This window comes from Chenopodium quinoa, unplaced genomic scaffold, assembly GCF_001683475.1.
Source record: "Chenopodium quinoa cultivar QQ74 unplaced genomic scaffold, ASM168347v1, whole genome shotgun sequence".
Classification (NCBI taxonomy): Eukaryota; Viridiplantae; Streptophyta; class Magnoliopsida; order Caryophyllales; family Amaranthaceae; genus Chenopodium; species Chenopodium quinoa.
The window spans coordinates 1,669,760-1,741,848 of NW_018744284.1; the positions used below are offsets into that span (position 1 = coordinate 1,669,760).

At 41.6% G+C, this 72,089-nt stretch overlaps 2 protein-coding genes across 3 annotated transcripts; one reads left to right on the forward strand and one right to left on the reverse strand.

Moving 5' to 3' along the window:
- Nucleotides 1-17,044: 17,044 nt before the first annotated feature.
- Nucleotides 17,045-29,151, forward strand: LOC110694970 (TVP38/TMEM64 family membrane protein slr0305-like; the record flags this gene model as incomplete). The annotated part of the gene is made up of 9 exons (XM_021872155.1): nucleotides 17,045-17,293; nucleotides 20,169-20,230; nucleotides 21,122-21,176; nucleotides 22,617-22,715; nucleotides 22,865-22,951; nucleotides 26,897-27,013; nucleotides 27,186-27,278; nucleotides 27,878-27,908; nucleotides 28,295-29,151. Coding segments are annotated over 9 exons (969 nt in total), but the record flags the coding sequence as incomplete, so codon positions are not given.
- Nucleotides 29,152-31,891: 2,740 nt separating this feature from the next.
- On the reverse strand, nucleotides 31,892-37,491 carry LOC110694971. 2 transcript variants are annotated; one of them, XM_021872156.1, is made up of 8 exons: nucleotides 37,130-37,491; nucleotides 34,962-35,350; nucleotides 34,799-34,864; nucleotides 34,521-34,673; nucleotides 33,535-33,600; nucleotides 32,699-32,773; nucleotides 32,500-32,559; nucleotides 31,892-32,406 (listed from the first exon to the last, which is right to left on the reverse strand). In XM_021872156.1, exons 2-8 carry the CDS (start codon nucleotides 35,307-35,309, stop codon nucleotides 32,236-32,238), a joined length of 939 nt encoding a protein of 312 aa, XP_021727848.1. In that variant the 5' UTR covers nucleotides 35,310-35,350; nucleotides 37,130-37,491; the 3' UTR covers nucleotides 31,892-32,235. The 2 variants fall into 2 exon arrangements, with proteins under 2 accessions (XP_021727848.1, XP_021727849.1); XM_021872157.1 differs by lacking the exon at nucleotides 37,130-37,491 and adding an exon at nucleotides 35,731-37,123.
- Between the last annotated feature and the right edge of the window lie 34,598 nt (nucleotides 37,492-72,089).

The following is a 72,089-nucleotide window of genomic DNA, read 5'->3' on the forward strand; positions in this document are numbered from 1 at the left end:
CTTTGGATTTCAATCGCCCATTTGATCATACGACCGGATGATTCCATGGTTGTCATTGGCCGCTTGATTAGCTGGTCAGTGTAGACCAAGACCAATGCACCAAGAATTAAGGCTTTAACTTCTTGACTGCCATGAAGAGGGCAAGTCCAAATATTTTAACCATGGGGTACCTCAGCTCTGCATTCCATAGAACATGACTGATGAAGTAGACCGGGAGCTGGGTGTCGCCTCTTTCAGCAAGGAGAACATCACTAAGCGCATGGTCAGAGACAGCTAGGTACATGTACAACACTTCTTTTGGCAAAGGACTGACCAGCCTTGGTAGAGAATGCAAGTGTTCCTTAATTTTTAGAAGGCCACCTCTGCATCCACCCCCCACTCAAACATAGTCTTCTTCTTAATTGCTTGGAAAAAATAGAGGCACTTGTCGCCTGACTGACTGAGGAATCTCCCCAATGCCGCCAGACAGCCTGTTAATTTTTTAACTTCTTTTACAATACAGGGCGACTGCATGTCTATGACCGCCTGTATTTTTTCCGGGTTAGCCTCTATCCCCCTTTGATTAGTCAGAAATCCGAGTAACTTCCCAGACTCAACACCAAAAACACATTTCTTGGGATTGAGCATGACCTGGTGCCGCCTAAGTGTGGCGAATGTTTCTCGGAGGTCTGTAAGATGGTCCGTTTGTAGTTTGGATTTGACTATCATATCATCAATGTACGCTGCCACATTTCATCCAATTTGATTAACGAAGACTGCATTAATCATTCTCTGGAAGGTAGCAGGCGCATTCTTCAAACCAAATGGCATCACAATGTAACAGAATAACCCCTGATCAGTAACGAATGTTGTCTTTTCTTAATCTTTCTTCCACAGAGGTATCTAGTGAAAGCCTGAATAGGCGTCCATAAAGCTTAACAAGGCATGACTGGCTGTAGAGTCGACCAGACTGTCGATCTTTGGGAGAGGATAACTATCCTTCTGACATGCCTTGTGATTAGGGGATTTTGCTCCCACCAATCGGAATGCGCCACGTGGGCCAATCAGGTCCTGCCAAGTGTCCCCCAGTTGGAACTGTCAGGGCTTGCCACGTGGCACGCGCTTATTCGTCCACCTTGGACCTGTTATGTCACGACATGTGGCATACTCCATGCCTAATGGAGAAACCGGCCACCCAGGCCCAACTTCCGAGGGAAGCCCAATCGGCCCTAGGTTAACCTAAACCTAGGATTGGCACGTTTTCCAAAGTTATAAATACCTCCCTTAATCCTCATTAAGGGGGATTACGAAACACATTACGGAAAAAACACATTAATTACATACAGTAATAACCGGCTTATCTCGCTAACAAAGCAGATTACCTACATTAAACACTCTCACCTAGAGAGACCCAATCACTTTAATTTCCGCATTAATTACTCCTTAATCAAGTACTAACTTGACCGTTGGAGGCGGAGCTCCCAGAAGTCTCCGTTATTTTGCAGGTACAGGCGTCCGGTTCCAGTCTCGGAATTGTAACTCTCCCGCAGGACATCAGAAAACCCCGAAACATTTGGCGCCGTCTGTGGGGAGAGTACTTCTGAGATGGCATCCAAGTCTGTACCGACTCCTGAAGAGAGGCGTCCCCTAGACGACCCTCAAGTTCAGTCGGACCATGATACCGAGAGTGAATTTGAAGTTGAAGCTCACACAGCTTCAGACGGGACCCTAAGGGCCCGACGTACCCGTCATACCGAAAGGAGGGAACGGGAACATCTTCAAACTGGAAGTGAGCCAGCAGGCGCACCGCCTGTTCGGCAACAGCCGACTGATGGGTCTGCTCCCATCACAAGGAACGAACTCATGACCTTCATGAGGGACTTCAAGGGAGAGATTCAAGAGTTGATCAACAAGAAGCCGCCTGTTCCAGTCAAGGAGCAGTCGGCTAAGAAACCCTCCACTTCACTGAAGAGGAAGCCAGTTCAAGGGCGAGAGGCGACTCCTCATCCTAAATCTAGGAAGCGGGAGCCACCTTCCCTTGATTTCACAAAATTCCGTGTTCCTACAGGAAATAGGAAACCTGTTTGTCATATTCAGGCGGACGGGTCGAAGCAGACATTCACAGACGCTCGGCTACTGCTAGAGCAGAAGAAGAGTGACCGATTGTCAGAGTCGGCCTCTACTTCAAACTTTCAAGAAAGTCTGCGAAATGCCTCGATGAGGCATACTCAGTCGTATCATGAGAGTCAGTCAGGCGGCACCTCCCGTCAGTCCGGCTTTCATAGCGACCAGGCGGTACCAAACTTACCATTTGTGCCGCAACAACAGTATTTTTTGCAGCCACCTCCATTTGGAGGACCTGCAGCAAAAAACGTCCAACCTATGGACTGGCAGCTACGGTTGCTTAGACTTGGTGAACAGCCGTCGGCCTTCTCCAAGGAAATTACTGAAGCCGCTCAGCCGGCCAAAGTGAAAAATGTACTAGTAGGCGCCTATGACGGCACTACTAACCCAGAAGACCATCTGATGGCATTCACCAACCTGATGTACCTTCAAGGGTTGGACGATCCCACTTGGTGCAAGTGTTTCCCAGCGACTCTCAAAGGAATCGCACAACAATGGTTTGGCAACCTGCCGACTGGTTGTGTAAATAGCTTCAGGACGCTTGCTTACTTATTCACCTCCAACTTCGCCATGAACATCCCTGCGAAGAAAACGACCCTTGATTTGGGAACAATTCAGCAGGGCGAGAAGGAGGGGCTTCGTTCTTACATCAGGCGGTTTAACCTGATGAGAATACAGATTCAAGGGTTACCGGATGAGGTAGCCTATACTGACTTTTTCAGAGGTCTTAAAGACGGGTCTACCTTCAAATTTGATTTGGTTCGAAAGAGGGTGGCGACTCTTCAAGAGGCCTTGATTAAAGCAGAAGCCTATATACAGGCGGCTGATCTTTGTACGGTAAAACAGTCGGACGGGAAAAGGTTCAACAAAAGAGAGGGACGACAGAAACAGTCGTCAAACAAAGATGAGAAAAGAAAAGAGGTCTGGGCGGCTGATTCCTCTAAACAGCCGGCCCAGAAAAGGAAAAAAGAATTCAAACCATACTCCCCAAAGTATGCGTTTAACAAGGATAACCAGTTTATCCTAAAAGAAATCAAGGGACGGATCTCAATTGAGAAGCCGGTCCCCATAAAGGGTTCTGCAAACAACCGGAACCAAGATAAATTCTGTGCTTATCATGATGATGTTGGTCATCACACCAATGACTGCATCAGTCTCATGCGGTATCTGGACCGCCTGGCTGAGCAAGGTGATCTTTCCACTTATGTCAAGAAATCTACGGGGAACACTTCCTCAAAAAAGCAGTCGGCCAAAAAGAATCAACAGGCCGACAGCTCTAATACAGATGATGCAGTCGTCTACACCATTGCGGTTAGATGTAAATTTCGTTCACCAAGAACGGCCGTCCAAATATTCATTTCCTGAGATTGTCATCACTGAAGAAGATCTAGGAGGGGTAAGGGGGCCGCATGACGACCCTCTCGTTATTGAATGTAAAATGGCCAACCAGAGAGTTGGCCGAATCCTCATAGATACCGGAAGCTCCTCAGATCTCATCAGTAGCAAATGTCTGTCGAAACTGAAATATCAGACTGATTGCATACATCCGGCCTCCCACCCTTTAGTAGGGTTTGGAGGAGGAGTCGTCCATCCACTGGGACGAGTGGATTTACCCATCCGCCTGGGTGAAAAAGGGGAAGGTCGACACATGGTAGTCCGGTTCCTGGTAGTGGAAGAACTCTCGGCCTACAACATGATTCTGGGTCGACCAACCCTGAATAATTCCAAGGCTGTTATAATCCCATCTCTTATGTTGCTCAAGTTTGAGAGGGATAATGGAACAGTCGGCTCCCTAAGGGGAGATCAGAGGATGGCCCGAGAGTGCTATCTCTCGGATATCAAGCCCACTGTTATGGCCACTGGGTCAAGCGGTGAAAAAACAGACCTTGACAATGTCAAGGACAGTGCGCCTGTTCAAGAAGCAGGCGGCAAGAAAAGAAAGGCATCCCAGACAGGGGTCGCAAGAAAAGAAAGAAAATAGCAATCATTGGCAGAGGAGCGGTCGGATGAGTTCCGCCCTCAGCCGGTTGGTGAGCATACGGACCTGATCTTAGACGACTCACGTCCTGATCGAACAGTCAAAGTTGGGACGACTGCTCTGAGAGACCTTGGTGACGACTTTCACAAACTATTGAAAGAATACAAGGACATCTTTGCATTCGAAGTCCATGAAATGCCAGACATTAGTCCTTATCTGGCGGTACATAAGCTGGCCGTGGATCCAAAAAAGAAGCCGGTACGGCAAAAGAAGCGGAACCATGGCGAAGAAAGAAGTCAGGCGGCAGCCGCCGAAGTTAAAAAATTACTTGATGCAGGGTTCATTCGGCAATGTTACTTCCCAGACTGGGTTGCAAATGTGGTGCTTGTTAAAAAGCCGAATGGCACCTGGCGAATGTGTGTAGACTACACAGACTTAAACAAGGCGTGCCCCAAAGACAGTTACCCTCTGCCTAAAATTGATAATTTGGTCGACTCAACAGCCGGCCATGCTTTGATGAGCTTTATGGACGCCTACTCTGGTTTCCATCAAATTCCTTTATGGAAGAAAGATCAGGAGAAGACGGCCTTCGTCACTGATCAGGGGTTATACTGTTACACGGTCATGCCGTTTGGTCTTAAGAATGCCCCGGCTACCTTCCAGCGAATGATAAACACTGTGTTCTTTGATCAGATTGGGAGAAACGTCGAGGCATACATTGATGATATGATTGTCAAGACTAAACTTCAGAAAGATCATCTGTCGGACCTCCGAGAAACTTTCGCCACACTCAGGCGGCACCATGTCATGCTCAATCCCAAGAAATGTGTACTTGGAGTTGAGTCTGGGAAATTTCTCGGATTCCTTATCAATCAGAGAGGAATAGAGGCGAACCCTGAGAAGGTGCAGGCGGTCATTGACATGCAGTCGCCTCGTACCATCCGAGAGGTTCAGAAGTTAACAGGTTGTCTGGCGGCCTTGGGAAGATTTCTAAGCCGATCAGGCGACAAATGCCTATACTTTTTCCAGGCAATTAAGAAAAAGGCAAGGTTTGAATGGGGGCCGGATGCTGAGGCCGCCTTCCAGAAATTGAAAGTTCACTTGCATTCCTTGCCGAGGCTGGTTAGCCCTTTGCCCAAAGAAGTACTCTACATGTACCTGGCCGTCTCTAATCATGCGTTAAGCGCTGTTCTCCTTGCTGAAAGAGACGGCTGTCAGCTCCCGGTCTACTTTGTCAGTCACGTACTGAAAAATGCCGAGTTGAGGTATCCCCTAGTGGAGAAATTTGGTCTTGCACTCTTCATGGCTGTTAAAAAATTGAAGCCCTACTTTTTGGCACATGCAGTCGTCGTGTATACAGACCAACCTATCAAGCGGCCACTTACCGTCATGGAGTCGTTAGGCCGAATGATCAAATGGGCCATAGAAATACAGAGCCTCGAAGTTACTTTCGAGCCTAGAAAAGCAGTGAAGGGGAAAGCCTTTGCTGACTTTATTGTAGAGATGACTCGTCCTCCTGACTCTCAAGTTCCAGACCAAGTCTGGAAGGTATATGTGGACGGAAGCTCTACTTCAAATGGTTGTGGAGTAGGCGTCATATGTCAGTCGCCAGAGGGCGACAGGTACGAGTATGCTCTACGCTTCAGTTTTCAGGCTTCAAACAATGAGGCAGAATATGAAGCTTTACTAGCCGGGATCCGCATGTGCAAGGCGGCAGGGGCAAGAAAAATAGACGCCTGTTCCGATTCACAATTGATAGTGAGTCAGTACAATGGCGAATACGAAGCAACCCATCCGGCCATGATCAAGTACTTACAGGCGGTCCGAAAAGCAGTCGGCTCCCTTGAGGATTTCCATCTGATCCAAGTGCCGAGATCAGAAAACAACCAGGCGGATGCACTGTCAAAATTAGCATCATCCGCCCCCTCTGATACTCCTCGAACTGTTTTTTGGGATGTAATGGAGAAGAGAAGCATCGAGGAAAACCCTATTGGAATCCTAGACAGAAGCTCAACCTGGATGGATTCAATCAGGGCATATCTGACAAACGGTACACTGCCGGATGATCCTCAACAGGCGGCAGCACTGAAAAACGAGCCACCTGTTTTGAAATGATAAAGGGAGAACTTCATAGTCGGCTACTCTCCATTGAGTATTTTACTCCATTGAGTACTTAATTTTTATTCTTACTTAAAGAGGGGCATGCCGTCTGTACCTTTACAGTCGGCTACTCTCCATTGAGTATTTTACTCCATTGAGTACTTAATTTTTATTCTTACTTAAAGAGGGGTATGTCGTCTGTACCTTTACAGTCGGCTACTCTCCATTGAGTATTTTACTCTATTTTCAGAGGGGCATGTCGTCGGTACCTTTACAGTCGGCTACTCTCCATTGAGTATTTTTACTTCAGAGGGGCATGCCGTCTGTACCTTTACAGTCGGCTACTCTCCGTTGAGTTTTTCACTCTATTTTCAGAGGGGCATGTCGTCTGTACCTTTACAGTCGGCTACTCTCCATTTGAGTATTTTACTCACAATAGGGGCATGTCGTCTGGACATATAGTCGGCTACTCTCCATAAGAATATGGCCGACTGGTTCCAAACACATAGCCAACCCCCTAATACTTAGCTAAAAAGATTAGGGCCTGGTCGACCCTGTGCCTAACAGGCGGCTACCCTCCTTTTACTTAGCACCTACGTTCACCAAGAACTTACCAAGGCCACAGGCCGAATGATCAGACCAGGCGCCAAGCCAACTGATCAAATCTACAAAACTAATACGACCTGTCCCAACATCATAGCAGGCGTCCGGCGGCATCCCTCCGGATGAAATTCGTCGAAGAGAGCAGCTCCCTTTTGGGTGGAACATTGTTCTATAAATTAATTACACGACACCTATACGACTGTCCCCAAGGGTAACCACGTAGCCGTTTTTGAGACAAGGATAACTCTATCACTAATCAAACCAGTGGTAGCAGTTGACATCTGAGTCAGATAACCGCCTGTATTACTTGGGATAAATGCAGGGGGTACCTCTTGAGTTAATAGCCAACAAACATTGGCGAATCAAGGGGTCTAGCCGGCCTCCGCCGCCTGGTACCTCTACTTCTCAAGCAAGAGTGACGACGACTGAGTAACTCTAACGTTAACTCATAGTCACTCCCTCAAATTTGGTATGGAACCTAAAAGGTTTGAGTAGACCGCCTGTTTTTTTGGCAAACAGGGGCACTCAAACCCCTATTCCTACTAGGTAACTTATTGAGTTAATAGCCAACAAACATTGGCGAATCAAGGGGATCAGCCGGCCTCCGCCGCCTGGTACCTCTACTTCTCAATCTAGAGTGTGACGGAGACTAAGTAGCTCCTATGTTAACTTACAGTCACTCCCTCAAACTTAGTATGGAGCCTAAAAGGTATGAGTCGTCCGCCTGTTTTTAGCAAACAGGGGCTCTTAACCACTACTCCTGCTAGGTTAACAAATTATGAGTTAAAAGCCAACGTTGGCGAATAAAGGGAATCAACTGGTACCCGCCGCTTGTTATCTCTACTACTTAGTTCCTTGGCGACTAGGTAACACTCATGTTTACTTGGTCAGACCACTTTCCTACTTTGTTAAATTTACAAAAGACAGGACCGCCTGCCTAAAAAGGATCCAATCTTTAAAATAGTTCGAATACCGATTGGATAAATGGCCGACTGATCGTCTATCCTGGAAACAGACAACCAGTCGTCCAGGGGCATAGGCGGCGTGACTAACTATCCGTACCTGTCTGCAACTATCGGCCATGCAAAACAGTCGGTCTAGTGAACAAGTGGATATTAGAATATGGAATACTTAGACAAATTTGAGGCAAAACAAAAATTCATTAAAAATAAGCCGGTCATTGACCAGCAAAATATTCAAAGCCCCGGCCCCCTGGCCGGGTAAATACAAAACAAACGGCACGCAGGCCGTGGTAAGAATACATAAAGCTTAAGAAGGGGGCAGATCTTCAATATTAGCAGCTGCCGCCTGGTCAGCACTCTTCTTGCTTGACTCGGCTTCAGCTGCATCCTTTTTTGATGCCTTACCCCCAAGCGGCACAAGCGCCACTACCGGCTCCTCCTCCTCCAACGCTTCCTCCAACGCCTCTTCCTCAGCAGCCGCCAGGATCTCTTGATTATATGTATCCGAACACTGGCGGTACGTTCTTTCCCAAGAGGCAAAGTCGGCATTGGAGAAGAGGCGGCCCCAGGTCATGCGCTGGATTTGAGCGGAGTCTTCCATCATCTCCCGGACCAGCTCTTTCTTCTCTTGCTCGGCCTTTTCCGAGAGCTCTTGGGTAAGACTCTTCTCCTGGGTCACCAGGCGTTCCTTTACGCTGACCAAGGATTTCTCCATGGCTTCGTAAGAGTACATTTTTAGGCGAAGAGGTTTCAGCTCGGCCTTGAGATTTGTGATGGTCGCCTCCAGCTCGTCATTCTTCTTCTGGGCCGCCTCTAACTGAGCCCGAACAGCGGCGGTAGCCTGCGCCTAATAATAAAGAATATCAATGGTCAGAACTTCATTTTGGGCAATTTGAAACATTGCCTTATCACAGTCAGAGGCGGCCATAGCTTTTGCAGCCTTTACCTCTTTGTTCTTCCGGTCAAGCGGCTTGCGAAGGCCGTTCACTCGGAGCAGGGCCTAAGTACAAAGGAACAGGCGTCAGTTTCCAAACAAAAAGAAAACAGGCGTCCAGAAATTCGAATACTCAAAAATATGATAAGTATACCTCAGCAAGGACCCTTGCAATCCCGTCAAGGTCAAGGGTGCCGACACCCCTAACCGCCTCCCTTTCAGCTGGAGGAACTGCCCTGATCATAGACTTGGCCATCTCTACCAAGTCAGGCTCCTGAGGGCCGGCTGCATCATGCATAAACAAACGGATTAGACCTAGTAAAAAAGGGAGCAAGTCTAAAATTTACAAGGACAACTTCATACCTCTAGGCGGCCCAGTTGGAGTTTTAGAAGAAGTAACCGGTTGTTTCTCAGCCGCCACCTGTTTCCTGGCAGAACCAGGAGAGCTCCCAACAGTCGTCTTCCGGGCCTTGGGGTCCGGCTGTTGGGAAGATGAAGCTCTTGGAGCACCCGTCTAAAAAAAAGAAAAAAGTAAGTATATGCATAAACACTCCAAAAAGAGGGTGAAAGGTTCGGAGCTCACCAAGGGTGCCCCCTTCTTGGGGGAGTCGGTTGAAGCTTGTTTCATGATAGAGGCCCGCAACATGGCCGCCGCAGTCTTGGAGGCAGTGATCTTGCTCATGGCGTCAGCTGCAAAAACAAACAGCAAAGTTAATAAATCATAACAAGAAATGTATGGAACAACAGAGTATTCGACAGGCCGACTACCACTTGAGCACCGACTGCTGAGGCCACAGGCGGCCAAAAAGTACTCGTCATAGAGCCACTTGAAGCTCGGGACGCAGTGCAGGGGTACTTGCTCTCGTACCCCTGAAGTAGAGTCGACCCTCGACTCTATTTTAAAGAGTCCTTTATCAAGGATCTCTTTCTTAGTCTTGGGGGGAACAGGCGGCATGCTACGGCCGCCTGCAAGAAGAGGCGGATTCCTGTTCCACCTATTAAGCGCTTGTTCAGCTCAATGTCTGAACTCTCAATGATGAGGAAGGTGCTCCGCCAGTCCTTCCACTTGTTTGCTTTACCTCTTGTCATGAGGTAGCCCCTGTGGCTTGTCAATTGATACCAGCCGGTACCGTCTGTCTTAGGGGTCCGGCTGAGATAGTTCATATGGGCGAAAGCCTCGAAGCTCGGCTCCACCCCGTGCAGTTCGCACCCGGCCACATAGCCGAGTACGTTGACCCAGGAGTTTGGGGCTAACTGCCATAACCCCAACTCATACCCATCCAAAATCCGCTGAACAGCCGGATGTAATGGGAAGCGCAGCCCTGCCTTGATGGCCGCCTCGTAGCAGCCAAAGCAGGCGCTATCATAACTGGAACCAGCCGGCCAGACGACTGTGTCTTCTGGATCCGGCACAAACACTAGATAGTCAGGGCCCATGGTGTGGTTTGCAATAAAGCTCTCCACTTTCTCTTGCATGGCTGTGATCCGGCCCCGAGGTACCGTGCAGTAGTAGGGGGTATTTAGCTCTCGGTAAGAGGCGGATGGCTCCGCCCAATTGTCCCCCTTCTCAACTGCGTGAGAAAGTCTCGCCTCTTGCAGGCGGCTGTTTTCTCTTCTGTACCCAAAGAAGCATGGCCAGAAGAGCTTGACTCAGAATCGCCCTCTGATGAGTCCGAAGAGGACGACTCCTCCCCTCTCCCGGAGGGGCCCGCCTCCTCTCTTTGAAAAGGAGCAGAATTGTTAACTGTTAAATGGGGAGGGGTCACTATGACTCCCCCCACAGAATTGCCGGCATTCAGGCCGCCTTGTTTCACTTCCACATCTGGCGCCTGGTCAGATGTTTCACTAAGCGGCACCCTGTGGGAGGAGCCGTCTGAATTTGAGATCCTAGCTGTCTTTTTCGTTCTGGCCATCCTGCTCTACATAGACACTGATACAGTCGGACTTTGTATAAAGGGCAAAGATGGGTCCGGAAAAGGGCAGGCGGCACTCCTAGTCCTAGATTCAGCCGTCCCCGGTGACCGGCTGATCACTAACCTAGGTCGTGTCGTGTGCTTCCGTGGTACCATTTCAAAAAATAAAAAGAAAATTAAGAGTAAGAGAACTGACAGTTACCTGAACGAGTGACGGTTGATGAAGTTCTGAAAATCCTATGCAGTCGGGTTGTCAGAACAGGCGGTAGGCAGAAAAGGTCCAAAATGTCAGAGCAATTTCAGGGGTCCGAATGTTCTCAAAAAGTTCTCAAAGTGTGAAAATGACTCAAGACAACTCTCCCTTATATAGGCGAAGTGAGAAGGCGAAGGGTCACTTTCAGAATTCAAAATTTGGGCGGGAAAATCTCTCGTCCTTTCGCCGACTGACACCTGTAGCAGGCCGTCGCCTGTTACAGTGCGACACCTGTCACAGGTAACACGTGACCAATCACGTGCCACCTGTGAGGGGCAAATGATTAGGGGATTTTGCTCCCACCAATCGGAATGGGCCACGTGGGCCAATCAGGTCCTGCCAAGTGTCCCCCAGTTGGAACTGTCAGGGCTTGCCACGTGGCACGCGCTTATTCGTCCACCTTGGACCTGTTATGTCACGACATGTGGCATACTCCATGCCTAATGGAGAAACCGGCCACCCAGGCCCAACTTCCGAGGGAAGCCCAATCGGCCCTAGGTTAACCTAAACCTAGGATTGGCACGTTTTCCAAAGTTATAAATACCTCCCTTAATCCTCATTAAGGGGGATTACGAAACACATTACGGAAAAAACACATTAATTACATACAGTAATAACCGGCTTATCTCGCTAACAAAGCAGATTACCTACATTAAACACTCTCACCTAGAGAGACCCAATCACTTTAATTTCCGCATTAATTACTCCTTAATCAAGTACTAACTTGACCGTTGGAGGCGGAGCTCCCAGAAGTCTCCGTTATTTTGCAGGTACAGGCGTCCGGTTCCAGTCTCGGAATTGTAACTCTCCCGCAGGACATCAGAAAACCCCGAAACACCTTGTTCAAGTCTGTATAGTCAACACACATGCGCCAGGTTCCATTCGGATTCTTTACAAGCACAATATTGGAAACCCAATCAGGGAAATATCATTGCCGAATGAACCCAGCATCTAACAATTTTTTCACCTCGGCGGCTGCCGCTTGGCTTCTTTCCTCACCGTGGTTCCTCTTCTTTTGCCTTACTGGCTTCTTTTTAGAATCCACAGCAAGCTTGTGGACGGCTAGATCCGGGCTGATGCTTGGCATCTCATCCACCTCAAAGGCAAAGATGTCTTTGAATTCTTTTAACAAGTTATGCAAGTCTACACCACGTTTAGCAAAAGCAGCCGTCCCCACCTTGACAGTTCGTTCAGGACGAGTGTCATCCAGAACGATGTTCATGTGCTCACCAGCCAGCTGGGGACGACCGGTCAATGATTGCTATTGCTTGTCTTTTTTCTCGGCCACCATTTGATTGGCCTTTCTCTTCTTGCCGGCTGCTGTGGCAATAGGCGCGGCTTCCTTGATTTGCTCAAGGTCAGTAGTTTCTCCACTGGGGCCTAATGCAACCATAGTGGGTTTGACATCAGAGAGGTAACACTCCCTGGCCATCTTTTGGTCTCTCCGAAGGGAGCCGACTATTCCATCATCCTTCTCAAACTTGAGGAGAATAAGAGAAGGGATGATAACAGCCTTGGATTCATTCAGGATGGGACGCCCCAAAATCATGTTATAGGCCGTCAGTTCTTCAACAACTAGGAACCGGACCACCATGTGACGTCCCTCCCCTTTTTCACCCAGACGAATGGGTAGGTCTATTCGTCCTACCGGATGTACCACACCACCTCCAAATCCCACTAAGGGATGAGAGACTTGGTGCATGTTCTCGGGCTTGTACCTGAGCTTGGCCAAGCACTTGTGACTGATGAGATCAGATGAGCTCCCAGTATCAATGAGGATTCGACCAACTCTTTGGTTGGCCACTTTGCATTAGATGGCAATAGGGTCATCATGCGGCCTCCTGACTTTGCCCTGTTATCCTCTATAACTACAACTTCGGGGAAGGAGTCCTTGGATGCCTGCCCTTCGTCGATCGAGTTGACGTCGAGCCATCTGATGTAGTCCTTGTTACCCCGGATCGTTGGGCCGCCTCCAGCAAAGCCGCCTACTGCTGTATAGATCGGAGTTTCATCAATGTCCGAACTATTAGCAGAGTGAGGCTTCTTCTTAGACGACTGCCGAGGGTTAGTTTGCAGGGTAACCTTGGACCTCAAAATATAAGACTTGAGAACTCCTTTATCAGCCAGACGGTCCAACAGCCGATTGAGACTAAAGCATTCGTTGATGTCATGGCCAATATCCTCATGGTAGTGGCAATATTTATTTTTGTTCCAATTTTTGGCGGAACCTTTCATAGCAGCCGACTTGTCAATGGAGACCCCGTCCTTAATTTCCATGAGGATGGAGTGACCGTCTTTATTGAATTCGTACTTTGGGGAGTACGTTTTTGTTTCTCTCTTTTTCTTCTGGGACGACTGTTCTGAAGTATCAGCCATCCAGACTTCTTTTCTCTTCTTTTCTTTCTTAGCCGGCTGTAATGGCCGACTCTCTTTTTTGTCAGACCTCTTTGAGTCCGACTGTTAACTGATGTTGAAGAGTTCGGTCGCCTGTATATAGGCGTCCGCCTCCATCAGTGCTTCTTAAAGGGTAGCAACCCTCTTCCTGACAAGATCGATCTTGAAGGCCGACCCGTCCTTCAGACCTTTGAAAAAGTCTGCATAGGCCACCTCATCAGACAGTCATTGACTCTGAATTTTCACCAGATTGAACCGCCTGATATTTGAGCGTACCCCTTCCTTCTCACTTTACTGTATAGCTCCCAAGTCAAGACTTGTTTTCTTTGCAGAGATATTCATTGAGAAGTTTGACGCAAACAAGTATGCAAGCGTCTTGAAATTATTGATGCATCCGGCTGGCAGGTTGCCAAACCATTGCTGGGCGACGCCCTTCAATGTGGCCGGGAAGCATCTACACCATGCAGCATCATCCAACCCTTGAAGATACATAAGGTTGGTGTATGCCATCAGGTGGTCTTTTGGGTTGGTGGTATTGTCATAGGCACTTACCAACACATTTTTCACCTTGGCCGGCTGGCCAGCCTCTGTTATTTCCTTAGAAAAAGCAGAGGGTTGTTCCCCTAGTCTTAGCAGTCGGAGCTGCCAGTCCAAAGGCTGGACATTATTTGTCGCCTGCCCCCCAAAGAGGGTCAGTTGCTTGCAATGTTGTCCATACGGCATGTATGGCTGTTGAGGCACATACGGGGTCGCAAGGAGCATCAGAGGTCTAGAGTGGGCGGACATGCCGCTTGTCTGGTTCTCTTGCTTTGATTGTGAATACCTCATTGAGGTATTCTGAAAGCTGTCTTGCAAGTTCGACGTGGAAGCCGACTCTGACAGTTGCATGTTCCTCTTCTGCTGGATTAACATCCGGGCATCAGAATAAGTTTTCTTTGATCCATCCGGTTGTACATGCCGGATGGCCTTCCTCTTCCGGAACTGGAATTTGGCCAAATTTAACAAGGGCCTCTTCCCCTCCCTAGGTTTAGGGTAAGGAGTGGCCTCTCGGTCTTTGACCAGCTTATTCCTCCCAAAATGAGAGGGCTTCTTGGCCGACTGGTCCCTGGTGGAAACAACCGTCCGTTTGTCAATCAGGTCCTTAATCTGCCCTTTGAAACTTGTCATGAGGGTCATGAGCTCGTTTTTGGTGATGGGGACGGAGCCTTCGGTCGCCTGAGGTTGACCGACCAGCTGGCCGGCTGGTTCGCTAGGGCCCGCCTGTTCGACAGTCCGTTCCTTCCTTTCGAGGGGACGGATGCCCCGAGTTCTTAGGGACCCATCAGGGGCCGTGTGTGTGTCGACCTCACAATCGTCATTTGTATCCTGGTCTGTAAAGACCTGGACTTCGGCCATAGGCCGTTTCTCATTAAGAGGCGGTATAGGTTCTTGTGAAGTCATCTTATAGTACTCTCCCCACAGACGGCGCCAAATGTTTCGGGGTTTTTTGGATGTCCTGCAGGAGAGTTACAACACCAAGACTGACCTCTGGACGCCTGTACATGCAAAACAACGGAGACTCTTGTGGGTGGGAGTTCCGCCTCCAACGATGAAGTTAGAACGTGTACGGAAGTAAAGATGCGGAAAGTAAAGGTGATCAGGCTCCTCTTGGAAGGGGAGTGATCATCCGACTGTCTGAGACAGTCTCGGAATCCGAGCCTTAGCTCTCAAGTAGCGCAATTAAAGCTGGAGTTAATGCTAAGCAAGTAATGTACACGTGTGTTTGATGATTTCTGAATGATGTTCCTCAGAGGGAACATCTCCCTTTTATAGGGTCTTTGAAATGCGGGCCCAGTACTAGGTTTCTATAACCTAGGACTGACTGGGTTTGCCTTGGAATTTGGGCCGTAAAGGTCGCTTTTCCCAGTTGGCAATCTATTTGCCACGTGTCGTGACCTGATTGGTCCACCATGGGCCTCTCACGAGGTGACACGTGACAGACTTTGATTGGTCCACGTGGACAACACGTGGCAGAGCTCCATTGGTCCACGTGGCAGGAGAAAATCCCCTAATCACATATATATACGTATATATATATATATATATATATATATGTATATATGTATTATGTATATATATATTACAAGAAGATTAATTCTAACCGTGCATTGCATAGTGATAATCTAATTTTTACTGAATTGAAATTTTTTTTATTGAATTGAACTTATTTTTACTGAACTGATATTATTCTGATACTATTTTTACCGAACTAAAATTATTCTTAAATTATTTTTACTGAATTGAAATTTATTGAATTAAATTTATTTTTATTAAACTAAACTTCTACTTATTGAATTAAAATTATGGCAAAGTTAATAGGATGTAAAATTAATTCTAGTTTATTAAAAATGATACTTAATTAGTAAATATCAGTAATTTTAAAGAACATATATGATAGAGAATCATTAAAAATTAGTAAAATTTATTATTTAAAATGCTATAAAAGATCATAATTTCGTAAATACGTCCCATTTTTTCAAAATTCCCTGCATACCGTCCCTGTCAACATTTGTAATTATGAAATAATTATTTTTGCTCAATTCAAAACAAAATCGTTATTTCAATTAGCAGTTTACTTGTAAACCGCTAATTGAATTAGTGGTTTTGTTAACATGGAAACAAGAAAAAAAAGGAGGGTTTAGGTGGAAGACTTAAACTGCTAATTGAATTAGCGGTTAGCGGTTTTATACTTTTTAAGTAAAAAAAAGACTATCTTATTTAGCTGACGTGAAAGGTATGTAGGGAATTGTATTTAAATATGGCGTAATTGTGGAAATTTAATCATTTTAAGCATTATTTACAGAAATCGCTCTCATAATGCCTAGCCGTTTTCTCTCTATTTTTTCTCTCTAGGGTCTTAAGAAAAAGTGTTTCATAGGCTGGAAATACCCTTTCCCTTTAGTTTCTTTATGATTTTGTTATTAAATTCAATAAATCTACATTCTTTGAAGGTAGTAAGTGCCCCTATAGTTGGTTTGAGTATAGTAAGAGCCCCTATGGTGGGCTTTGTTCTAATTTTGTTTTTGTTCTTGGAGTTTAAAGATTTGTGCGGGATCGAGGAAAGAGGTTAATTCTTCGATTACAATTAGGCAAAAATTTTCTTCACGATTACAACAGATTGATAGACCCCTCGTCGAAAAAGGCTGTAAATGCTATGCTGAAAGGATAATGTTATTTGATTCAATTGTCATATATTTATTAGATTTAAATCTATTTACAGATATCGTATGAGTTTTTATTTATGAATCAATCTTTATTAAAAAAAAAATATGGAAATTGCTCTCATTTATACGAGTATCAACTATTGACATGTAACGGGCTGATGGAAACACACAAACAAATGAACAATCAGACGCAACATTGACGAACTAGCCAACTTCCACTCTCCAATCCTCCAATCTACCATTAGCCCACTTCATCTTGTTCAAACTCCAATGAACCCAGATCACTGAATTAAGTGTGTAGCCAATTCTGCCGATACCAGAAAACTATATAAACAACCAACCCCAATTCAGACACCAACATACCCAGAAAAAACAGCAATTCAGACTCAGATTTTGGGTGAAGAACAGTAGGATTTCAGACTCAGATTTTGGGTGAAGAAAAGCAGGATTCAGGCAAAATTTCAGACTCAGATATTGGGTGAAAAATAGTAGGATTCAGACTCAAATTTTGGGTGAAGAACAGTAGATTTCAGGCAGAAATTCTGACTCAGATTTTGGGTGAAGATTAGAGTATTCAGGCAGTTTTGTAGGATTTTGACAAAATTTAAGAAACCTGGCAAACGTTGGAGGATTGAGTTTAAGGGCAAGATCCTCATCGAAGCCGGAGTTAACCGTAGACGGTGAGGACCTCCATCGCGCCACCCGCCCATGGTTCCTCCTCCGCCGCTGGTTCTTTTCTTCTGTGGCTTTCTTTTTCCCCAAGTCTGTCCCTTCCGCTCTCCGCCGCCTCGTCGCCGTTCTTATCGTCCTCGGCTTTCTCTGTCTCCTTTATTCTCTCCCCATTGATCAGGTTGTCATTCTAAACTTTCCCATTTTTTCTTTTTGGGATTTAGTGATTTTATCATTGTGATTGTGATCTGGTTTTGATTATTGATTTGATGTTGATTGTCAATTGGGTTTCATTAAATTGTTATTGATTGCTTAGAAACTGCTCAAATTGCATTTGAAGTGTTTTGTGTGTTATTAGTGTTGTGATTAGATTGGAGTTGGCAACTTGGCATTTTGAGAATTCTTTGGCTTTATCTTGTGTCTTATTAAGAAATGTGGTTGTGCAAGTTATATGATGCTTAGTATTTTGTAAAGGATATTGTTGTTGATGTGGTCGAGTTTCATTGGTAATTCGGCATTTTGAAGTAGATTGGAAGTTTGATTAGCGTGTTCATCAACATGAGATTGAAGCTGCACATAGCAAAGAGATGATCTATAGGGTTCTACGGTGTGCTAATACAAAGCGCCAAAAGCGGTTTCTAAGATTTATGAGGTCCTGCATTTGATGGCTTTGTTGATGTTGTACTGCCTAAACAGCCTATGGAATAATTGTAGTTAGCTAGGCTCTAGTTTTTAGCTTCATGGTATTCACCATCAACTGAATTTAGGAACTAAGGCAGGCTGAATATGAACAGAATCCAAGTTAAATACTTAATAGGAGTCAGTGACCAAGACAGTGTATATGGGAAAATGTGCGTGGATAGTGAGGTTTCTAATTAGACATATGGCATGTTGTCTGATAATGAAGGCCTATTGCAACATTATTTTTATGCACCCTATATAATTGTATTTGGGTCTATGTAGTTTACATTAGGTGTGAATCATATGTCTCTTGGACTCTTCTGGTTGGCACAAGATGGGGTATGCTCTCTCTGGATTTATCTTTTAATTATAAGAATGTGCTATTAGAAGTAAGTTATTAAGAACCATTAGGTGTTATAGAAATATACATGTACAAATTTGTGTATCATGGAAACAGTAACGGTAAGGCGGGTGTGTGCCTGTATGATGAATGAAGGTGACTTTTTAAAAGATATGGGGCCGACTTCAATTAGGATCGTTATGCACCAAGGTGAATTTAAAATGGATATGGGTACTGGGGTGACTTTCAGAATAATGAAGTGACTTTGACTATCTTGTACTAATATACACCAATCCAAGAATTTACCGTCATGCGAAATTCAGAAATCAGAAGGGTTTGGATGAGCTGAACTCTTTAGTTAGGATCATCCATGTAGAAAGAATTTTATCCTATTTTTCTGTTTTTGGCTTTAAGAGAATATTTCTATTGCTATCTTTCACTTGTTGTCTTAATGCTTGCATGTTAAGAGAACGTTATCAATTACAAATTAGTAGAATACAAAAGCCTTTGGTCGAAGTATTAGAGACTAGGAGAAAGGATGCTGCTATAAGTTGTTTTGTTGACAACCCTATCGTATTTTGTAAGAAAGCTTCCTCCAACTTGTATTGCTGCTGGCACCACTTAGTGAGGAGCAATGAATGCTGTGAAGTAACCTAAGAATAGAAGTAACCTACTCAAAGAGTAATCTTGTGCTTGGCCATAGGGATCTCCGAAGGTCTTAGGAAAATGAAGGTATAAACATCTTTCTGGAAAAAAAGTGTTAAATATAGAACTCATTTACATATTACCAGGCTACATTGATAAAATTGACGCTTATAAATGTATTTCATATGGTCAAGAGATTAGAGGAGAGACACGTTGATAACTACAAATGTTTTGTCCAACCTGTAGAAAATTAGCAATTAGGTCTTGAAAAAAGAATAGGGAAATGCAATTTGATCCTCAAATTGGAAGTTGATGCCACAACAGTAAACAGTAGCAAATCATGGCTGGAGGACATTGAGCATTCATAGCTATTTGGGTATTTTAATTTGAGGGAGTACCTAATCTACAACTGCTGCCATCAGAGTAGAAAGAGTAGGGAATTCTGTACAGTTATGGGCTTTCATTTCAAATAGTGTAGAGGACTAGAGGTTGTAACTTTAAGTGCCCCATACTATTTTTGGCTGTAGGGATCACAACTTTACTCTTACAGCCACTACATCATACCCCTCCATTTTTCTTGCTCATCAACTCCTTTCAACCAAAAGTTAAGAAGTAACTCCTGCTTTGGAGCAAATAAAAGAGGACGGAGGTAGTGATAATAGCTATTAATCTATTGAAATGAAGATATAATATTTTTTTTTTGATGTGTTACGTTGTGTTCTTTTGTTCCGATTACTTGTATTAAAAATTTAGTTATCGAGAAAAGAAGGTTGAAAATGTGTGTTATTTGATCCCTGCTGCTTTAGTCATGGCTTTATTCCCAAACATCTGAAATGGTTGGTCAGATATTGAAATGCTCTGAAGGTGTCTTTAATCTTTGTAGCTCTCTAGTGTAGTATATAAATGCAATACAACATAACTGATATCACTATGCCTCTTTCTTTTCTTTCTTTTTGTTCAGTGAATCTACTGTACCAAAACAATGATTGAAAGTAAGAGTAAATGAGCCAATGCATATCCAATCTCGTCCCTTTGTACTAGGAGAACAATCAATTAAAAATCTTATCAATATAACTGTTAGATGTCATTTGCTAATACACAATAGTTATCCTTTCTATTATTCTATTTTAGAGATATTTATTAATTTATTTATCTATCAATTCTAGTGTTAAAAGAGAAATGATAGGAGAAAATAAATAATTTATGTCTTTTGGTTACTGGGCAAAGCTTAGCTAATTTTTCTGATGAACAATTGAATCAGTTATTAGTTGGAATTTTAACTCCCATTGCAATGCTATAACATGATTGTTCATTGTTATAGTTATACTTACCATTATTGATTTCTGATATTGACATGTATATATTTTTTTTTCCCGTTATCTTTTGGCAGTATCTGAGGGATTTCTTGCTATGGGTCAAGGAGGATCTTGGTCCTTGGGGCCCTGTTGTATTGTAAGTTACTTTTACGGAATTGTTCTCCTTTTTGTTACAAGTTTCTTTTTATATTCACTTTAAGTGAGCGAGGGTTAAAAGTGTTGAAGCCATACATTTTATAACATGTGAAAATTGTCGTTTGTTTTAATACCACTTTATTGTAGTCAAACCCTTATTACTACTTGGATATGGACCTACTGCATATAAAATCTTGTTATAAATAGCTGCAGGAAATGAGGGTATGGGACTTAAATCAAATATGAAGGCCATACAAAGTGACATTGGATTTGATGGATCTTTGTGCTTCATGATTTTTTTTTTTTTTTTGGTGGGGGGTTGGGAGTTCTTGGATTTGCATGGTTTGATGACCTTCGTTTCACAGATATTGCTCCATGCTGAATTTTTACATTTTTCAAACGTTCTCATTTAACCATCCGCTTGTGTATTATAAATATAGAAAAGAATAGACATGTGGGATATTTTTAGTTTTTCCTTATGTATGCTTTAAAGATATCAACTTTTTTTTTTTTTTCTTAAAACTTAATGAGAATTAAACTTATTAATGGTCAAAGTTGTCTGGGGAAGCATTAAACTTTACATGGTACAATATTTGTGGAACTGAGGACTTATAAACAGTAAATTGTTTACTCTTTTTTCATGTTCTAAAAAAGTATTTATGGCCTTGAGTAAAGGTTGATTGATTTGGAATGGCTGAAGGGATTGTGTGATGAAATCAGGAAATGGTGTTCTTATTTCAGTTATCTCAAAAGAAATACGTACATCTATATTTTTTTATAAACAAATTGTCTTACTGTAAACTCACCTAATAGCAGACATTTCTAATTCAGCAAAGATAGATCATTTTTAATATTGGCTCTGCAACTAATCGTGGCTATTTTATTCTGTTAGGGCTATTGCATACATCCCTCTCACAGTTCTAGCAGTTCCTGCCTCAGTACTTACGGTATGAAACTTTTTTATTGGTTCTTCTTTACGAGATTTTCTCATGGTGATTGATATTTCTTGCCCCTTCTTTTCTTTGTTCTTAGTGTCTTAGGATGAGAATAAGGAAAATTCTAGGATTATCATTTGGTAGCTTACGCTTAAAACTGTTTTTATACTCCATGAAATTGTACATGACCGCCTTAGGCATGTCACAAAATTCTTCTGTTTCATAGTATTTATAATGGTATGATGATATCCTTATTTGGGAACTAACAGCTGAAATTATATATTATTTTAGAATGCTTTTTAACTTCTATTATTTCCAAATTAGATATTTTTGAAGAATTGTTGAAATTCTATTTTCGTGCTGTGCATGGATCACTAGGTGGTTACTGAAACACCGGAGTCTTTAGATTTTGTATACTGAGCTACCAGCAATGTCTCTCATATTGCTCGTTCTTGCCTCCCACCTTCCCGACAAACCATACTAGACCATCCGTTGCGTCTTTTAATGTTCCTGCTTTTGTCGAGGAGGGGAGAGGTCAAATCTTTCTAACCTGGTATGTACAGCTGTAAAGAGACTCTTTTGGCCATATAACACGGTTGCAAAGAGTTAATTTATGTAAGATCTTTTATTTAAGAGACTGGTACTTGACTTTTAGCTTAACCACAAACATGGAAATTTTATTGAAATATCTAATGTCAATGTACAAACTAAGGGAAAATCGCCTGTTTTGGTTTGGGCATGTAAGACGGAGACTCGAGGGTGCACCGGTACAAAGAGTGGAAGAGTGGGACCATGGAAGGGTTAAACGAGAGAGGGAGACTGAAAATAACTTGATTGGAAGGAGTTAAGAAGGATATGAAGTATATGGATTTGCATGAGGATGAGGCATTGGATTGTAAGGGATGGAGGAGGAAGATTTTTGTCGATGACTACACGGAATAATCAAATTTGATTTATGTAGCCTACCCCACTTATGGGATTAAGGCTTTGATTGATTAGTTTATTGATTGATCTAATGTCAATGCAATCAGAAATTGAAATGGACGTTTTCAATTTCTTTGAATTGGAAGATTCACTAACTCCAGCTTCATACTGATTTATTAACTAGTGATGAGATATGACATGAAATCTGATATAGTGTGAAAATAGTTAGTGATTTCTTTATGCCAATTGAGTAAAATATAGTGCTTGATCCTGTATCAAGAATCTTGACTTTTAAAATCTGTAGGGCATAGGGCCAAAATCTATGCTAATTTCAAAAATTAACTTGAATTGGGCATAGTGATTAAACATATCTTTTCACACTTCTTAGATCAGTTAGATGTTTGCACCAATACACCTCACTATCTCTCCTAGTAATCTTTTGCAAATGTTTGCTTTTCAATGATTGATCACATTTATCCCCAATTACTGCTTATGTGATTTCCTGATCCTGGCCTGTTTTTTCTCCAGCTTGGGGGAGGTTATCTCTTTGGGTTGCCTTTAGGATTTGTTGCTGATTCAACTGGAGCCACACTTGGTGCTACAGCGGCTTTTCTTCTTGGAAGAACTGTAAGTCTTGAATGCCTCCATGTGCACGTCTGTCATTGTGTACATGCTTGCTGCTACTTTCTTAATACTTATTTCATATATTTTTATCATGTCCTGATTGTAATGGTACATGAGCTGATAAATTCTTTGTTTTTTTTTACTTTTTTCAGATCGGAAAATCCTATGTCATGTCAAAGCTTAAGAACTACCCCAAGTTCCAAGCAGTTGCCATTGCCATTCAAAAGTCTGGCTTTAAGGTAATACTACATTGAGTATGGGTCTCAGTTGATGTGTGCATGTGAAAGGTGTTGTTTTTGTCTGTCATAGTTTGATGCGTTTGATGAAACAATGAGTTACAATATCAGTGAGCTATGTAATTTGGAAATCTGGGTATGTCATGAAAATTATGAGGGCTCTTGTGGATAAATTGTTGAAGTGTCATAACTCTATACAGGAAATTGTAGAACAGTGTTTAAAAATCAGGATATCACTAATTTGTATGTCATCCATAATTCTTGTGGATGTGGTCAGGTAGGCCATGGAATTTGTATGGAAACTTCATTCAGGCTGAGGTGGACAATTGCTTCATTGCATGTACTTATTGTTATATCTAGAATATTATATTTGGCATTTTTGTAGCTTCCTTATCTAAATTATTTCGTTTGTGTTGGGAGATGTCATGTGTTGAGACTTTGATTTGGATTTGTAGAAATGTGCTTTGAATGAGCTTCTTAACTGTTTTGCATCATTGTGACATAGTAGTGGTGACATTGTCATCTATATGAACTATGGCATGATATAACTTTTTTTTTTTTTTTTTTTTTTTTTTTTTTTGTGTTACGGTATAGGTATCATATTCTGTCAAGTCACTGTCTGCTCGTGTTATGAGCAATAAAAAACCCTAAATTGGAAATTGCATTTAGTTCTTATTTTAACTGCTACCATAGGATCATCCAATCATGTTGTAAAAAAGTTTCCTCATCATTCTCCTCAATTCTATTTTATCTTCCAAATCCATTGGCGACTTTTATCCTTTCTGACTGAAGTATCACTTTTTGGTCTTCTCCCTCTGACTATGGTACCCTGTGACAGCTGTATTTGTAGCTGCTACAGAAGCTCTTGACATCTGTTATATTCCTTTAAGCTCTGTGTATTTTGAGGTATAATAGCTGTGAGTTTCCATAGTTCCTCTCTTTTCATTATCTGATGTGCCTTTCTAGTGCTTCATTTTTTCTCTTTTCAAAACTTTAGTGGATGCTCCGTAAGTGTCAGTGATCTTTAGGCCCACCGTCTTTTGGTTGTGGATGGTCCTTATAATTTTTATATCAGCAAGATTTGTTCATCTACTCTAGTTCTCTTAGTCTAATGCTGTCATAGATGTTCCAATTTATGTGAGCGTAGTTGGAATCAGTAAAATCAAACTCCATTCATGAACAGCTACTTATCTGACTTTCTTCTTTTTTTTTAACTTTTTTTTAAAAACTTTTTTTTCATTTTCTTTTCTTTTTTTTTTTTTCTTTTTGTTTCTTTTTCTTTTTTTTTTTTTTTTTTTTAATTTTTTTTTTAATTTTTTTATAAAATATAATCCATATTATTTTATAACTTTAAAATGACTCAAAGTAAGCAAGTTGCAAACAAGTTTTCCTTAGTTTCATATAGGGTTTGAGCTACCCACAGAGGCTTTAAAAATCTCACTTCCAGGTAGCAGTTGAATCAATTGACTTGATCTATCTTGGTGGCTTCTGTTCTTCTCTGAGATAAAAAATATTGATAGTTTTTGAAGTTTGCTTTACCATCAGGGATGCTTATGTTGAATGATCCTCAAACTGTATCTTCTTTGTAGGCATAGTCAACAATGTTGAAATGTACTTTTGTTTATGTCCAAGAAGATTGCCTTCGCTGTTGCTGGGACATTACCCAGTGCGTTAATGTGATCTGCTGGTACGGAGAGCTCAGATGGCTTGCATTGAAAACTATCCTAAATGACTAAGTAAACCATTGCTACTTTATTATTGTGAAGTAGTGGGGGCTTGTTACATTTTGGGTTAAAGGTCAGTTTGACTTGAAAATATCCTCACTTTATTAGAACAGCTACACTGCTTATATCTGACCCACCTCCTTCCCTCCCTCCCCCAGCCTTGTCATGGGCTGGAGTCTCTTGTAAGTCATATTGTTGAAAGGCTTTACCTAAGTTAGCTGTTATCCATAAGTAACATGTGGCAGTAAATAATAACTTACCCTTGGTGGAAACAGTGATTGTTTCTTATAGAAGCAGATTAGTAATATATGACACTCCCTTTCAACCAACTTCTTGTGAGGTATATTGCATTATTGCCTACCCATTTTATTTGTAACTCATCTATGCTACAAATCAAGTAAGCTTGATATTATTGTAACTCAAAATGAGTGAAGAAAATAATGAAACCTGGCAGTAAGTCATTTAAATTGTATAGGTTTTAGGCTTTTATGTAATAGACTGGTACTTTCAGATTGTAAGCTATATTTTGCAAGAGAATTCTAAAGGCAAAAGCTTGAGTATTTGATTGACAATTAAAGATTTTAGATACAAAAGTGATAACTTTAGGCTATCAGTCTCACCAGCAGCTTGAGGCTACTAACTCTCTACAAAACATCATTTAAAATTCACATAACATGCTATTACTACTCTACTGACTATTTATACTCAAGCAATTACAATAACCTAGGAATAATTGGATTTGTCTTCTACTTCATCAGAGAATCAGCTTGTCCTCTTCTTCATTTTCTCAATGCCATAGTGGATCATTAATTCTTTTTGTCCGTTTCCGCCTTGCTGTCACCCCTTTCTTTTGGTGCCTGCTGTATGCTCCCTTCCCTTTGAACACTCTTCTCTTTACCTTTCTTCCTTTTCACGTACACCCTTAGTGGTGGTTTGAGTGCCCCATGTGAGTCTATCACATTTTATCTCTATACCAACTCTTGCCTTGATATAATCACACATACTTGATATGATTCTGATTACTTAATAATTTTGTAAAGTGCACCTTAGTTGCACCTAAGCTCTGTGAGGTGCGAGAGCTGGCACAGTCAGGTGCGAGAGCTGGCACCGCCTTAGCTCTGTGAGGCTCAAAGACCTACAAAAGGCACATGCCTATGTGCTTTTTTTAGGCTGCTTCTTGCGCCTTATGTTGTATAGTAAGTCATCAATAGCTGATGTGTAAAATAATTTTCTTAAGTAAAACACCATGTGACTTTGCAGCTGTTAAATTTATTATAATACTAGAGGAGTAAGACATCCCAAATGCCCCAATTCCATTTAAAGAACCCTAATTATTGGTCACATGGTCTTTCACCTTTTCTCATAATTCTTTTCTTAGACTTATCAATCAAAAAGTGCGCCTCACCTACAAAAGGCTCGCGCCTAGGATCCAAGAACTTTTGTGCCTTGCTGCATCTTGCGCCTTTTAAAACTAAACTTTACTTGCACTAAATTGATTATGAAAAACCCCATGTCTGCTGCTTGATAGGTCTTAGAAACATATATTATTGAAAAGGAATTGATGGGCTGTTATTTAATGTTTGCCTTTATTTTAATTTTTTATTTGGCTGAAATTAAGGAATAGAAATAATTGAATTAATGGGTTTTATTAATGATGTATTGTAGACTTCTGCTGAGAACTATCGCTATTGTGGATCATATTGAAAATTTACTCTACTGTGGATATTTATTTCAGCTGTCCAGTACATTATCTCAAGCTAATACTCCTGCCAGTCCCTTTTATCCTGAAGTTGTCACTTGGACAATTTTTCCAGAAATATTTACTGATGAGGACACGACCCCCCCCCCCCCCCTTCTCTCTTTATATTTCTTTTTTAATTAACTTCTTGTTCTCCCGATGTTACTTTTTAGAAATCATCAGTAAAGAATGTCTTATAATTTTCCCAAATATTGTTTTATTGACAATAAGAAAGATTACTTTTTTAAGCCATGCCAAGTGGGAAAGGACAAATAACTGTTAAGGGAGGGAGTTAGCATAATGCTACTTTTAGGTCAAGTTATCATGCTTTTTGTTTAAAGATCTTTTTATTTTATTTATTTAATTTTTTAAATTAAGAATTATTTTTAGTTATTTACTATTACTATTTCCTACATAATGACCAAATACTTGAGTTATTTTAGAGTAGGTTTTCTACATTTGCACTAATAACTCTCTCGTTGACAGATTGTTTTGCTACTTCGACTGGTTCCCCTCCTTCCATTCAACATGTTGAATTACCTCCTGTCTGTAACTCCTATTAACTTGGGCGCTTACATCCTGGCAACGTGGTTGGGAATGATGGTACTGCATGCTGCTCTGCGTTAGCTTGTCTATTTTTCTTTTCTTTTAATTTTATTGTTTCCATTCACCACCATTCTCCCTTTTACTCTCTGTTGTGCGATTTTCTTGTAGAGACAGGGAGGGCTACTCCATTGTAAATGCTAATTATCACCATGTTTAATTTTCATTGCAGCCGATCACATTTGCATTTGTATATGTGGGTACAACATTGAAAAACCTTTCTGATGTCACCCATGGATGGAGTGAGGTGTCAACTGCTCGATTGGTAAGTGCTTCCTATTAATTTTTTTAGCTTATCTGATCAACATGTTCTCTTGTAGAACACAAGGTTTAAATTGTTGGTTATTCATTCTTGATTAAGCTTATACTGTTGACTATAGTACACATAGCAAACAAATAAAACTGTCCTTAGGTTTTAGTTGTGAACTTGTTATATATGTAGCAAGTCTTCACAAATATGACTGGACTCACTTAGATTTATCCTCACTTCACTCGTCTCTTATCGCCACCTTGTTCTAGCATTGAAATGTTGTCCCCTTCAATCCTCGCTAATCATAAATGACAAGTGTCACTCCTATTCTATATCCCTGTGTTTCGTTTTTATTCATAAACCACTTTAACGTCTTGTAAGTTGCAAGCATGGAAGACATCTCAGAGCGTAGTTTGAAATAAACTATTTTTCTTGGAGAAAGTTATGTTTCAGTGCACCCAGATGAACAAGTTTTAAAATTAAACCTTAAGACGTAAATTTCTTGGGCTTGTTCTTCCAAATGCTTTCACATGGACAGAACCACTGAACTACTTATGCTGGCATGCATTTGCTTTGAAAAATCTGGAATTCATTTTGTTATCTTGTTGCTGCAGGGTTTTATTGGATTGGGTCTAATTGTATCTGGTGAGTCATTTACCATTTTATTTTCTTGTACTACGTAAATTTTTCATTGTCATTCTTGAAGGAATATGCTTATGTCAGCCTAGAATTTAACTGGCACACCACACACTGATAACTGTAATAATCTTTTCATTTGATGCTATCTAGCTCGAGAATTCCCACTTCTCAGCTAAACATATAATCATCTAGACCTGCCCATTTTTGTCATGACTCATTCTACTGTTTCCAGTAGAGTAACATCTTGATCTTGAACATCGTTTGCAATTTATAGGCTCTAAACAGCGGCCACCCCCTACCAATTTAACTATAGAAGAAGTAAATAGAATTCTAGGCATGATACAACTCTTGTGAACTTGACTAACTCTCGTATTTTGTATCTTACTTTGCAGTGGTCCTTATAATGTCTATAAGCCGAATTGCTAAAGCTTCTCTGGATAAAGCATTAGCTGAAAATGCTGATTTTGAATGCATTTTGGCGTCAGACGAAGCATCAAAGCTTCCTACTGTAAAAGAGTCACCTTCAGATTTTTGGCAGCCACTCGTTATAAAAGTTGACCCTTCTTGAGAATGTTTTGAGCCTCAAGTGCCGTGTATATACTCATTTTAGTCTTACAATAGTTGGTTTTTATTGAGTTGTAAACTATTCAAAAGGTTACACATAATAGAAGCGGGAAAGCCAGAGGGACTAGGCAAAATAGGATAAAATTTTGTATTGTTTCCTTTTTTTTTTTCTATATAATCTAGTTTTGTTGTATAGTCTTGCAATTTCATGCTCTACTTTCAATTTGTAGTATAATTTCACGAATCAAGTAGAGCGTAGAATTGCCATGTCTGTAAGAATGTAACATAGCCTTGCTAGCATGGGCCTTCTTCATGGCACATGCTTGTGTTGCTCCTGATACTGATCGAGAAGCTTCCAGGATTATGTGCACTTCGTGCTCAAATGAATTTTCTCATGGGCCTTCTTCATGGCACATGCTTGTGTTGCTCCTGATACTGATCGAGAAGCTTCCAGGATTATGTGCACTTCGTGCTCAAATGAATTTTCTGTTGGCTTATGCACCCACATCTATTATGTTGCAATGTTTGTGCATTGGCTGTGCTTTTCAATCGCAGCTCGTTTTGTTCCTAGCATCATATGGGCAAATGGACTTGCATGAGTTGCTGATTTACTCAGATGGTTGAACGAAGGTTGCTTTATTTGGCCCTTTTTATTTTTGCCAGTTAGTGATTATTTTCTTTGCTTATTGATGTTTTAATATACAACTTTGTTTAGTTTTTATTTTTATTTTTATTTTATTTTTTAATTTTTTTTTTACATCAGAAAAAGCATAATATTAATCATAAAACAAATTACACATTAGAACATTATGGGTAGGACCATACAATCCTTTTCTATTGGGAGATCAGATGTTTTCGAAGGAACAAGATGCTCTTTTCTTAGAGCCACTGATCCTGCAAAACGAGGAGTTAATAATAACGGAGGGAGTTTTACTTCCTCGAAAATCAGTTTTCCTTCTAGCTCTAGAACGGCGGGAGGAGGCAAAAATCAATGTTGTCTGTGAGGAGTAGGTTATGTGGTTCCTAGTAGACTTCAACGGGGAAAGGATTGGTGCATCGGGAAGGAACATCGTCATACTTTCATAAGATGACGCTTGAGTGACTATGCCTATAGTAAGATCTTCTTGCGTCAAAATTGGAGTTATTTCACACCTATCATGCCCTTTAATAGGGGGGTGACTAATCTCCATTGGTGTAGAAACTTCTTGAGTTTCAATACCATCCATCTTCTTTGGAGGATCAAGTACTCGGATGCTAATAAAATTCTTCCTAGAAGAACAATAGTAGAGTAGTGTTCGACCCTTAGAAACTGCCCCATACATTGTCAGGGTGAGATGCAAACAGGAATCAATTCGTTTTCGGTTTGAAAACCGATAACTTGACCCTGTAAGATTTGGGTTTTTTTTCTTCTGAAGTTGAATTGAAAACAGATTTGGTATCAATAATGTTAGGCCTTTCATCTTGATCGGTATGGTTGACCTTACCCTCCAAATCCAAATATTTGCCACAAACATTCTTTTCCACTTTGGTGTCATCTTTTACACCAATACATCTACGAACACAACCATTTCCATGATCGTCTCCTCCTCTTCTTTTCCCTTTCTTTCCTAACTTTTTTTTTCTTCATTCGTCTCAAACTGAACGAAATCTCTAAACCTCTCATCCTCAGTTGTAACCACAAGTGCATCATCAATAAAATTCTGAGACCAACCCAATTTAGAGGTCACCTCATTGAGTTTTTGTTGAAACTCTTTGTTGTTAGGATCAATCTTAATTGCTTGTGAAAGATCCATGAAAGCTAAGTCGGGTTTGTTTAGCTCTAAAGCTGCCACCGTTCTTCTGAAGTAAGCTTTCACGTTTGAAGTATCATAACACAACACTACCGAACACAATTGACCCACCTTGTCAAAGTTTCTCTCTTTGACATAACAGCCCCCAAGTTCAGATTAAGTGACATAGCAAGGCTCGAGAAAAGTGATTTATCTTCGTCATCACAAAGCAGAGCAAAAGATAAAATTTTGAGTGCAAAAGAGTATTTTGCAATTGTTGAAACCATATTACTTTGTTTGTAAAATTGGTTTCCCTCATCTTTTAAACTACTAACATACTTCATATCACCAAAGGGATTCTCCAACTCCCTGACTATTTGCTCTAACTTATAACAGGTTAAATCATCCTCTTCAATATGAGCAAAACACAAATCCCCCCTAAGTTCCTCAAAAGCATCCATAATACTTAAAACCATAAACAAAATAACAACACTACCGACAAAACTAAAGGACCTACGTAGCAGAAGCTTTTATATAAAAACAAAATCCCATGATCCATCTTTAAACTAAGGAAACTAACAAAATTTCCACCAGTTATAGACCATTTTTGATGGTGAGACTTAAGGGAGTTTCTTTAGGAGGGAGAGAGTATTTTTTGCAGAGGATACCAATAAGTTGGTATCTAAACTTAAGAACTCCAAAAGAAAGTTGCTAAGTTTAGATACTCAACTTTAAGTCTCATTTGACAATAACTGTGGGCCCTTATCAATATTATAATATATTTTATAATTTATTTAAGTGCTTTTTTTTTAAAAAAATACTTACAATATGGATTTGGTAGGCCATAAATTGAAAGTGATATTAGTATGCTTTAGAGAGTCTCACCATTGGGAAATTAGACTTCACATGAGTTGCTAAATTGAGAAGTGGGTTGGGTATCACCATTAGAGGTAAAAAACAACTCATTTTATATTTCAATACTCAAGTTGAGTCTCACCAATGGAGATGGTCTAACAAGCCCACAAACCTTTGTAGGTGACGGAAAAGGACGAGTTTGCCATTGGTGGTAAGGACCTCTTCACCACTAGTGGAATAGCAAGAGGCTTTTAAGAGTAGGAAGCTCGACCGCGAGACAGGATGGAAATTTGATTCATGATCGACAGACAGAACCTCAAGGGATCTCTGCCTACGAATTAAACCTGAAAATAAAATAAAAATTTGGAGAAACTCGCTGGAGAATCGGTCGCGACGCCAGAACTCCGACGAGACCCTAGGTTTTTGGAAATAGGCCCTTGCTTTTAGAGTTTGTTTAGTAAGTGTGTTAACAAACAAAAGTCTTGTAACTACGTTGGTTACTACAATTAGATCCTAAGGAAAATTTCCGCATAACTCAAAATTCTAATAACAATTTTTTTTTTCCTCAATTTTTTTGCACATAAATATGTACCACACATTGGTACATCACAAATGAAATCAGCATCACTCACAGAACTGGTTTAAGTCATAAAATATGACTGAAAAACTTCAAGTCATAAAATGAATTTCTGAATTTTCAAGAAAGTATTCAAGAATACATTCTTTCTCCAACATTCCTACATATTGTAAAGTAACATAATAAAGGATCATCTTGATTCTCATCAGATTCAATAACAATTCTTTGCAAACAAGCAAAATTAGTTCTCAAGTAACAATTCATTCGGATTTAAAAAGAATGTTACTCCAAACCGAGAAACCATGTCCATAGCTACTTACAGCATAACTAACACGGAAGTATACTAAAAACCTATTTTCTTTCATATGTCCAAAATTTGAATTCAACCAAACTCGAGTAAAGTTACTTACATGCCATTTGCCTTTCTAAGAAAGCAATACCATGACCAGAAGTTTCCTACAGTTAAGAGGTTTTGAGTAGTTACTTGTGGAAAAGTGTTATTATATACACAAATATCTTAGCATATGCAACAAGCATTTCTAGATAGCTTGAGCATGACTTACAAAATCTACTTTATGTTGCATGATAATGCATCAGTGGAAGCCATGGGAACCATACACAGACCTTTACTCTCGAAAAGATTATGTGCTGCTACTGGATTCTCCTCTAATAAGCTTCCAAGAATTTTATCAAGAGACTCACCAAACATTTGTTCATGTGGTTGGTAGTGTCCATAACCCTGGGAATTACATTATTTTATATTAAAACAATTAGACAAAATCCTTGCACGTTCACAGGACATAAGAAGAAATTATTGGAAAGCAGAAAGCACCTCATCAAATTTCAACGGACCAGAGCTTGAATCACCTCCCAGTCTGCTTCTGCTCAATTCCTGGTTGTTAAATTTCATGTTCAGTTTCTAGACTTTCTACCAAAAATATCAGCGACATTTGCAAGCATGCCAGGATGATATACATGAATATGAGGGTGCAAATGAATGAAGCCAGACAGTCGGAGAAAGACCAATTTACCTTGAGTTGAAGCTGCAAATACTTGATATGACCAATGACATCATTCACAATAGACTCTTGGTTACCTCGTTTATCCTGCAGCATCCAAACAGAATCAAAAGAAAAATTCAACAAGTAACAACGTTATTAGCACCAAAAATGAACAATGATGTATGAAGCCTTGCAAAAGGAGTGAGCAGCTTTTTTAATTAATGATAATAATCCTCAAAAGAATAAATCTATGATAAACTATTCTAATTTATTAAAAGATCTCAATTAGGAGATTAAGTTATTAGAACTTAGGAAGATGTAGCTGCTGTCCTACTGATGGTAGTCAAATAACTGAAGAAACAAAGCACGTATGGGACTACGAGAGCACTAGCTCTTTCAACGCTTGCTCTCAGAGTAGTTAGGTATCTATATGTACCATATATGTTAAGAAGTTTCTAAATATCACCTTACATCACCATCATTTGCATTCTGAAGGACTTACATCACTATACTATTATTACAATAGAATAGAAACTCAAGCTGGAAACTTTTAGAGAGTGCCGTTCTACTGCTATCCCTTTTCTGTCTCCCTCTCTACAAATCTATTATTGTCAACCCACTGTCTACATGAAACCTCTTCCCCAAGATAAAAGGGTAACAATTAAGTAAATAATGACCAAAACACACACACACACACAACAAAGAAAGGAATTTTTTTCTCAAAACTCCCAAAATCAGGAAATAAAAATAAAAAATAAAAAAAGCAAAGTTGCCAAAGTCTAATATGGAAAAAAAAAAAAAAAAATGCTAATTTACTGCAACAGAACTAACAAATACAGATATATACAATCTAGAGCAGTAAACACCTTGAAGGTTGCAGGAAGGAGATCATGCAAATCTTGCACCCTTTGACTGATAATGAGTCTACGACGCTGCACAAAGGAGAGAAGTTAGTATAAGCCAAACAATCATTTACCTTTTGCACAGATTAGGAAGGTGGATAAAAATATATGAAATGGGGTTTGGTTGATTAAGGGTGAATGTAAAAAACAAGATAGTGAAATTTGATTGATTAAAAGGGACTTGGGTGGTGAATAATAATAATAATAATAAAATAAATAAAAAAAAAATAATAGTGAAGAAATGAGACTTTTTATTTATGAACAAGATATTTTGGGACTTTTATTTGGGAACAAAGGGAGTAAATCAAAACTAGTTAATGGCCTTGGGTGATGCCTTAGGTTACCATACAAATAACAAGAATTATGTCCTTATGCATAAAATTTAAAATGAGCACAAGTAATGACATAGCCTAAGGGTGGACTCTCTAGAGTTGAAACATGAGATCATGGATTCAAGTCCTGTCCAAACTACATTTCTGACTCATAAAATTTATGTAAGAAGGAGAGAACCATGTGGCACATAAATTTGCTTAGGAACACATGCTATAACTACAAACACCAATTAGAAGTTACCCTTTCAAAGTTAAAAAAAGGGAGATAAATTTATGACTAAAATCAAATTTACATGGCAAAAGAGTCCCATGTGAAAGTATATGGACATGTTATTCAAACTCAGGTTTGTTTCATATCATCATTAAACACCATCAAAGAAATTGCAAAAATCCTTAAAGAGCAGATTTCAAGTGGGTGTATTTTATATATTGTCATCAATTATTAGTGGAGGAAGGGGGGGGGGGGTGCGGGGGGAATCATCCTAGCTAGTGGAAAAAATTGCAACAAACCATCTACTTGAATTAACTCAACATGAAATGCTGAAATTTTCTCCAACAATGGCATTGTACATGATTTACATTGCTGACTCATATGGTCAACAAAGCAATCTTACTTACAGTTTCAGCTTCTTTTGATCGTTCTCTGTTTGTTCTGGACACACTCTTCAATGTTACTGGGGCTACATCAGATGTATCTGCCTCAACTTTCACATTTGACAGAAATTCATGGGTGTCATTTACGTTTGCTGCTTGTACTGGAAACGCAGGACTCTGTTGTATTATTTGCAAACAAGATCAGCCACACTTGAAAAATATTTAAGAAAATATCTGGTAGAGAAAAATAAATTAAAGTAAGGATAAAGTAGGCTGTGGAGAGTAAGTTCGGATGTATTCACCTCAACTTGTTGCCATTCCATATCCATAAATGATATAGGTTCTTCCTTGGGCATCCATTGATTTAACTGTTATATTGTAGACAATTAATGCTTGAATTTCAACTTCCAAACAGTTTCATTTTGTATACAAGCACCTTTAGCATAGTTAAACAATTGAACTCACCACAAAATTGTCCAGTCCCCCATGTCTGCTGCTCTCCTGTGTCCCATAGAATGGAAGACTTGATCTCTGAGCTGAAATGTCATAGTTTTGCACTTCCAAACGATCGATAAAAGGATCAGTACTCAGAGGAATGTGGTTGAAACCAGCCAATGCATCAGATTGTGTGACATCAGTAGCATTATGTATTGCATTCATCGGGACCTGAGAGAACCCATTAGCAGCTAGAATTGTGTCTCCATACCAGAATTGGCTGTCCAGCATAGCGCTGGTCTGATCTGCAGGAAAGGGTAAAAGATTCCCATTGTAGTAGTCAGCACCACTGAAAGGTACTTGCTCACTGCAGACCATTGCTTTCCCAATCACAAACGGAACTTATTTCTGGATCTTTGCTGCAGCAAGAAACTGCTTATTTAATATTATTAGAAATAGATAAGAAAGATAAAGAGGGAAACAGATCCATTTCCAGGCTCTCTAGCACTCCCAGTTGTACAAATACATGAATGCTTCTAAACACATTATAGAGTGGGAACATTATTATAACTACTACCAAACCTTCATTCCATCTCAGTAGAGAAACAGAATGAATAACGTTCATGGAAGGGTCTCCAACATCAATGCTTTCTAGAAAATAATGAAAAGAAATTATCTGTTTAGCTACATAGTATCCCGTGTTTGATTCTAAAAAAAGTGCCTAGGGACAAAAATGATAGAAAAATCAAAATATATGTTCCTAAATAATTAAAAATAGTTAAGCAATTCCTCCCCACACCTATTTTTCAAGAGAGCAAGTTTTTCAGAACCAGTGCAGCATTCATATCAATGAACTTCAACCTGATGCCGTGGCAGGAGCAGGATCAGTCAAATCATCCGCTTACCTAACACAGTTACAGTATCTTGCCATTTTGTATCCTTAATGCAAATGCAACATAATAATCAAGAGCATATACATAAGCACCTTTAGGAACAAGTTCAGAGCTCCAAAACAGAAATTGACAGCTTAGGATCAACAATTCCTATAATAGATTTTGGCCAATACTATACAACTATTTTGAAACTATTGAGCAGTAAACTACCATAAATAGGTTCTTTGGTAACAAGCGAGACAAGTTTGAAACTGAATGAGGTGTAACATCCAAACAAGTACAAAGCACAAGCCAACAGGAAGAACAAGTCAACAATACAGTGATAATACGGACCCAAACCAACAAGTAAAGCACACAAAATGACACCCATACAAGTACTAAACATAAACCAACACGAAAACCAAATCAACAATATGGTTTTGTATGGACCCAAACCACCAAGTAAAGCACACAAAATGACACCCAAACAAGCACTAAACACCAACCAACAAGAAGACCAAATTGACAATACGGTTATGGACGGACCCAAACCACCAAGTAAAGCACACATAATGAGACCCAAACAAGAACTAAACACAAACAAACATGAAGACCAAATCAACAACACGGTCATGTACGGACCCAAACCACCAAGTAAAGCACACAAAATGACAGGGCATCGTATCCATTACATGTCATACATATGCAAAAATAATTTCAGACATTACATAAAATAATGTCACATAGCCATGGCAGGACGGGCAGTCGCCCCAAGCCAAGGAAGAAAAGCCTCATTTCCATAATTTTCCATCCTAACATAAAAGGGTTCGTGGTAAAAGTGGTTTATAGTATTGGGGTTCAATGAGGGGTGCTAAACCTTCGAGCCGAGCCCGAATAGGAGCAGGTTCTGAGTTCAGCAGGCTCAGCTTAAGCTCGAAGCTCGACGAGCCTCAAAATCCCAAGCTTGCATCAGGTTCTAATAATCACAAAATGACTCAACTAAAAAAATGCAACACATTAGCAACAAAAATTGACAGAATCATCAAATTTGGCTAAAAAAATCACATAAAATTCTTAAAGCTGTAAAATGCACATAGCATAACTCTAACAACAAAAAAGGTTCGTTATAATCTTCTATAAGTTCAGTAATCATAATCAATAGTTAAATAATCCAACTCAGAAAGTTAGAACTCTTAGAAGAACCCGAGCTTACTGATAAACCCTACCATGGATACCAATGGAGAAAATAAAGCTCGGTGAAACTAAATCCTACATTGTTGAATTGAAACTAAGCCCTAAAAGAAGAAAAAAAAAAATATATCTTACCTCAGTTTGAAGCTGCTTCAATTGAGAAGTGAGAGTAAAAACGAAAAACTCGTGAGAGGTTAAAAACGAAATCAAGTGGCAAAGTCGTACAGAGTATTGTAATATTTTGGGGTAAAATCGGGAGAAGATAAAGGAGTCGTTTGGCCTAGTTTCTAAAACTGTTTCTCAATAACGACTTCGGGGAAGTAGTTCTTGGACGCCTATCCCTCGTCGACTGAGTTAACATTGAGGCGCCTGACATAGTCTTTATTGCCCCGGATGGTAGGGCTGCCTCCAGCGAAGCCGCCTGCTATTGTATAGGTTGGAGTTTCATCCGTATCCGAACTATTAGAAAAGTGGGGCTTCTTTTTGGACGACTGTCCAAGGTTAGTCTGCAAGGTAACCTTGGACCTCAAAATATAAGACGTGAGGACTCCTTTGTCAGCCAGACGGTCCAACAGTCGCTTGAGGCTATAACATTCGTTGGTGTCGTGGCCAATATCCTCATGGTAGTGACAGTATTTGTTTTTATTCCGATTTTTGGCGGAACCTTTCATAGAAGCTGGCTTGTCAATAAAGACCCGGTCCTTAATCTCCATGAGGATGAAGTAACAGTCTTTATTGAATTCGTACTTTGGGGAGTACGTCTCCGCTTCTCTCTTTTTTCTTCTGGGATGGCTGTTCAGAAGTTTCAGTCACCCAGACTCGTTTTCTTATCTTTTCTTCTTTCTTAGCCGGCTGTGATGGCCGACTCTCTTTTTTGTCAGACCTCTTTGAGTCCGACTGCTTACTGATGTTGCAGAGCTCGGTCGCTTGTATATAGGCGTCTGCCTCCATCAGTGCCTCTTGGTGAGTAGTCACCCTCTTTCTGACGAGGTCGAACTTGAAGGCCGACCCATCCTTCAGACCTTTGAAAAAGTCTGTGTAAGCTACCTCATCAGATAGTCCTTGAATCTGAATTTTCATCAGATTGAACCGCCTGATATATGAGCGTAGCCCCTCCTTCTCTCCCTGCTGTATAGATCCCAAGTTAAGACTTGTTTTCTTCGCAGGGATATTCATTGAGAAGTTTGACGCAAACAAGTATGCAAGCGTCTTAAAGTTATTGATGCACCCGGCTGGCAAGTTGCCGAACCATTGCTGGGCGACGCCCTTCAATGTGGCCGGGAAACATCTACACCATGTCGCATCATCCAACCCTTGTAGATACATAAGGTTGGTGTACGCCATCATATGGTCTTAAAGATTGGTGGTACCATCATAAGTACCTACCAACACATTTTTTACCTTGGCCGGCTGTGCGACCTCAGTTATTTCCTTGGAGAAAGTTGAAGGCTGTTCCCCAAGTCTTAGCAGTCGGAGCTGCCGATCCAAAGGCTGGATATTTTGTGCCGCCTGCCCCCCGAAGAGGGTAGGTTGCATACATGGTGGTCCATACGGCATGTATGGTTGTGGAGGCGCATACGGGCCACCTGGAACATCTGAGGACTAGAGTGGGCGGACATGCCGCCTGTCTGGTTCTCTTGGTTTGATTGAGAATACCTCATTGAAGTATTCTGAAAGTTGTCATTGAAGTTCGACGTTGAGGCCGACTATGACAGTTGCATATTCTTCTTTTGCTGGATTATCATCCGAGCAACGGAATATGTTTTCTTGGAACCATCCGGCTGTATATGCTGGATGGCCTTCCTCTTCCCTGGCTCAGGGAACCGAAGTCCGGCCAAATTTAACAAGGGCTTCTGTCCTTCCCTCGGTTTACGGTAAGGAGTGGCCTCTCGGTCCTTGACCGACTTTTTCTTCCCAGAATAAGAGGGCTTCTTGGCCGACTATTCCTTGGTAGGGACAGCCGTTCGTTTATCAATAAGATCCTTTTATCTCCCCTTTGAAACTTGTCATTAGAGTCATGAGTTCGTTTCTAGTGATGGGGGTGGATCCTTCGGCCACCTGGAGCTTACCAGTCGGCTGGCCGACTGTTTGACTGGGCCCTGCTTGGTCAGTGTCCGTTCCCTCCTTTTGGTGGGATAGATGCGCCATGTCCTAAGAGACCCGTCAGGGGCCGTATGGGTGGCGACTTCATAGTCATCATCCGTATCTTGGTCTGAGAAGACCTAGACGTCGGCCGTAGGCCGTTTCTCATTAAGAGGTGGTACATGTTCTTGTGAAGTCATCTTTGAAGTATTCTCCCCACAGACGGCGCCAAATGTTTCGGGGTTTTTTGATGTCCTTCGGGAGAGTTACAATTCCAAGACTGACCTCTGGACGCATGTACCTGCAAAACAACGGAGACTCCGGTGGGTGGGAGTTTCGCCTCCAGACGATCAAGTTAGAACGTGTATGAGGAGTAAAGTGCGGAAAGTAAAAGGTCTCTCTCGGATTCCAACAGAGTATCTGCAATGTGTAATTGCTCAGTTCGAGGTGTCAGGTGTCTGACTTTCTCTGATTGTGAATTAATGTGTATTCAATGTTTCTGAATAGATGTTCCTCAGAGGGTAACATCTCCTTTTTATAGGGTGTTGAAAAACGTGCCCAGTACTAGGTTTCAGTAAACCTAGGGCTGACTGGGCTTTGCCTGGGAATTTAGGCCTTAGGAGGCCACTTTCCTAGTTGGCAATTCTGCCTACCACGTGTTGTGACCTGATTGGTCCTCCTTGGACCTCTCACGAGGTGATACGTGGAGAACTCTGGTTGGTCCACGTGGATAACACGTGGCAGGGCTTCATTGGTCCACGTGGCGGGGAAAAATCCCCTAATCAAATGGTCCTGGTAACATATGAGTAGACTACGTACTAGAACTTGTCCTTACGTATAAACTTGATGATCAAGACAAGAGATCAAAAATTTTTTATAGGTCGAATTTTTGTAATATGTACAAGGCTCCAACAAAGTTTAAGACGGACCGATCTTGTAGTTCTTAAAATTTGAAACTTAATTTAAAATATTCTTTGCTTGTTTTGTAACCATTAGTAACCTTGGCCTTCACGTAATCACTTGTGTAAGTGTGTTAGATTTATGTCACATCCAATTTTACTTGAATTTAAAATAAAATAAAATATTATCACTGAAATAAAAAAGAATTGAAATGACAAGGCAAAAATTAGATTTATGAGATGAACTTGTATAGGTTAGGAAATAAAACATACAGAGAAACTTTTTTTATGCAAGAATACATATTACTAGTAGCTAATTTAAATTCAGCTAAAGTTAGTACCTAACTTAAGATTTAGTTGCAAATTTGGTTCATAAATTACTCCTTATTTGTACTTTATACAAAGACTTGGTCCAATGGGTAATTATTACTTTGTTAGTTGTTGAGCTTTGATTTAATTTTATTTAGTACATCAATTATTGGTTCAAACTAATCTTCAGCTTGCCCTCTCTTATCATTTTCGTCCTTTATTTTTGCTCTTTTAAACATGTGCTATAATCGTTGAACTGTCCACATTTCTATTCTTAGTGTTGTACCTTATAAATTGTCCACATTTTATTTAGAACAAAATGACACGTCTAATTGATACCAAGTCTTTATCATTTCATACGAAAAATTGTCACTATTAAATTTATATCATTTTCCATTCACTTTTTGTTATAAACGGAACTACAGGAACAAAAATAATAAGAACAAAGTTACTGGGAAATAGACTGAGTCACGGACAATGTCGCTCTCTTTAGAACATTCGCAGCATTGCCTTTAGTTTGTGCAAGCAGATCGTACCACAACCAGATGCTCCCCAGGATGAAACAATCTCTCGAAATAAAAATATACCGATGGATTTGCACATAACCACCAGGCAAACTATACACCAAAACTATAAGAAAACTGCTCAAATTCTGTATTTTAGGGGGAAGAAGATTATAAAAATGACTTTTTGTATTTTGAAACACTGAAGAATGCTGTATATATAGGCCAGCTGATTTCAACGTTTCAAGCAAAAAATTAAAAAGCAACAACCCTTTTTTTGGCACAATTAAGTGAGAATAAAATCTGCTTAAAACGGTAAGATAATAAACGGACAAATCTGGATTAAAATGACAGTAATTTAGCTAAAAACGGGAACAGAATAAATTAAAATGGTCGGTTTATTTGCTAAATCAAAACAATCAACAACAATCAAGGCTTTAATTATGGAATTATTAAGGCAATATTCCGAAATTAAGCCTTGTTCAAAAACTGTATAAAAATTAAGTTTGTTTAATAAACCCGACCCAACCCAGCCCAACCCAGCCTGACTCGGCTCGATTCGGCGCGCGCGTGTGTGTTGGTTTGGCTCGGTAGGTAAGTCTTCCCTCTCAACAAAATGTGGGTAGCTCTTGGGCCACACCCAAGTATACTACACACTTCTATATAAAGAGAGTAAGACTCTCATTTCCCACCAATGTGGGACTTTGTGATTTTCACAAAATTCACACCCAAAACACACGTTGTTCCAACAATCCCCCAGTTGAATTTTTTGAAAATATTTTCGAGCAGAATCCTTACATATATAGGTTGTGCATAAACAGAAGTGTTTTTCAACTTGAACTTCTACATAGTGAATACGATTCAAATTTCACAAGGGTAACTCGAAGTTTTGAACCCTATCTTTGACAACGTACCATACACAACCTACTCTTGGTGTGGTTATAGACCCGTGCTATTACAGCCATGCACGTCTATCCCAGTATAGTGAACGCTCTAGAAATGCTGCCACACATGTCATAGGAAACGGCCTAACTTCCACATTCACATAGGTGAATCTATCAAGAGTACTCCTGTAGCTAGGTACTCTACTCCAAATGGAGTATAGATTTTATTAAGAGTTCCTATTAACTTATCCTTGATCGCTTCAGGAATTTATGTCTTTTGAACATAATCAACTCATATCACTCCATAACTTGTTATTACCCTTTGAACCTATTTCTTGGGATCTCCAGTCCATAGGTTGGGTTACCATTATGTGTGACTCATTTCAATGGAAATAGTCCCATTTTCTTATAAAAATTATGGACTTTCTCTCTAGCCAATCCTTTCGTCAAAGGATCAACCAAATTATTCTCAGTGCGTACATGATCCACTCTAACAGCTCCGATTGAGAGATATTCTCTTACAGTGCTGGCTTACGACGTATTTGTCGCCTTTTGCCGTTGTAATAACGGTTCTGAACTTTTGTAATAGCCGCGGTACTATCGCAATGGATCAAGACAACCGGTAATGGTTTTTCCCATAAGGGAATCTCACCTAGCAGGTCTCTTAACCAACCTGCTTCTTCATTAGTTGTAGCTAGTGCTATCATCTCTGACTCCATGGTGGATTGAGCCAAAATAGTCTGTTTCTTAGACTTCCAAGATATATCCACTAGTAGCCTTAGAGTCCTCTGATAAGGTAGGTGTTCCAGTCAGCATCACTATAGCCTTCTAGAATAGCTGGAAACCTTTCATAATGTAATGCTAGGTTCAAGCTCCTCTTAAGGTATCTCATGACCCTTTCAATAGCATGTCAATGCTCATTACTAGGACCACTAGTAAACGTGCCTAATAATCCCACGACATAGGCAATGTCGGGTCTAGTACAATCAGTGGCATACCGAAGGCTGCCAATGACGCTCGCATAATCTGATTGCCTTACGGCATCACCAGTGTTCTTAAATAGTTTTACACTGGGATCATAAGGTGTACTAGCAAGTTTACAGTTAAAGTAACCATATTTCTTTAGGATTTTCTCAATGTAATGAGATTGATCCAAAGAAACTCCATTTTCTGTCCTAGTAATCTTAATTCCAAGGATTACATTCGCCTCTCCTAGATCTTCCATATCAAACTTAGCATTCAACAATAGCTTTACATTATTCACAGCATGAATATTTGAGCCAAAAAATTAACAAGTTATCCACATACAAACAAATAATAGTGCAAATGTCATTCTCAAATTTTACATATATGCATTTGTCACTACCATTTATTTTAAAACCATGTGAAATGACTAAGTTATCAAATTTTTCATGCCATTGTTTAGGTGCTTGTTTGAGACCATAAAGAGACTTATCTAATTTACATACTGTTTCGGGGTTTTTTGATGTCCTGCGGGAGAGTTACAATTACGGGACTGGATACGTGCGCCTGTACCCGTAAAACAACGGAAACTTCGGTTGGTGGGAGCTCCGCCTCCGACGATCAAGTTAGAACGTGTTTTAGGAGTAAAAAGGTGCGGAAAGTAAAGGTGATCTGGTTCCTCTAAGGGGAGGAATGATCAAGGTGTGCAATTAATGCTAAGTCTGGTCTAGCAATTAGTATGCACGTGTGTTTAGGCTTCTCTCGGTGAGTTGATTAATTCTATCGTTAATGGAGGCTAATTGCCTGTTTATATAGCCTCGAAGTACGCGCCCAATACTAGGTTAATGGAAAACCCATGACTGATTGGGCTTGCCTCGGGATTCGGACCTGACGGCCGTTTTCCAGGTTGGCTGGTTATGGGCCACGTGGCGTGACCTGTTTTGTCCATGTTGGACCTCTTAGAGTGACAAGTGGCGGACGCTGATTGGTCCACGTGGTGGACACGTGGCAGGTCCGGATTGGTCCATTTGTCATGGGTATTTTTACCCCAATCACATACCAGATGCTCTTTTCCTTAGATGACAAAGCCCTCCGATTTATCCATGTAAATTTCTTCTTCCAATTTATCGTTCAAAAATGCAGTCTTTACATCCATCTGATGCACTACAAGATTATAAACAGAGGCAAGAGACATTAGTACTCTAGTAGAAGTTACTCTAGTTACAGGTGAATAGGTATCAAAGAAATCAACATTCTCCCTTTGTCTGTAGCCTTTAGCTACCAAACGAGCTTTATACTTATCAACAGTGCCATCAACTTTCAGCTTTCGTTTCAGGACCCATTTGCAAACTATTGTCTTGCAACCTGGTGGCAACTCAGTTAGGTGCCAAGTTCGATTAGACTCAAGTGAGTCCATTTCGTCATTTACGGCTTCTTGCCATAAGTCTGCATCAACTGCGGCTAGGGCTTCTTAGAGGGTAGATGGATCCTCCTCTACATTGAGAACTTCAAAGTCCGGGCCAAAGTCTTTTGCTACTCTAGCCCTTTTACTCCTTCTTAGTTCGAGTTCAGCATCCAAGTCTTGTGAATTAGACCTAGCTTCAGGAATAATAGAGGAGGACGAACCCCCACTATTTCTAGATTTAAAAGAAAACTTGTCCTCATAAAAATCAACATCATTAGATTCAACAATTACACGTGCATTTAAATAAAAAATCTATATGCTTTACTGTTAACATCATATCCTTTAAATACATTAAATACATGACATTTGACACAAGTAGCACAAATACATTAGAGTATGACATTACCAAGCAAAATTTATACACCCACCAAAGATTATTTTTGGCGGTGGCAACATTATGTACATGCTTTGTAGGAATTTGTTCCTTGTATGAATAACTTTTGATGGCTATATATTTCGTTCATTCGGAAAAAAAGTCTGGACCTTAAAAAAAAATATTCAGTAAAAATAATTTCAGCTCAATAAAATTAATTTGAGTTTAGTAAAAGATAAAAATCATTTTGGTAACATATATATGCATATACTATTTTGTATTAATGTTTAATAGCACGGTTATTAATCTAAATTTTCATTTTGTTTAACATAACTCTATAGACCTTAAACTTTTTTTTTGTTAAAAATAACATATAATGCTTCAATAACCTTGATATTGATAAAAGGTATAAAAAAATAAAGGTATACCATTATTTACGTAAATAATTATTAAATTAGCATTAATTTATTACAATATAAAAGTTAGTAACAATCGTGCGTTACACAGGACTAAGGGTGTGTTCGATTTTTACTTATCTGATCTTATTTAAACTTATCTTAAATAATTACCTGAACTTATTTGAACTTAGACCTTATTAAAACTTATTTTAATTAGTTGTAATTTGTACTTGGGCAACCCAACCAGAACTTATTTTTCCTAAACTGAACTTAAATGAACTTATTAGATTTGAAATAAGTGAAAATAAGGGGAACATAACAGACCCTAATAAGCTAGTGTACTACTACTAACATTATATATATACTTGTACATTATGTAATGTTAGGTAGTCTGACTAATATTTTTATAAAGAAAAATTATTATTGGTCTAGCACTTTTTATGTTCATGTCTAAGTCAATTAAAGATTGTATTTTTTTAATAATTTGTAGTCATAATTAATAATAAATATATTATAAAAATATTTCTTTATTTGCATGTAACTTAAAAATCTGTGTATTAGGCAACAAAAAAAAAAAAAAAGTCATCTACAAACCAAATATATATATATATATATATATATATATATATATATATATATATATATATATATATAAAACCATAAAGATGGATTATATTATAATAATCAAATTAGTTATTCCAAATAAGTACTCGTATTAGTCTCACTCACTAATATTTGAATGTTATTAGTCTTATTACAATCAAATTAGACAGCCCCAATTAAGTACTATAGAGTCTCAATAAAGAAAAGTTAAAGGTTGTTACAATCAAATTAGACAGCTTCAATTATGTATTATAGAGTCTCAATAAAGAAAAGTTGAAGATTATTACAATTAAATTAGGCAGTCGTCCCAATTAAATATTAAAGAGTCTAAAAAAAAAAGGTCATTACAATCAATTAGACAGTCCCAATTAAGTGTTAAAGAGACTCAATAAAGAAAATTGAAGGTTATTACTATCAAATTAGGCAGTCCCAATTAAGTAATATAGAGTCTCAATAAAGAAAAGTTGAAAGTTATTACAATCAAATTAGGCAGTCCCAATTAAGTATTATGGAGTCTCAATAAAGAAAAGTTGAAGGTTATTACAATCAAATTAGGTGATATCAATTAAGTATTATAGAGTCTCAATAAAGAAAAGTTGAAGGTTATTACAATCAAATTAGGCAGTCTCAATTAAGTATTATAGAGTCTCAATAAAGAAAAGTCGAAGGTTATTACAATCAAACTAGACAATCCCTCTCAATAAACAATAGTTGAAGGTTATTACAATCAAATTCGGCGCGCATTCCCAATTAAGTATTGTATAGTCCCAAATCCCAAAGAATATTTGAAGGTTATTACAATCAAATAACTAGGTAGTCCCAATTAAGTACTTCCTCCATTTTTTTTAAAATCTTTTCATTTACTGTTCATATAAAATGAAGTAGTGAGTTGAAAGTGGTCCCCTATTTTTACTTTTTATATAGGAGATAGAAAGTCGTTTATAAACATTGGTATTATTAAATATAGTTTTATGTGGCTATGTGTGGTTAGGTAAGAAGTGATAAAAGTAGAAAGCCTGAATTTAAATGCTGAAAAGAGTTGCTTGGCCAAAACATTATCTATTACATAATGATCCTTGTTTAAAAACGCCCTTATCTTAATTTAGGGATACGCGAAAACAAACATATACTTGAATGTTCACAAGTAGGCGATCCCAAATGACTACTAGTTAGTCCTAAAATAAAATACTAAAAAAGATCCTTTTGCCATTAATCAAAGGAAAATTATCAAAATTCATACATACAAGAATCCCAGCAATTTCGATTAGTTCTATTATTTGCAACGAATTAATCTTACGTAGAACAAAATTCATAAACCATAGAGCATAAATAAATTTTGCATTTAAATATGCCTTATTTAATTTTGGGCAAACCTAAATTTGAATTTTATTTGTTTCAAAAAAAAAAAATATTGAATTTTATTAGTCAATCAAAATGATTGATAAAGATAAGACTTGATTAAAACATAGATCATGGTGGATAAATTGTTTCCCACTTTGGGTATACCTAAGTTATATTTGGGTGTACCTAAAACAAAGTAGTTCGATTATGTTTTTAAAAAAATACAAAAGTATAAGGTTATTTCGAATAATCACATCCGTTTTTAGTATTCTTGACTAGATTTATTGTCACTCTATCTAATCAAGGTCTCATTAACTTAATCACGTTTCTTATTAAAGTAGAAAGACTATATTTAAATGCTGAAAAGAGTTGCTTGGCCAATACATTACATACCTATCTCATAAAGATCCCTGTTTAGAAACCCCTTATCTTAATTTAGGAACGAAACATATACTCGAATGTACGTAGTGCGTAATAAAGAACACAACTAGGCAGTCTCAAATGACTACTAGTTAGTCCCAATATAAAAGGTTAAAGATTAGTTTGCCTTTCATTGAAGGATAATTATCGAAATTCATACACATAAGAACTCTAGAAATATCTATTAGTCTTATTGTTTGCAACTGATTAATCTTGCGTAGACAAAACTCACAACCCATTGAGCATACATTAATTTTGCTTTTAGATATCCCTTATTTTATTTGGGCGTACCTAAAATTTGCATTAATATTAAAGATATTATACAGTTATTATCAATAACCTTATTAATTGTTTGGTTTGTAGTGTCAAGTAAAGATTGGACATTCTCATTATGTTAGGGTACGATGAATTATATTATATAATCTTAAACACAAATGTTTTACAACATCGGGTGTACAGTAACTTATTATGTGGTAAGAAAAAATAGGAAATAATCATGGATAACTTTTGATAGTTTTCATAGGTTCTTTTTTTATCTTACCAATTTTGCTTATGGGTAACTTTCCGTTTATATATGTTCTTTAATTTTTTTTATCCTACCAATTTTGCTTGATTCCTTTAGTGGTAAAGAAAATATCCACTTTTTTTTTTTTTTTTTTTTTTTTTTTTTTTTTTTTTTTTTAAATCCAATTTCGCTTAATTGCTTAATTGGATCTGCCTAAATTAATTGTAATAACTTTCAAATATTCTTCATTGAGATTCTATAATACTTAATTGAGACTGTCTAATTTTATTATAATAACCTTCAAATATAATTTATTAGGACTCTATAATACTTAACTGGTGATTAGGGGATTTTTATTCACCAATCAGCATCTGACACGTGGACCAGCCAGGTTCCGCAACGTGTCCTTCACGTGGGCCAATGGAAGCTTGCCACGTGTCAACCAGAGATACGTCCACCACGGACGAATTGCGACGCGACACGTGTCCTTCCCATGACACATGGGAAAATCAGCCAACAAGGCCCAATCTTTGTGGGAAGCCCATTCAGCCTTAGGTTTAACCTAAACCTAGTACTGGCACGCATCCCAAGGCATATAAATATGCCCCTTAATCCTCATTAAGGAGGATTACACACATTAAACACTCTCACCTAGAGAGACTAAATTGCATTTATTTTCCGCATTAATTACTCCTTAATCAAGTACTAACTTGACCGTTGGAGGCGGATCTCTAATCATCCGGAGCATCCGTTTGTTTTGCAGGTACAGGCGTCCGGTTCCAGTCTCAGAATTGTAACTCTCCCGCAGGACATCAAAAAACCCCGAAATATTTTGGCGCCGTCTGTGGGGAGAGTACTTTTGAGATGGCATCCACGTCTGTACCGACTCCGGAAGAGAGACGTCCCCTGGACGACCCTCAAGTTCATTCGGACCATGATACTGAAGAAGAGTTTGAAGTTGAAACTCATACAGCTTCAGACGGGACCCTAAGGGCCCGGCGCACCCGTCATACCGAAAGGAGAGAACGGGAAGATTTTCAAACTGGACTCAGTGATCCAGTCGACGCACCGCCTGTTCAGCAGCAGCCGGCTGATGGGTCTGCTCCCATTACAAGGAACGAACTCATGAACTTCATGAGGGGCTTCAAGGGAGAGATTCAAGAGTTGCTCAACAAAAAGACGCCAGCTCTGGCCAAGGAGCAGTCGGCTAAGAAACCTTCCTCTTCAGGGAAGAGGAAGCCTGTTCAAGGGCGAGAGGCGACCCCTCATCCTAACTCTAGGAAGTGGGAGCCGCCTGCTCTTGATTTCACAAAGTACCGCTTTCCTACTCTAGGATAGAGGAAACCCGTTCGTCATATTCAGGCGAACGGTTCGAAGAAAACATACACAGACGCTCGGCTATTGCTAGAGCAGAAGAAGAATGACCGATTGTCAGAGTCGGCCTCAACTTCGGATTTCCAAGACAGTCTGTGCAATACCTCTATGAGGTATACTCACTCACATCATGAAAGTCAGACAGGCGGTACCTCCCGTCAGTCTGGTTTTCATAGTGACCAGGCGGTACCAAACTTACCATTCGTACCGCAACAACAATATTTTTTGCAGCCACCTCTGTTTGGAGGACATGCGGCAAAGAATTTCCAACCTATGGACTGGCAGCTACGGTTGCTTAGACTTGGGGAACAGCCGTCGGCCTTCTCCAAGGAAATTACAGAAGCCGCTCAAAGTGAAGAATGTGTTAGTAGGCGCCTATGACGGCACTACTAACCCAGAAGACCATTTGATGGCATTCACCAACCTGATGTACCTTCAAGGGTTGTATGATCCCACTTGGTGCAAGTGTTTTCCAGCGACTCTCAAAGGAATCGCACAACAATGGTTCGGCAACCTGCCTAAATATAGAGGCCTCAAAGACGGGTCGACCTTCAAGTTTGATTTGGTTCGAAAGAGGGTGGCGACTCTTCAAGAAGCCTTGATTGAAGCAGAAGCCTATATACAGGTGACCGATCTTTGTAGTATGGGAAAACAGTCGGACGGGAAGAGGTTCAACAAAAAAGAGGGACGACAGAAACAGTCGTCCATCAAAGATGAGAAAAAGAGAAAAGAGGTCTGGGCGGCTGACTCCTCTAAACAGCCGGCCCAAAAAAAGAAGAAAGAGTTCAAACCATACTCCCCGAAGTATGTGTTTAACAAGGATAGCCAAACTATCCTAAAAGAAATCAAGGGACGGATCTCAATTGAGAAGCCGGCCCCCATGAAGGGTTCTGCGAGCAACCGGAACCAAGAAAATTTTTGTCACTATCATGAAGACGTTGGTCATGAAACCAACGAATGCATCAGTCTCATGCGGTATCTGGACCGCTTGGCCGAGCAACGCGATCTTGACTCTTATGTCAAGAAATCTAAGGGGAACATTTCCTCGAAGAAGCAGTCGGCCAAAAAGAATCAACAGACCGACAACTCTGATACAGATGATGTAGTCGTCTACACAATTGCAGGCGGCTTCTCAGGAGGCGGCCCCACTATTAGGGGCACCAAAGACAATATCAGGCGACTAGATGTTAATTCCGTTCACCAAGAACGGCCCTCCAAATATTCATTTCCTGAAATTGTCATCACTGAAGAAGATCTAGGAGGGGTAAGGGGGCCGCATGACGACCCTATTGTTATTGAATGTAAAGTGGCCAACCAGAGAGTTGGCCGAATCCTCATAGATACCGGCAGCTCCTCAGACCTTATCAGTAGCAAATGTCTGTCAAAACTCAAATATCAGACTGATTGCATACATCCGGTATCCCACCCTCTAGTAGGGTTTGGAGGAGGAGTCGTCCACCCAGTGGGACGAGTGGATTTACCCATCCGTCTGGGTGAAAAAGGGGAAGGTCGACACATGGTGGTCCGGTTCTTGGTAGTTGAGGAACTCTCGGCCTACAACATGATTCTGGGACGACCAACCCTGAATAATTCCAAGGCTGTTATAATCCCGTCTCTTATGTTGCTCAAGTTTGAGAGGGATGATGGAACAGTCGGCTCCCTTAGGGGAGATCAGAAGATGGCCCGAGAGTGTTATCTCTCGGATATTAAGCCCACTGTCATGGCCGTTGGGTCAAGTGGTGGGAAAACAGACCTTGACAATGTCAAGGAGAGTGCGCCTGTTCAAGAAGCAGGCGACAAGAAGAGAAAGGCTGCCCAGATGGGGGCCGCAAGAAAAGAAAAAATATAGCAATCATTGGCAGAGGAGCGGTCAGATGAATTCCGCCCTCAGCCGGCTGGTGAGCATACGGACCTGATCCTAGATGACTCGCGTCCCGACCGAACAGTCAAAGTTGGGATGACTGCTCTGAGAGTCCTATGTGACGACTTTCACCAACTCTTGAATGAATACAAAGACATCTTTGCATTCGAAGTCCATGAAATGCCAGGCATCAGCCCTGACCTGGCGGTACATAAACTGGCTGTGGATCCAAAAAAGAAGCCAGTAAGGCAGAAGAAGCGGAACCATGGCGAAGAAAGAAGTCAGGCGGCAGCCGCCGAAGTTAAGAAATTACTTGATGCGGGGTTCATTCGGCAATGTTACTTCCCAGACTGGGTTGTAAATGTAGTGCTTGTTAAAAAGCCGAATGGTACCTGGCGAATGTGTGTAGACTACACAGATTTAAACAAGGCGTGCCCCAAAGATAGTTACCCTCTGCCTAAAATTGATAACCTGGTCGACTCAACAGCCGACCATGCTTTGATGAGCTTTATGGACGCCTATTCTGGTTTCCATCAAATTCCTTTATGGAAGAAAGATCAAGAAAAGACGGCCTTCGTCACTGATCAAGGGTTATACTATTACACGGTCATGCCGTTTGGTCTGAAGAATGCCCCGGCCACCTTCCAGCGAATGATAAATACTGTGTTCTTTGATCATATTGGGAGGAACGTCGAAGCATACATTGATGATATGATCGTTAAGTCTAAGCTTCAGATAGATCATCTGTCGGACCTCCGAGAAACTTTCGCCACACTCAGGCGGCACCATGTCATGCTCAATCCCAAGAAATGTGTATTTGGAGTTGAGTCTGGGAAATTTCTCAGATTCCTTATCAATTAGAGAGGAATACAGGCGAACCCTGAGAAGGTGCAGGCGGTCATCGACATGCAGTCGCCTCGCACCGTCCGAGAGGTTCAGAAGTTAACAGGTTGTCTGGCGGCCTTGGGAAGATTTCTAAGCCGATCAGGCGACAAATTCTTATACTTCTTCCAGGCCATCAAGAAAAAGGCAAGGTTTGAATGGGGGCCGGATGCTGAGGCGGCTTTCCAAAAATTTGAAAGTTCACTTGCATTCCTTGCCAAGGCTGGTCAGCCCTTTGCCCAAAGAAATACTTTATATGTACCTGGCCGTCTCTGATCATGCGTTAAGCGCTGTTTTTCTTGCTGAAAGAGACGGCTGTCAGCTCCCGGTCTACTTTGTCAGTCATGTACTGAAAAATGCCGAGTTGAGGTATCCTTTAGTGGAGAAATTTGGTCATGCACTCTTCATGGCTGTTAAAAAATTGAAGCCCTACTTTTTGGCACATGCAGTCGTCATGTATACAGATCAACCTATCAAGCGGCCACTGACCACCATGGAGTCGTCAGGCCGGATGATCAAATAGGCCATAGAAATTCAGAGCCTTGAAGTTACATTCGAGCCTAGAAAAGCAGTGAAGGGGCAAGCCTTTGCTGATTTTATTGTTGAGATGACTCGTCCCCCCGACTCTCAAGTTCCAGACCAAGTCTGGAAGGTGTATGTGGACGGAAGCTTTACTTCGAATGGTTGTGGAGCAGGCGTCATATGTCAGTCGCCTGAGGGCGACAGGTACGAGTATGCTCTACGCTTCAGTTTTCAGGCCTCAAACAATGAGGCAGAATATGAAGCTTTACTAGCCGAAATCCGCATGTGCAAGGCGACAAGGGCAAGAAAGATAGACGCCTGTTCTGATTCACAATTGATAGTGAGTTAGTACAATGGTGAATACGAAGCAACTCATCCGGCCATGATGAAGTATTTACAGGCGGTACGACAAGCAGTCGGATCCCTTGAAGATTTTCATCTGACTCAAGTGCCGAGGTCAGAAAACAACCAGGCGGATGCTCTTTCAAAATGAGCATCCTCCGCCTATTGTGATACTCATCGAACTGTTTTTTGGGAAGTAATGGAGAAAAGAAGCATCGAGGAAGACCCCATTGGAATCCTAGACAGAAGTTCAACTTGGATGGATCCAATAAGGGCGTATCTGACAGACGGTACCTTGCCGGATGATCATCACCAGGCGGCTGCACTGAAAAAGCGAGCAGCCAGTTTTGAAATGATAAAGGGAGAACTTCGCAAAAGAGGGTATCTCCAACCCTACTTGAAGTGTGTTACTCCAGAAAAGGGGCGAGAGATACTAGACGATCTTCACTCTGGTTACTGCGCTTCCCATATAGGCGGCAGGTAACTTGCCCAACGGACAAGGCGGCAGGGCTACTTTTGGCCTACTTTAGAAGCAGATGCAATGGAGATGGTGAAAAATTGTGACAGGTGTCAAAATTTTGGCAAACTAATTTGCCGTCTGGCTACTGATCTCACTACCATTCATAGCCCACTACCGTTTGCTAAGTGGGGCATGGATATTCTGGGTCCCTATACGCCTGCTACAGGCGGTAGGAAGTACATACTTTTTGCAGTCGACTATTTCACTAAATGGGTGGAGACGGAGGCTGTAAAGGGAATCAAGACGAAGGATGTAATTTCATTCATCTGGAAAAATGTCATCACTCGGTTCGGGGTTCCCATGTCTATGGTTTTTTATAATGGTCCCCAATTTGAGACGCCTGTTCTCAAAAGCTGGTTGGGTGACCAGGGTATCGCACACTACTTTGCATCAATCGGCCGTCCACAAGCAAACGACCAGGTAGAAGCCTTTAATAAAATCATCTCAGACGGTCTCAATAAAAAGATTGAACGAGCAGGCGGCCTATGGGCGGATGAACTACCACATGTTCTCTAGGCCATTAGGACGACTAAAAAAGGGGCGACTGGAGAAACTCCGTTCCTCCTAACCTATGGTGCGGAAGCTGTTCTTCCAATTGAACACTACGAGCCGACTCTTCGAGTAATGTTATACGACGAAGAGGCGAATTGGGAATCCATGCGCCTGGCATTGGACTCACTCCCAGAAATAAGGGGCAATGCCGTCTTGCGCCATGAAATTTACCGCCTGAGAATGACCAGATCATACAACAAAAAAGTACACAGGCGTCCACTCAAAGTGGGGGACTTTGTACTAAGAAAAATGGAAGCAGTCGGTAGGGCTAATGAGTCTGGCAAATTAACTCCCAACTGGGAGGGACCCTACCGAATTTATGAAGAGGTCAGGGACGGTACCTACCGTCTGGAAACACCAGACGGGCAACCGTTACCTCGAACTTGGAACATAGTTAATTTAAAGAAGTATTATTTTTGAATGATGTAAATAGCCGAGAGCTAATTAATAAAAGTTTGCTGTTTCATTCAATCTTGTACTAAGAAGGGCATGCCTACTGACAAACAGTCGGCTATTCTTCATGTTTTATTTTCATTCTTACTTAAGAGGGGCATGCCGCTTGTTCCACACAACCGGCTACTCTCCCATAACACAGTTCACCAAGAACTATCAAAGGCTCATGGCCGAAATGATCAGACCAGGCGTCAGGCCAACTGATCCAAATATTAAATTAATTTGACCTGTCCCAACATTATAGCAGGCGTCCGGCGGCATCCATCCGGATGAAATTCGTCGCAGAGAGCAGCTCCCTTTTGGGTGGAACATTGTTCTATAAAATTCATTACACGACACCTATACGACTGTCTAACCAAGACAGCCACGTCGCCGTTTCTCAGACATGGATACCTCTCACTTAACCGACTAATCAGGTCAAACAAGTGTTTGCAGTAACCATCTGTGTCAATTAACCGACTAAACTACTTGGGATAAGAACAGTCGGTACCTTATGAGTTAATAGCCAACAAACATTGGCGAATAAAGGGGAACAACCGGTACCCACCGCTTGAAACCTCTACTACTCAGTCACTCGGCGACTAAGTAACAACCATGTTTACCTGATCACTCCTTAAAACTTGGAATGAAACTAAAAAGTGTTCATATAGCGCCTGTTCACACTAAGTTAAATATAGCAGGGACCAGCCGGCCTAGACCGCCTAGAGTCTAGCCTAAAAACATGGCAGGTAGGAAACCACCTTCCTACTTGGTTAATTTTTCAAATGACAGGACCGCCTGCCTAAAGGGGATCCACTCTCTAAAATGAGTCAAATACTGATTGGATAAATGGCCGACTGATCGCCTAGCCTGGAAACAGACAACCAGTCGTCCAGGGGCATAGGCGGCGTGACTACCTCTTACCTGTCTGCAACTATCGGCCATGCAGAACAGTCGGTATAGTATGCAATTGGATATCAGAGTTTCGATACTTAGCAAAATAAAAGCACAAATTCGAAACATTTTGGCGAAAAGGCGACCTAAAATAATGGTCGCCTAAGTTATATTAACAACCGGCCATACAGACCGGCATAAACATTCAAAACCCCGGCCCCTTGGCCGGGTAAAAGATACAAAAGAAGCCGGCCATTAAGACCGGCAAAATATTCAGAGTCCCGGCCCCATGGCCGGGTAAAGGAAAGCAAACGGCACGCAGGCCGAAGAAAAAAGAAGGCAAAGCTTAAGAAGGGGGGAGATCTTCAATAATAGCAGCTGCCGCCTGGTCAGTATTCTTTTTGCTAGACTCGGCTTCAGCTGCATCCTTTTTCGATGCATCCACCCCAATCGGCACTATGGCCACCACCGGCTCCTCCACCTCAAACGCCTTATCCTCAGCAGCCGCCAGGATCTCTTGATTATATCTATCAGAACACTGGCGGTACGTTTTTTCCCATGAGGCAAAGTCGGCATTGGGGAAGAGGCGGCCCCAGATCAGGCGCTGGATCTGAGCAGAGTCTTCCATCATCTCTCGGACCAACTCCTTCTTTTCCTGCTCGGCCTTTGTCGAGAGCTCCTGAGTGAGGCTCTTCTCCTGATTCGCCAAGCGCTCCTTAACGCTCGCCAATGATTTCTCCAAGGTGTCGTATGAGCTCATTTTTTGGCGAAGAGGTCTCAGCTCGGTCTTGAGGTTGTTGATGGTAGCCTCCAGCTCATTGTTCCTCTTCTGGGCCGCCTCCAACTGAGTCCGGATAGCAGAAGTAGCCTGCGCCTGATAGTAAAGAATATCAGTTGTCAAAATCTCATTTTGGGCAATTTGTTGCCTTATCACAGTTAGAGGCGGCCATAGCTTTCGCAGCCTTTACCTCTTTGTTCTTCCTGTCAAGCGGCTTGCGAAGGCCGTTTACTCGGAGCAGGTCCTAAGTAAAAGGGAACAGGCGTTAGGAGACAACAAGGAGGTCCAAGAAGAAGGGAACGAGGGACCCATCGGTGCCCAGAACCTTGCTCTGAGTTGGAACCCCGCCTCATGAGGGTAGAGTGTACTGTGGCGGACATGCACGCTGATATCACACAACTCTCGGACTCCGTGGAGGGGCTCAAAGGAAAAGTGGAGGCCGCACACACTGCTACCCAAGATTTGAGGGACGAGACTCTTGGGCTCGTCAATAGCGCGTTGGCAACAATTCGCGAAGAGGTCGCGAAACTCAAAGAAGAGTTGCTTGGGCAACTAAGGGACATCCGAGCTGAGGTGGAGTCGGTGAAGGAGGATGTCATTTTATGTAAGAAGGCAGCAGTGACCGGGAGTGTCACTATCCAACAGGGGCCAAAGATGGAGGTCCCAAAGCCACAAAAATACCATGGGAAGCGGGACGCTCGAGAAATAGACAACTTCCTATGGGGCGTCGAGAGGTACTTCGACGCAATGAAGATGGATGACGATGCATCAAAGATCAATACCGCCACAATGTACTTGGGCGAGGATGCTGTCCTTTGGTGGAGGCGTCGAGAGTTGGACATCAAGAAGGGGACTTGTTCCATCAGCACATGGGACGAGTTCAAGAAAGATTTCAAGCGTCAGTTCTACCCGGAGAATACCAAGAAGGTCTCCATGATGAAGCTACGTGACTTAAAGCACACTAGCACAATCAAGGAGTACATCAGGCAATTCACATCCCTCATGCTTGAGATCGATGATTTATCGGAGGTGAACCAACTCATTTACTTCACCGGAGGTTTACAACGATGGGCCCAGCAAGAGGTGGAAAGACGGAATGTTAAGACACTTGCTGAGGCAATAGCCGTGGCGGAGTCCTTGATCGAGATCCCGAGAGAATCGAGAAGGGACAGGGGCAAAAAGGTCGAGGAAGGTGACCAAGAGGAAGAAGAGGCATCGCATCCAACGGCTAGGCATGCGGATCATGGCAAGGACAAGACCAAGTCCAAGTGGGAGTCAAAGGGGGACAAACGAGACGGAGGTAAGCCCTCAAAGCCTTTCAAATGTTTCCTGTGTGAGGGTTCTCACCTAGCGAGAAATTGCCCGGTACGGCAAAAATTAAGTGCCATGATCGCAACGGAGGAGGAGTCCGCACCCACAACGAGGATGGGGGCAATGGTCATGAACGAGGACGCCCAGCTCGCCAATATGAGGCTCCTCAACACTTCAAGGGTCGAAGATGATGACCTCAAGGGAAGGGCATCTCCGACAAGTAGCACTACGAACATCAAGCAAGGAGGAAGCTTGATGATCGTAAACGGGGAAGTGAACGAGGTACCGACGAGGCTACTTGTGGACACGGGAGCGTCGCACAATTTCTTGGCTAAGGAGGAAGCCAAAGCCTTAGGGGTGAAGTTCACTAAAGTGGATGGCGAGATGAAGGCCATCAATTCAGAGGCCACGCCGGTGTATGGAAGGGCGTGGGGAGTTCCAGTCCGCTTGGGGAAGTGGAAGGGAAAAGTCGACTTCTTGGTGGTCGACATTGATGATGAGGACGTGGTGCTAGGCATGGAGTTCTTGCACAAGGTCCTACCTTTTCGGGTAAGTGATGGCATGATAACCATCACATCAAAGGGGAGCGAGATAGGGATCAAGCTCGCTCAACTCAAGGAGCGGGACGTGAGGGTCTCGACCTTGGAAGCTTGGTGGGCGCCAAGGCAAAGGCATCAAGGTGCGATCCATGGGAGGATCAAGGCAACAAAGATGCTAGGGACAAGGCATCATGGTGTTCCAAGGGATGGGACAACAAGGCTCAAGTGTGGAGTCAATAGGAGGGACGGGGCAGCGGCGCACAGAAGCACCCAAGGGACAAGTGGTGCACTAGACCGGGTCGCGGGCACGTACTCCAAGGGGCGATCTTGCCGAGGTCGGCAAGAATTTGGGTAGGGGAGAATGTCACGGGTCATCTCCCACACCAAGGATGGGCGTCAAGAGGGTCACTAGGCAGCAAGGCAACAATCGAGGCTAGGGGGCTTGCCTTGGTGCTCAGGTAAGCACTTCCCCCTAAAGAGCTTTATATTGCACCTTGCTTAGAATCCTAGTGAACACCCACTTGACAGTAACACAATAATGGATCGTTTGGAGACCCAAATGAAGTCCAAATGGGCCCAAATTCGGGGGTCCACAGTATTTTGGGCCAAGAAAGACGATGGTGGTGTCAGTTTTCTGAGACAAGGTCCCGAAATACGAGTTTTGGCAGCAGGTAGTCCGGAAAACGCGAGATGCTTCTAGAAGGTTCCGGAGCTATCTACGAGGTTCTTTTGAAGACTATTCTAGAGTGGATGACTCTAGAATAATCAAGGAAGGTCTGGTACATATTAGGAGTCTTTTAGGTCTCTCTACATATGTACATAACTCTTGTAAAGTTCTAGAATGTTCTAGGATAGTCCTTAACATTCTAGGTAAGAAGTATGTAGAAACCTCCTTGTATGTATGTTCCTTTGGAGGTGGGAACACTCTAGATTGTTGTAGTCTAGAACCCTCCATTTGAGGAGGTTAGGAATGTTCTAGAGAAGCATGTAAGTAGGATAGAGCACTATAAATAGGCTCCAAGGCTCATTTGTACATTCAAGTGGAGAGATCAACAAGTTAAGAGCTATAAGTTGAGAGCAATACAAAAAAGCCTTTCTTAAGCACTTGTGTTCTCTTGCAACTCAATCCTTTCCTTCCAACACTTAGAGAGTGTGAGGAAAACTAAGGCACGAGGGTGCCAAGTGAGTGATCGGGCATACCAGCAAGGGTGATAGCTTGGGTGCTCAATTGTCTACGACACTTAGTCGTAAACTCGGACTAAGGCACTAAGGGTGAGTGCTTAGTTCAACCAAAGGGGACTTGTTAGCACAAAGGGATCGTGCTAGCAAACTTATACTAGCAGCACAAGGAGTTGTGCTACGTGGGCACAAGGAGTAAGTGCCAAGGAGAAAGCCTGACTCGTCTTACGACGGACTGTAAGCGGGTGGCGCACGGTGCGTGACTAGGGCAAAGTAGTCGGCACGTGACAATGGGCTCCTATACAAAGTATACGCAACCATGCTCACACAACCAAGCCCCACACGGCATATACACAGCCGGAGAATGGTGCTTAGTGCCGGATGCATGGTGAATGCTCGGGTGCGCGGGGTTACGCATGGGTTGAAAGTTTGGATAGTGCCGCCTGAGCCTATTGATAGTGGAGTAAGCACAAGCTGCCCAGCCAGGTTCAATGCTCACGCTTGATGCCCTTTTTATGATACACAACCGGTCTTTTATAGGAGTGCACACAGCCGGCTGCATGGTGGGTGCTTGGGTGCCGCTTGACTTGTGCTCATGAAAGGGGGAGCTTTCTTTTTGATGATAAAGAAGATTGGCGAGGCACAAGCATTACATGCGGGATGCCCATTCGTAAGTATCACAGCCGTCTTTTTGTAATGCCGCTTGTGTTTGAAACTCACAAGAGGCCGCTTGGGTATTCTGGTTGCCTAGCTGAATTTGATCAAATTGCTGCATGCATGTGTTTGAAACAACGTATATGTTGCCAGCTGCACAACTGGGTATTAATGCTCACGCACTTCCACTCAAATGCCGGCTGACCCTATTGAAAATGGCGTAGAGCAGCAGCAATTCTAGCACCCCCATTCGGACCTCGCCGTGTCGGATGTTATGGCTTGAATAATGCTTAAATGTGTTGTGATTACTGGGCATACAGCCGGTCATGGAAGGTTTCTCCTCACTTAAGGCCGGTTGCCCTTAGTTGCTTCGGCATCCGGACTGCCCAAAATGGCTTAAAGTACACACAACCGGTTTATACACAGCCGGATTCGCTTATTGCCTTCGGTTATCCAACCACAAAGTGCCGAATGCATCCTACTCAACAAAGAATAGTAGCAGCACATAAGAGCCGGCTGCTACCACTAGGATGCTTGCTAGGAATGCCGCATCACTACTAATGGGCGCTTGGGTGCCGCTTGGGTATGCGGGTTTGGTCTTGATAAATACTCACGCATGGGTAGCAAAGATGATAATATAACAGTGTTACAAGAGGCCGCTTTTTTTTTTTTTTTTTTTTTTTTTTTTTTTGCTGGGTTTTTGATAATCATAATAATGATATGATTGCATGCATTTATACAACCGTGCTCTAGTTGCTGGGCATACAGCCGGTTTTGTATTATTGCCGCCTGAGGTATCAACATGAGATCATAGCCATGCACGAGAATCAACTTGTGTTGACTTGCATACACTCATCCGGAGAACGCTATCCGCCTGGCTGCCTGGTTGTGTGCGTGAGTTGTATGGCTGAAGGTAAGCAACCATGCTCACACAGGCAGCTTGCTGGATCATTGAGATGTCCGGCTGCATGTTTTTGGTGCAACAAGCCATTAAGCTTGCATTTGGAGCTCGATATTAGATGGTTGGAAGTCACACGAGTGCTCATATTGACGTTTGACTTACTTGAGTTGAACTCGCAAGCCACACGCGTTCGTAAGTAAAAAATACATGCGACAATCTCCACGCGCATGCAGGCTACACACGCGGCAATGGGGCTGGTGGCTGCTCTCCTACTCACCAACCGGACTACTTCGCAAGTTGTACAGCCGGTGCTAAAGCCGCTTGTATGGCTTGGGCTGGGGGCATCAAAGAATACACCTAAGCCCAGGAGCCTTCTGAACTTGCTGCAGCTTTATACACAGCCAAATATGGCTGGCTTGGAGCCTGATTGCTGCCTGACCACGCATATACCCACAGCCGTATAAGTGCCGTTTGTGTATGCTTGAGGCAACAACAACTCAAGAATGCATGGCTTTATTGCTCTCATGAATGAGAGTAACCTTTGTGCCATTTATAGTAGTGGATTGCCATGAGGTGCTTTGCTGTCAAAGTGCCGGATGTGCATGTGTTGTGGGGTTCATGCATGGCCATCATGCACTACTCTTGTAATGCATATCAATATGCACGTGGAGGCTCCAACATTGTATAATTATATACATTGTATAATTATATACATAGTGGGAGTTAGGCGGCACTAATCTCTTGCATTATTATTATTATTATTATTATTATTATTTTTTTTTACAAGATAAAAATCATAATAATGATCATGTAAAAATCATATTAATGATTTAAAAATAATAATGGGATCAAAATTATAATAATGATTAGGTATCAAAATCATAATAATGGTGGTCAGCTTACAAATAAAAATATCTTACAAGCTTGACCGCCTGACCCTTGACATTCGATCATATGATGCCTCATATACTAGACAGTCGGCCTCACGACGCCTGTGGCTTTTAGCCCCCTGACCGGACACTCAGGCAAATAACATGCCGCCTGCCCCTATTTAGTGCAGATCCATGCTCATTTAGAAAGGGTGCCGGCTGCTTGGTGGCATAACGCCGCCTGTATAGGCATGGGGCAAACGTGACCTCGTGAAGCTTGTGGGCCTTGGGCCTCATGGTGCCTGCTATGCTTGACAATTGGCCACACTACGCCTGTCGTACTTGGCATTCGACCTCATGATGCCTCCTGTGCCGGACAGTTGGCCTCACGACGCCTGCTGTACTTGGTGTTCTTGTGCTTTTGGATTGAAGAACACACAAGGTTGTTTTGCTGCCTGACCCCTGAAAAGGGGGCCGGCTGCATATATGACGGTCCACACGGCATGTATGGCTGTTGAAGCGCTCACTGTGCCGAATGGATTCTGAGGGCCAGAAGGGGCAATCAAGCCGCCTTACTAACCTCCCTTGAATGCCTCATTTGAGGTATTATAGAAGCTATCTGGGTAGGGCGACGTTTAAGCCGGCTCAGACACTCAGGATAGGGAAGGGGCACTCGGTTTTTGAACTCAACCGTAGGCCGCCTCCGGTCAAGAGGTGGTACAGACTGCTGCGAAGTCATCTCAGTGGTACTCTCCCCACAGACGGCGCCTAATGTTTCGGGGTTTTTTGATGTGTCCTACGGGAGAGTTACAACACCGAGACTGACCTCCGGCTGCCTGTACCTGCAAAACAGCGGAGACTCCCGAGGGAGTTCCGCCTCCGACGATTAAGTTAGAACAAGTATGAGGAGTATAGTGCGGAATGTAGTAATAACCCCTTCTGAGTCAGGAGGGTTCTGTAAGTAATAACCCCTCCTGAGTCAGGAGGATTCTGCAATGAAGATTGCTCAATAACCCCTCCTAAGTCAGGAGGGTGATGCAATGAACATTGCTCAATATTTGGGTTGATTGAATGTGTAATCAATGTATGTTGTGTGTGTTTTTTGTAAATGAGGATGGTTCCTCTATTTATAGAGAAGGAGATCATCCCCTTCTAGGGTTTGGTGACACGTTTCAGCAGGCTATTGGGACACATGTTGCGTTAACAGTGGTCGGCTTGTTAGGGGTATTTTACCCCCAAACAGATGTAGTTGTTAGCTGTAATAGTAGTTGTTAGCTGTAAGTGTAACTGTTACCTGTCAACTAGGTATTAGCTGTGAAAATAAATAATTTAGTATGAGTGTTTGCTAAAGTAGCTATTGACAGTAAAATTCAATTCTAAAAATATAGAAAAAAAAATTCCAACATTTACATACCTAGATTTTTAATTACAAAAACTTATAATAATAACCTTTTACAAAAGCTACTCCATCCAACCACTAACTCTACTTGTTTAGGGTAAAAATTACCCATGACAAATGGACCAATCCAGACCTGCCACGTGTCCACCACGTGGGCCAATCAGCGTCCGCCACTTGTCACCCTAAGAGGTCCAACATGGACTAATCAGGCCACGCCACGTGGCCACCCATATGCCAAATAGGCAAAATGGCCACCAAGGCCCAAAGTCCGAGAGAAGCCCAATTTGGCCTGGTTAACCTAAACCTAGGATTGACACGCTTCTCAAGACTATAAATACTTAATTAATCCTCATTTAAGGGGATTCAGCAATTAATGACTCTCACCTAGAGAAAACCAAAACACAGTGATCACTCCTCACCTAGAGGAACCAGATCTTCCAACCTTTACTTTTCCGCACTATTCACTCCTCAAGCAAGTACTAACTTGATCGTCGGAGGCGGAGCTCCTACCACAAGGAGTCTCCGTTTGTTTTGCAGGTACAGGCGCACGGATCCAGTCTCGAAATTGTAACTCTCCCGCAGGACATCAGAAAACCCCGAAACATTTTGGCGCCGTCTGTGGGGAGAGTACTTTTGGGATGGAACCACAGTCTGTACCGACTCAAAGTGAGAAGCGTCCCATGGACGACCCTCGGGTCTACACTGACCAAGATACTGACAATGAGGTCGAGGTCGAGACTCACACGGCCTCTGACGGGACCCTAAGGGCCCGACGCACCCGTTCTACCGAAAGGAGGGAACGAGAGGCTGGTCCCGGTCGGCCAGCCGACCCACCGCCTGAGACTCAGCAGGCGGCCGAAGGATCTGCTCCTATTACTAGGACAGAACTCATGAATCTCATGAGTAATTTCAAGGGAAAGATCCAAGAGCTTGTCAATAAAAAGGCGACTGCTCCACCAAAGGAACAGTCGGCCAGATCAAACCACTCTCAGTTGAAGTTACATGCGCCTCGCATGAAACTACTGGGTACAACCGGCAATATACCAGCCTCCGAGCATCCGGCCAGGCGGCCAACTACTGCAGGCGTCATACGGTCGAATGCAAAGAGTCAGACGGTCAAGCTTGTAAGCTATTTATTATTATCATATCATTATTATGATGGTAAAAAAAAAATAAAAATAAAAATAAAAGAGGCTGTTAATCACCATCTTTATAATTATTATATGATGCATGCTTTTGTTAGCCGTATAACCACAAAGCATTATTAATATTTCCTTTGCATGCAAGATACACTAATCTCTTAAGGAGATTAGGCCACGCATGTCTACTCCTATTTTTACGAGTCTTAGCCAGCTAACTCACTAAAGCTAATTCACTAAAGCATGCAGCTTTACTCAAGTATACATTATATAATATATTTAGTAAATATAATATATTGTTTTGGGAAGAACCACCATCCCTCATTTGAAATCACAAGTGAGCTCAATCTGAGAGTATGAAGCTCCATGCAAACAAGCGGCATCATGACTCAATGAGCAGCCAGCACTATACAAGCCCCAAGCAGTCGGCCTTGTGTACTAAGCGCAGGAAAAAGGGGGCTAGTGATGTGCGGGAGTCGTATGTGTTTAATCATCATATGCTAATAAACAAAGCTCACCCTAAAACAGGCGGCTTATCATTATGTTACCCAATGCCGATCAAGTAAAGTTTGTTCTTGTTTGAAAAATAGCATGAGTCTATTGCAATATCGAGGCACAAATGGCATTATCATGCGAGACAAAGGCAGCGTAAGCAAAACGTGTGTGTGTTGATATGCATGGCTGAACGCAAGGTGTAATAGGCGGCCACAAGTGCTCTTCAAGACGGCAGCCGGCCCCATCCCAGTCACAAAAACAGCCAGCCATGTGCGGCACTTAACGCAGCAAGCCACCATCAAAACATCAGGCACTTGGTTGAAAGAAGATAAGCTAATGTGGGTCTTCATGCTTTTGTAATGGGGGCCGAGTATTCTGATCATTTTGGTCTAAATAATGCCCAGCACGATAAAAAAAACATTAATACAAGCGGCAATTATGTGCCAAGCTAACTCTGAAATACACGGCCAAATGCCGAGTTCGAGGCGAAAAGGTTTCAACTCCATGAAAACTGAGCAATCTTCGAATTTTGTTAGACAATGCATAATAAGCAAGTCAACTGGTATTATGTTGATAGCTCAGACGGCCATCTCTATGCATTTGGAGATACATTCGGCTACAAGCCATCACCATGCATTTGACTAAATGGCTAAAATCGACTGGTATTGTTGATGGCTGCCCCTTGTATGTATTCGAAGCAACACACTTCTCGCTGTTTGCGTTTCGCATTTGGATGGCCAAATGCTTTGATGAAGGAGCAGGCGGCATCCAGATGCAGAGAGCTCGATTTGAGAGTATGCAGCTCCCAGTATACAAGCGGCCATCTATATAGGCGCTAAGCATTCGGCTCTTCGCTGTTAACCCTTGCAAACAAGAGCTTAATGGCTCCTACTTCAGAACGCATACAAGCATCCAAAATCAACACTCGGTTGGTTCAATACAATCGGCTCTATAATCATTCAACGACAGCCGAGAGAATTATTGCTTATCTCATACTATCAGCTAGCCTACAAGAAGGATACCGGCCATTAAAACCATTCGCAAAGAACGAAGCGGCATTCGCAACCATTGATTATTAAAAGCATAGCTAAGCTAGAGTTCTTGTAACCATGAAAGCAGCCGGCCTGCTCCTCATGTAAGTTCAGGCTATGAGATTCTTGAATTTCGAAGGGTCCTGGTCGAGTAAATTCAGGCTATGTAAGTTCAGGCTACGAGTTTTGTGCTTGGACTGAGCAGGGGCTTGAGTAGGCGGCCCCAGCCCAGTCCCAGCTTGACGCACCAGCTTGCTTAAAACAGCCGGCTACCTGATCATTCGGCCATTTAACGTCGAACTTGGAATTGCTTGTTAAGTCCAAAAGGGATACATCCAACATCCTCATGTATTACAAGCCGATTATGGGAGTGTGTATCAACAAGATGCCCAGCTAGCAACATCACAGCCAGCATGCTCCACATGTAAGCTAAAGATAAGTGCTTCTTGAAATTTCGAAGTATCATGGGCAAACAGCAGTGAATCAAGCGATACCATGCTGGCTCCAAGCATCTAGGCTTGATTGTTTGTAAAAGAAACAGCCGCATGGTTACAGCCAACGGTGTCAACTCGCTTAAAACAGCCGGCCACCTAGCAAATCAGCCTGACCATATTGTGTGAAGCTTTGCGCTTTAACCATATGCTGCTGCCCATAATCTAGTTAAACGCATGTGTCACACTTACCAAACCTCTTAAAACAGTCGGCCAACATAAAAGGCGGACTTAAGTGGTCAAATGCTCCACATGTTAAGCATTGTTAAAGTCGAGTAATATATGGCTTTGCAAATTGTATATATGTCGACAAAATTCAGGATAAATTTGCAAGCCATGGAGGGTCGGATCATAGCTACTCGGCTTGGTTATTGTTGAACTCCTTATAAGGGCAATATGAACTCACCTCCCTCCTAGCATGTAACAATGTATGACCGTACAAAATAAATGGACGGTTGACTAAAGCTAGTTGTCCGAGTTTCCCTCACTTGAAGCTCCATGTTTCAAATTAAATACGGACAAGATAAGCTGGCCGAATAAAAATGAAAAGCAAACGTCCTCCATGTGCAAAGCTCAAACACCAACAGCAAGCAACTCTAAATGCCGAGTTCGTGTGTATAAAACAGGCGGCATGCCGAATGTCTGGTTCTATGGTTTGCGTGGTTTCATAGGCTTGTTAAAGCTACCTCAATCATTATTATGATTATCCCAGAAGGGTGATCACTTGTCATTCTCATTTAAAGAATATTGCCTAAGTCTATCAAGCAAGAGAGGCGGCATGAATAGTAGTCGGCTCCCTATACGACGAAGTCTCGTAGCTATGAAAGCAGTCGACCCTCATTAATTTCACTAAGGGGCTAAAGACCGGCGGCAAATGTGTGGGCCGAAAAGCAAGGTCGCAAACCACATTAAAACAAGTTTAGCACGACCACTTGTCCCCATTTGAAGAAAGTAGAGTCATCAATCCTCTATGGAAGGGAGCTAAGTGATCTATCTACTCTAACACTTGAAATTATTTCAATACTTAATACTAATTCAGAGGGGCATGCCGCCTGTACCTTTACAGTCGGCTACTCTCCATTGAGTATTTCACTCTATGATCAGAGGGGCATGCCGCAATACCTCTATAGTCGGCTACTCTCTGCTTTGATTATTTTACTCTATCACCAGAAGGGATGCCGTCTGGACATACAATTGGCTACTCTCCATAGAAGATGGCCGACTGGTTCCAAAACAAACGGCCACCCTCCTATACTTAGCTAAAAAATGATCAGGGCCTGGCCGACCCTGTGCCTAAACAGGCGGCTACCCTCCTCTTACTTAGCACCTACGTTCACCAAGAACTATCCAAGGCCACAAGCCGAATGATCAGTCCAGGCGCCAAGCCAACTGATCCAATCTTTAAACTAATACGACTTGTCCCAACATCATAGCAGGCGTCCGACGGCATCCCTCCGGATGAAATTCGTCGCAGAGAGCAGCTCCCTTTTGGGTGGAACATTGCTCTATAAACTAATTACACGGCACCTATACAACTGTCCCCAAGGGCAACCACGTAGCCGTTTTTGAGACAAGGATAACTCTATCACTAACCAAACCAGTGGTAGCAGTTGACATCTGAGTTGGATGACCCCCTGTATTACTTGGGATAAATGCAGGGGGTACCTCTTGAGGTAATAGCCAACAAACATTGGCGAATCAAGGGGATCAGCCGGCCTCTGCCGCCTGGTACCTCTACTGCTCAAGATAGAGTGTGACGGAGACTGAGTAACTCCCACGTTAACTCATAGTCACTCTCTCAAACTTAGTATGGAGCCTAAAAGGTATGAGTCGCCCGCCTGTTTTTAGCAAACAGGGGCTCTCAACCACTACTCCTGCTAGGTTAACAACCTTTGAGTTAATAGCCAAGCAAAACTTGGCGAATCAAGGGGACCATGTATCCGGCTTCCGCCGCCTGGTTTCCCTACTACTCAAACAAAATAGGCAGTGATTGACTAACCTCAAGGTTAACCAGTCGCCCTCCTTAGTACAGAACCTAAAAGGTATATTTATGAATCATCTAATAAATGAGGATTTTCCTCTATTTATAGTGAGATGAGATCAGTTCTCCTTTCATTGGTTAGAGTGCCACGTGTCACCAGAGGGTTGGTTCTCTCATAATCTCTCTGATGCTGACACGTGTCAGCACGCGATTGGTCCACGTGGACAGGGTATTTTTACCCTAAACATATGCCCCTCACAGGTGTGACATGGCTTGCCACGTGGCACCTATGACATGTGTCATGCTCTGAGAAGGTGATGTTTCGTCTCCTCTCTCTGTTTTTTTTTTTTTTTGGGAAGGTGACGGTTTGCCTTCTGGGGTTCTCTATAAGTAGAGACCCCCTCCTCTCATTTTCACACTTTGCAAATTTTTGTTGAGAAAATTTTTTCAAAAAGAGAGCTTTGATACCGGCTGTTAGTTCTTGCGCAACCGTCTTCTTTTTCCTCATTCAAGCGGTCGCCGTCTGAGTGCTCTTCATTCAAAACTTGCTAAAACCGCCTGAGGGTCTTTTGTCATCCCCCTATCTTTCAATACACCCACAACTAGAGGTGGCCAGTGCGCCGGGTTGGACCCATACCACCCTAACCCGCACAGCTGGTCGGTCACATGGGTCCGACCCGGTTTCAACCCGGCACAACTCGGATTTAACCCGGGTTGTGTCGTGGGTCTAAAATTTTCGACACAACCCATTTCAACCTAGCTTGGTTTAACCCGTTTGATTCGACCCAACTCGCACAACCCGTTTTGACCCATTTAATTCGACACACCTAGCCCGTGAACCCACCTAACCCGACCCACCTCGCACAACCCTGACCGCACGACCCACCAACCCGCATGGCCCACCCAACCCGCACGACCCAACTCGCCCAACCCGAACGACCCAACTCGCCCAACCCGCACGGCCCGCACAACCCGCACGACCCGCCCAACCCGCACGGCCCGCACGGCCTAACATCCATTTTTTAAAAAAGGGCTAGTTTTTTGTATGTAATTGTATGTAACGGCTAGTTTTTTGAGTGTATGATCATCCCTTCAATTTTCCCTATAAATACCAATTCCATTTCACTCAAATTTCCACACAACTCAATCTTTTTTTCTCTCTTACTCAAAAATTCTTAATTGTTCTCAAATTCTCAAGTGTTATATAGAGTTTTATTTTTGTTAAAAAAAATCTCCTTAATATTATTATTAGTATTCTTAAGATTCTAAAAAAAAAAAAATCTTCTCCATATTATAATTAGTAATCATAAAAAAAAAAGGGCTTAAGAGGAGGAATGGGAAGGAGTCAAAGTGGTGGCCAAAGGAGTGGTGGTGCAAATTTTTTGTATGAAATTAATACGGAAAATTTAAACCAATTTGTCAATGAATACGGAGTTTATGGTTTAGGAGATAGGCAAAATATTCAAACGCCTCCACCACAACATTTCTCCCACCAATCATCGAGTTCAACTATGCCACCTCCATCGCAACTAACATCACAACCAACATCTTAACATTCATTTCAAGGTAATTTCTAATTAAATTTTTATTGTTATGAATATTTAAAAAAAAAACTATTATTAATGATTATAAAGTTAGTTTAGTTTCAAATTTTCTATGATTTACAATTAGTTAATTACCATGAGTGCGTTTAAATAATTATAATTAAAATATTTAAAATTTAAAAGCTTATTTTCATGAATAGAGTTTAAAATTAATTTCAATAATTTGATTTATGAAAGGTGGTGGCGGTGAAAGTAGAGTTCGAGCACAATATTCTTGGGTGTGGAAACATTTTGAACGAGTTGAGGTCACACCCCCGGGATGGCAACCCGGTCAACCAAAGAGGTTCATGTGTACATGCCTAGTTTGCAAGGCGCTAGGTGCAAATGTTAAGTCATATAATTGGAAAACGGGAGATGGAACCGGAACCTTGAGTCAGCATTTGCAAAATAAACACGACTTGTTCGAAAATGGCCCCCGTCCTTCGGTGGGTGGCGTCCAAACACAATTGGGTGGATACATGAACCAACCCGGCGGAGGTACACGTTTCATTTATAATAAAGATAGAATGATTGATGAAATGAGTACTTTAGTTATTGCTAATGAATACCCTTTTAGATACGGTGAAAATGCAAACGTTGAGCATTTTAATAAAGTTGCATTACAACCTGCATTTACTCGTGTCCCCCGAAATACCCTAAGACGTTATACACAAACTTCTTATTATAAGTATATGAGTGGTTTGATTGAATTATTTCATACTTTTATGGTCGTGTTAGTTTTACAAGTGATACATGGACTTCTAGTTTTGGCGAACCTTTTCTTTGCATTACTGCTCATTGGGTGGATGATGATTGGTTTATTAAAAAATGTATACTATGTTTTAAAGCTATGAAAGAAAGGCATAGCGGTTTTAACATCAAAGTTCGTATTTTGGATTGTTTAAAAGAATTTCACTTGAACAATAAAGTTTTTTCTTTGTCTCTTGATAATGCAACTACAAACACAAAGTGTATTGACTATTTGAAAAATGACTCCGAGTTGCATTAGTTGTTGGGTGGTAGTCTCTTGCATGTTAGATGTTGTGCTCATATTTTGAATTTGTCTGTTCAAGAGGGTCTCGATGAGTTGCAACCATTGCTAAACTCAATTAGAACAGTTGTAAAATGGATTAGGATTACTCAGTCAGTTAGAAGAAAGTACATAGCTATGTGTAAAGAGAGAGGTCTTAAGAAAAGACAATGGTCTATTGATACCCCTACCCGTTGGAATTCTACTTTCAAGTTGTTGAGTGATGCTATAAAGTATCGTGACATTTTAACCCAACTTTACAATGAGACTCGTGTTGATCCTACTGAGTTAATAACCGAAAGTCATTAGACTAATGCTTCTTTTGTTCGTGATGTTTTAAATGCTTTTGATAATGCAACTCATACTTTCTCTTATATTTATGAGCCTAACATTCACTTAGTCATAATTGAGTGTGTTAAAATTGTTCACACCATCGAAGAGCATATGATGATTGATGGACTTCGTCCCCTTCTTGATAGCATGAAACATAAGTTGCATACTTATTTTAGTGAATTTCCAATCATTTATGGAATTGCTGCTATTCTTGACCCAGGTGTCAAAGCTGAAGGTTTGGAAAATCTTTTAGAATTTTATTATACAAGTTTAAGTATCGATTATGATGTTAGTGAATATATTAACAAATGCAAATTTGTTTTGGGAGACCTTTATGATCATTATGCATCTATATATGATTTTGATTTGGCAACACCACCTACTACTAGCACTTCCGATTCTAGATTTGGTTTTCTTGATAAAGTTATGAAAAAAAAAACACAAAGCATCTACATCAGTCTCATCATCATCTTCTTCAACACTTGCTATTAATGATTATTTGTCATATCAACATGAGACCAACACCAACTTTCAAATTATAAAATGGTGGCAAGAACATAAAAAAAGTTTTCCTATATTGGCGAGAATTGCAAAAGATGTACTTGCAGTTCCCGCTTTATCCGTTGCTTCCGAGTCTGCTTTTAGTGCAGGTAGAAGAGTGTTAGATGAAAAAAGATCTCGCTTAACTCCAGAAAGCATTCAAATTTGTGTTTGTAAGAAATATTGGGATCAAGCTGAAAGAAGAAATCAAGGTTTAAAGGAAGACGAAGACGATGAAGATGATCCTGTGATGATATTGGAGTCGTCAACGGATGATGCAGCTTCCGGGGATGATGATGCAACAAACATGGGTGGCTAGAAAAGTCTAAATCAGGTACGTTAAGAACTACGTGGGCTTTGATTCTTTCGGGATACGTAGGCAACTTATTTTTCAAAAATTACAATTTAATTGCAAAATTAAATTTTAGTTTTCTAAAGATAGGTCCAAGCCCCCCCCTCCCCCCAAATTCCAAAAGAAGTACAATATAAGAACTACGTGGGTTTTGATTCTTTCGGGATATGTAGGCAACTTATTTTTCGAAAATTACAATTTAATTGCAAAATTAAATTTTAGTTTTCTAAAGATAGGTCCAAGCCCCCCCTCCCCCCAAATTCCAAAAGAAGTACAATATAAGAACTACGTTGGCTTTGACTCCTTATTTTATAATATAAGGATACATTAGCATCTTAATTAAGAGCAACTGAGCAAGTCATCAAATTGTTAATTTTGTAAAAATTAAAACACCACACAACCCACCCGACCCTAACCCACGAATCC

What these genes read in the sequence shown, in the direction of transcription:
- LOC110694971 (XM_021872156.1), bottom strand. Translation starts at nt 35,309, where the DNA reads ATGGTCTGCAGTGAGCAAGTACCTTTCAGTGGTGCTGACTACTACAAT. An exon ending in GGGGACTGGACAATTTTGTG is followed by an intron (nt 34,865 to 34,961) that starts GTGAGTTCAATT and finishes ACAATATAACAG; the next exon opens with TTAAATCAATGGATGCCCAA. An exon ending in TCCTTCCTGCAACCTTCAAG is followed by an intron (nt 32,774 to 33,534) that starts GTGTTTACTGCT and finishes TGGATGCTGCAG; the next exon opens with GATAAACGAGGTAACCAAGA.